The following is a 65362-nucleotide window of genomic DNA, read 5'->3' on the forward strand; positions in this document are numbered from 1 at the left end:
CCCTCTGTTTCTCGCCCTCTGTTTCAGCCCATCTGTTTCAGCCCCTCTGTTTCTCACTCTCTGTTTCAGACCCTCTGTTTCAGCCCCTCTGTTTCAGCCCCTCTGTTTCTGCCCCTCTGTTTAAGTCCATCTGTTTCTCGCCCTCTGTTTCAGCCCCTCTGGTTCAGCCACTCTGTTTCTCACCCTCAGTATCAGCCCCTCTGTTTCTCGCCCTCTGTTTCAGCCCCTCTGTTTCAGCCCCTCTGTTTCAGACCCTCTGTTTCTCGCCCTCTGTTTCAGCCCCTCTGTTTCAGCCCCTCTGTTGCTCGCCCTCTGTTTCAGCCCCTCTGTTTGAGCACCTCTGTTTCAGCCCCTCTGTTTCTCGCCCTCTGTTTCAGCCCCTCTGTTTCAGCCCCTCCGTATCTCGCACTCTGATTCAGCCCCTCTGTTTCTCGCCCTCTGTTTCAGCCCCTATATTTCAGCCCCTCTGTTTCTCGCCCTCTGTTTCAGCCCCTCTGTTTCAGCCCCTCTGTTTCAGCCCCTCTGTTACAGCCCGTCTGTTTCAGCCCCTCTGTTTCTCGCCCTCTGTTTCAGCCCCTCTGATTCAGCCCCTCTGTTTCTCGCCCTCTGTTTCTCGCCCTCTGTTTCAGCCCCTCTGTTTCATCCCCTCTGTTTCAGCCCCTCTGTTTCCGCCCCTCTGTTTCAGCCCCTCTGTTTCTCGCCCTCTGTTTCAGCCCCTCAGTTTCAGCCCCTCTGTTTCTCACCCTCTGTTTCAGCCCCTCTGTTTCAGCCCCTCTGTTTCAGTCCATCTGTTTCTCGCCCTCTGATTCAGCCCCTCTGTTTCTCGCCCTCTGTTTCAGCCCCTCTGTTTCAGCCCCTCTGATTCAGCCCCTCTGTTTCTCGCCCTCTGTTTCTCGCCCTCTGTTTCAGCCCCTCTTTTTCAGCCCCTCTGTTTCCGCCCCTCTGATTCAGCCCCTCTGTTTCTCGCCCTCTGTTTCAGCCCATCTGTTTCAGCCCCTCTGTTTCTCACTCTCTGTTTCAGACCCTCTGTTTCAGCCCCTCTGTTTCAGCCCCTCTGTTTCTGCCCCTCTGTTTAAGTCCATCTGTTTCTCGCCCTCTGTTTCAGCCCCTCTGGTTCAGCCACTCTGTTTCTCACCCTCAGTATCAGCCCCTCTGTTTCTCGCCCTCTGTTTCAGCCCCTCTGTTTCAGCCCCTCTGTTTCAGACCCTCTGTTTCTCGCCCTCTGTTTCAGCCCCTCTGTTTCAGCCCCTCTGTTGCTCGCCCTCTGTTTCAGCCCCTCTGTTTGAGCACCTCTGTTTCAGCCCCTCTGTTTCTCGCCCTCTGTTTCAGCCCCTCTGTTTCAGCCCCTCCGTATCTCGCACTCTGATTCAGCTCCTCTGTTTCAGCCCCTCTGTCTCTCGCCCTCTGTTTAAGCCCCTCTGTTTCTCGCCCTCTGTTTCAGCCCCTCTGTGTCTCGCACTCTGTTTCAGCCCCTCTGTTTCTCGCCCTCTGTTTCAGCCCCTCTGTTTCAGCCCCTCTTTTTCAGCCCCTCTGTTTCTCGCCCTCTCTTCCAGCCCCTCTGTTTCTCGCCCTCTGTATCAGCCCCTCTGTTTCAACCCCTCTGTTTCAGCCCCTCTGTTTCTCGCCCTTTGTTTCAGCCCCTCTGTTTCAGCCCCTCTGTTTCAGCCCCTCGGTTTCTCGCCCACTGTTTCAGCCCCTCTGTTTCAGCCCCTCTGATTCAGTCACACTGTTTCAGCCCCTCTGTTTCTCGCCCTGTGATTCAGCCCCTCTGTTTCAACCCCTCTGTTTCAGCCCCTCAGTTTCAGCCCCTCTGTTTCCCATCCTCTGTTTCAGCCCCTCTGTTTCAGCCCCTCTGTTTCTCACCCTCTGTTTCAGCCCCTCAGTTGCAGCCCCTCTGTTTCTCACCCTCTGTTACAGCCCCTCTGATTCAGCCCCTCTGTTTCTCGCCCTCTGTTTCTCGCCCTCTGTTTCAGCCCCTCTGATTCAGCCCCTCTGTTTCTCGCCCTCTGTTTCTCGCCCTCTGTTTCAGCCCCTCTGTTTCAGCCCCTCTGTTTCAGCCCCTCTGTTTCAGCTGCTCTGTTTCTCGCCCTCTGTTTCAGCCCCTCTGTTTCAGCCCCTCTGTTTCAGCCCCTCTGTTTCTCACCCTCTGTTTCAGCCCCTCTGTTTCAGCCCCTCTGTTTCCGCCCCTCTGATTCAGCCCCTCTGTTTCTCGCCCTCTGTTTCAGCCCCTATATTTCAGCCCCTCTGTTTCTCGCCCTCTGTTTCAGCCCCTCTGTTTCAGCCCCTCTGTTTCAGCCCCTCTGTTACAGCCCGTCTGTTTCAGCCCCTCTGTTTCTCGCCCTCTGTTTCAGCCCCTCTGATTCAGCCCCTCTGTTTCTCGCCCTCTGTTTCTTGCCCTCTGTTTCAGCCCCTCTGTTTCATCCCCTCTGTTTCAGCCCCTCTGTTTCCGCCCCTCTGTTTCAGCCCCTCTGTTTCTCGCCCTCTGTTTCAGCCCCTCAGTTTCAGCCCCTCTGTTTCTCACCCTCTGTTTCAGCCCCTCTGTTTCAGCCCCTCTGTTTCAGTCCATCTGTTTCTCGCCCTCTGATTCAGCCCCTCTGTTTCTCGCCCTCTGTTTCAGCCCCTCTGTTTCAGCCCCTCTGATTCAGCCCCTCTGTTTCTCGCCCTCTGTTTCTCGCCCTCTGTTTCAGCCCCTCTTTTTCAGCCCCTCTGTTTCCGCCCCTCTGATTCAGCCCCTCTGTTTCTCGCCCTCTGTTTCAGCCCATCTGTTTCAGCCCCTCTGTTTCTCACTCTCTGTTTCAGACCCTCTGTTTCAGCCCCTCTGTTTCAGCCCCTCTGTTTCTGCCCCTCTGTATAAGTCCATCTGTTTCTCGCCCTCTGTTTCAGCCCCTCTGGTTCAGCCACTCTGTTTCTCACCCTCAGTATCAGCCCCTCTGTTTCTCGCCCTGTGATTCAGCCCCTCTGTTTCAACCCCTCTGTTTCAGCCCCTCAGTTTCAGCCCCTCTGTTTCCCATCCTCTGTTTCAGCCCCTCTGTTTCAGCCCCTCTGTTTCTCACCCTCTGTTTCAGCCCCTCAGTTTCAGCCCCTCTATTTCTCACCCTCTGTTACAGCCCCTCTGATTCAGCCCCTCTGTTTCTCGCCCTCTGTTTCTCGCCCTCTGTTTCAGCCCCTCTGATTCAGCCCCTCTGTTTCTCGCCCTCTGTTTCTCGCCCTCTGTTTCAGCCCCTCTGTTTCAGCCCCTCTGTTTCAGCCCCTCTGTTTCAGCTGCTCTGTTTCTCGCCCTCTGTTTCAGCCCCTCTGTTTCAGCCCCTCTGTTTCAGCCCCTCTGTTTCTCACCCTCTGTTTCAGCCCCTCTGTTTCAGCCCCTCTGTTTCCGCCCCTCTGATTCAGCCCCTCTGTTTCTCGCCCTCTGTTTCAGCCCCTATATTTCAGCCCCTCTGTTTCTCGCCCTCTGTTTCAGACCCTCTGTTTCAGCCCCTCTGTTTCAGCCCCTCTGTTACAGCCCGTCTGTTTCAGCCCCTCTGTTTCTCGCCCTCTGTTTCAGCCCCTCTGATTCAGCCCCTCTGTTTCTCGCCCTCTGTTTCTCGCCCTCTGTTTCAGCCCCTCTGTTTCATCCCCTCTGTTTCAGCCCCTCTGTTTCCGCCCCTCTGTTTCAGCCCCTCTGTTTCTCGCCCTCTGTTTCAGCCCCTCAGTTTCAGCCCCTCTGTTTCTCACCCTCTGTTTCAGCCCCTCTGTTTCAGCCCCTCTGTTTCAGTCCATCTGTTTCTCGCCCTCTGATTCAGCCCCTCTGTTTCTCGCCCTCTGTTTCAGCCCCTCTGTTTCAGCCCCTCTGATTCAGCCCCTCTGTTTCTCGCCCTCTGTTTCTCGCCCTCTGTTTCAGCCCCTCTTTTTCAGCCCCTCTGTTTCCGCCCCTCTGATTCAGCCCCTCTGTTTCTCGCCCTCCTGTTTCAGCCCATCTGTTTCAGCCCCTCTGTTTCTCACTCTCTGTTTCAGACCCTCTGTTTCAGCCCCTCTGTTTCAGCCCCTCTGTTTCTGCCCCTCTGTTTAAGTCCATCTGTTTCTCGCCCTCTGTTTCAGCCCCTCTGGTTCAGCCACTCTGTTTCTCACCCTCAGTATCAGCCCCTCTGTTTCTCGCCCTCTGTTTCAGCCCCTCTGTTTCAGCCCCTCTGTTTCAGACCCTCTGTTTCTCGCCCTCTGTTTCAGCCCCTCTGTTTCAGCCCCTCTGTTGCTCGCCCTCTGTTTCAGCCCCTCTGTTTGAGCACCTCTGTTTCAGCCCCTCTGTTTCTCGCCCTCTGTTTCAGCCCCTCTGTTTCAGCCCCTCCGTATCTCGCACTCTGATTCAGCTCCTCTGTTTCAGCCCCTCTGTTTCTCGCCTTCTGTTTCTCGCCATCTGTTTCAGCCCCTCTGTTTCAGCCCCTCTGTTTCAGCCCCTCTGTTTCAGCCCCTCTGTTTCTCCCCCTCTGTTTCAGCCCCTCTGTTTCTCGCCCTCTGTTTCAGCCCCTCTGTTTCTCGCCCTTTGTTTCAGCCCCTCTGTTTCTCGCCCTCTGTTTCTCGCCCTTTGTTTCTCACCCTCAGTTTCAGCCCCTCTGTTTCAGCCCCTCTGTTTCAGCCCCTCTGTTTCTCGCCCTCTGCTTCAGCCCCTATGTTTCAGCCCCTCTGATTCAGTCCCTCTGTTTCAGCCCCTCTGTTTCTCGCCCTCTGTTTCAGCCCCTCTGTTTCAGCCCCTCTGTTTCTCGCCGTCTGTTTCTCGCCCTCTGTTTCTCGCCCTCTGTTTCAGCCCCTCTGTTTCAGCCCCTCTGTTTCAGCCCCACTGTTTCTCGCCCTCTGTTTCTTGCCCTCTGTTTCAGCCCCTCTGATTCAGCCCCACTGTTTCAGGCCCTCTGTTTCAGCCGCTCTGTTTCAGCTCCTCTGTTTCTCGCCCTCTGTTTCAGCCCCTCTGTTTCTCGCCCACTGTTTCTTCCCCTCTGTTTCTCGCACACTGTTTCAGTCCCTCTGTTTCTCGCCCTCTGTTTCAGCCCCTCTGTTTCAGCCCCTCTGTTTCAGCCCCTCTGTTTCTCGCCCTCTGTTTCAGCCCCTCTGATTCAGCCCCACTGTATCTCGCTCTCTGTTTCTCGCTCTCTGTTTCAGCCCCTCTGATTCAGCCCCTCTGTTTCTCGCCCTTTGTTTCTCACCCTCAGTTTCAGCCCCTCTGTTTCAGCCCCTCTGTTTCAGCCCCTCTGTTTCTCGCCCTCTGCTTCAGCCCCTATGTTTCAGCCCCTCTGATTCAGTCCCTCTGTTTCAGCCCCTCTGTTTCTCGCCCTCTGTTTCAGCCCCTCTGTTTCAGCCCCTCTGTTTCTCGCCGTCTGTTTCTCGCCCTCTGTTTCTCGCCCTCTGTTTCAGCCCCTCTGTTTCAGCCCCTCTGTTTCAGCCCCACTGTTTCTCGCTCTCTGTTTCTTGCCCTCTGTTTCAGCCCCTCTGATTCAGCCCCACTGTTTCAGGCCCTCTGTTTCAGCCGCTCTGTTTCAGCTCCTCTGTTTCTCGCCCTCTGTTTCAGCCCCTCTGTTTCTCGCCCACTGTTTCTTCCCCTCTGTTTCTCGCACTCTGTTTCAGTCCCTCTGTTTCTCGCCCTCTGTTTCAGCCCCTCTGTTTCAGCCCCTCTGTTTCAGCCCCTCTGTTTCTCGCCCACTGTTTCAGCCCCTCTGATTCTGCCCCACTGTATCTCGCCCTCTGTTTCTCGCCCTCTGTTTCAGCCCCTCTGATTCAGCCCCTCTGTTTCAGCCCCTCTGTTTCAGCCCCTCTGTTTCTCGCCCTCTGTTACTCACCCTCTGTTTCAGCCCCTCTGTTTGAGCCCCTCTGTTTCAGCCCCTCTGTTTCAGTCCGTTTGTTTCTCGCCCTCTGTTTCAGCCCCTCTGGTTCAGCCCCTCTGTTTCTCACCCTCTGTTTCAGCCCCTCTGTTTCTCACCCTCTGTTTCTCGCCCTCTGTTTCAGCCCCTCTGTTTCTCGCCCACTGTTTCAGCCCCTCTGTTTCTCGCCCTCTGTTTCAGCCCCTCTGTTTCGCGCCCTCTGTTTCAGCCCCTCTGTTTCTCGCCCTCTGTTTCAGCCCCTCTGTTTCTCGCCCTCTGTTTCAGCCCCTCTGTTTCAGCCCCTCTGTTTCTCGCACTCAGTTTCAGCCCCTCTGTTTCTCGCCCTCTGTTTCAGCCCCTCTGTTTAAGCCCCTGTTTCAGCCCCTCTGTTTCTCGCCCTCTGTTTCAACCCCTCTGTTTCTCGCCCTCTGTTTCAGCCCCTCTGTTTCAGCACGTCTGTTTTAGCCCCTCTGTTTCTCGCCCTCTGTTTCAGCCCCTCTGTTTCAGCCCCTCTGTTTCAGCCCGTCTGTTTCTCACCCTTTGTATCTCGCGCTCAGTTTCAGCCCCTCTGTTTCAGCCGCTCTGTTTCAGCCCCTCTGTTTCAGCCCCTCTGTTTCTCGCCCTCTGTTTCAGCCCCTCTGTTTCAGCCCCTCTGATTCAGTCCCTCTGTTTCAGCCACTCTGTTTCTCGCCCTCTGTTTCAGCCACTCTGTTTCAGCCCCACTGTTTCTCACCCTCTGTTTCAGCCCCTCTGTTTCTCACCCTCTGTTTCAGCCCCTCTGTTTCAGCCCCTCTGTTTCTCGCCCTCTGTTTCTCGCCCTATGTTTCAGCCCCACTGTTTCAGCCCCTCTGTTTCAGCCCCTCTGTTTCTCGCCCTCTGTTTCTCGCCCTCTGTTTCAGCCCCACTGTTTCAGGCCTCCTGTTTCAGCCCCTCTGTTTCAGCCCCTCTGTTTCTCGCCCTCTGTTTCAGCCTCTCTGTATCTCGCCCACTGTTTCAGCCCCTCTGTTTCTCGCACTCTGTTTCAGCCCCTCTGTTTCTCGCCCTCTGTTTCAGCCCCTCTGTTACAGCCCGTCTGTTTCAGCCCCTCTGTTTCTCGCCCTCTGTTTCAGACCCTCTGTTTCAGCCCCTCTGTTTCAGCCCCTCTGTTACAGCCCGTCTGTTTCAGCCCCTCTGTTTCTCGCCCTCTGTTTCAGCCCCACTGATTCAGCCCCTCTGTTTCTCGCCCTCTGTTTCTCGCCCTCTGTTTCAGCCCCTCTGTTTCATCCCCTCTGTTTCAGCTCCTCTGTTTCCGCCCCTCTGTTTCAGCCCCTCTGTTTCTCGCCCTCTGTTTCAGCCCCTCAGTTTCAGCCCCTCTGTTTCTCACCCTCTGTTTCAGCCCCTCTGTTTCAGCCCCTCTGTTTCTCGCCCTCTGTTTCAGCCCCTCTGTTTCAGCCCCTCTGATTCAGCCCCTCTGTTTCTCGCCCTCTGTTTCTCGCCCTCTGTTTCAGCCCCTCTGTTTCAGCCCCTCTGTTTCCGACCCTCTGATTCAGCCCCTCTGTTTCTCGCCCTCTGTTTCAGCCCATCTGTTTCAGCCCCTCTGTTTCTCACTCTCTGTTTCAGACCTTCTGTTTCAGCCCCTCTGTTTCAGCCCCTCTGTTTCTGCCCCTCTGTTTAAGTCCATCTGTTTCTCGCCCTCTGTTTCAGCCCCTCTGGTTCAGCCACTCTGTTTCTCACCCTCAGTATCAGCCCCTCTGTTTCTCGCCCTCTGTTTCAGCCCCTCTGTTTCAGCCCCTCTGTTTCAGACCCTCTGTTTCTCGCCCTCTGTTTCAGCCCCTCTGTTTCAGCCCCTCTGTTGCTCGCCCTCTGTTTCAGCCCCTCTGTTTGAGCACCTCTGTTTCAGCCCCTCTGTTTCTCGCCCTCTGTTTCAGCTCCTATGTTTCAGCCCCTCTGTTTCTCGCCTTCTGTTTCTCGCCATCTGTTTCAGCCCCTCTGTTTCAGCCCCTCTGTTTCAGCCCCTCTGTTTCTCCCCCTCTGTTTCAGCCCCTCTGTTTCTCGCCCTCTGTTTCAGCCCCTCTGTTTCGCGCCCTCTGTTTCAGCCCCTCTGTCTCTCGCCCTCTGTTTCAGCCCCTCTGTTTCTCGCCCTCTGTTTCAGCCCCTCTGTGTCTCGCACTCTGTTTCAGCCCCTCTGTTTCTCGCCCTCTGTTTCAGCCCCTCTGTTTCAGCCCCTCTTTTTCAGCCCCTCTGTTTCTCGCCCTCTCTTCCAGCCCCTCTGTTTCTCGCCCTCTGTATCTGCCCCTCTGTTTCAACCCCTCTGTTTCAGCCCCTCTGTTTCTCGCCCTTTGTTTCAGCCCCTCTGTTTCAGCCCCTCTGTTTCAGCCCCTCTGTTTCTCGCCCACTGTTTCAGCCCCTCTGTTTCAGCCCCTCTGATTCAGTCACACTGTTTCAGCCCCTCTGTTTCTCGCCCTGTGATTCAGCCCCTCTGTTTCAACCCCTCTGTTTCAGCCCCTCAGTTTCAGCCCCTCTGTTTCCCATCCTCTGTTTCAGCCCCTCTGTTTCAGCCCCTCTGTTTCTCACCCTCTGTTTCAGCCCCTCAGTTTCAGCCCCTCTGTTTCTCACCCTCTGTTACAGCCCCTCTGATTCAGCCCCTCTGTTTCTCGCCCTCTGTTTCTCGCCCTCTGTTTCAGCCCCTCTGTTTCAGCCCCTCTGTTTCAGCCCCTCTGTTTCAGCTGCTCTGTTTCTCGCCCTCTGTTTCAGCCCCTCTGTTTCAGCCCCTCTGTTTCAGCCCCACTGTTTCTCGCCCTCTGTTTCTTGCCCTCTGTTTCAGCCCCTCTGATTCAGCCCCACTGTTTCAGGCCCTCTGTTTCAGCCGCTCTGTTTCAGCTCCTCTGTTTCTCGCCCTCTGTTTCAGCCCCTCTGTTTCTCGCCCACTGTTTCTTCCCCTCTGTTTCTCGCACTCTGTTTCAGTCCCTCTGTTTCTCGCCCTCTGTTTCAGCCCCTCTGTTTCAGCCCCTCTGTTTCAGCCCCTCTGTTTCTCGCCCTCTGTTTCAGCCCCTCTGATTCAGCCCCACTGTATCTCGCCCTCTGTTTCTCGCCCTCTGTTTCAGCCCCTCTGATTCAGCCCCTCTGTTTCAGCCCCTCTGTTTCAGCCCCTCTGTTTCTCGCCCTCTGTTACTCACCCTCTGTTTCAGCCCCTCTGTTTGAGCCCCTCTGTTTCAGCCCCTCTGTTTCAGTCCGTTTGTTTCTCGCCCTCTGTTTCAGCCCCTCTGGTTCAGCCCCTCTGTTTCTCACCCTCTGTTTCAGCCCCTCTGTTTCTCACCCTCTGTTTCTCGCCCTCTGTTTCAGCCCCTCTGTTTCTCGCCCACTGTTTCAGCCCCTCTGTTTCTCGCCCTCTGTTTCAGCCCCTCTGTTTCGCGCCCTCTGTTTCAGCCCCTCTGTTTCTCGCCCTCTGTTTCAGCCCCTCTGTTTCTCGCCCTCTGTTTCAGCCCCTCTGTTTCAGCCCCTCTGTTTCTCGCACTCAGTTTCAGCCCCTCTGTTTCTCGCCCTCTGTTTCAGCCCCTCTGTTTAAGCCCCTGTTTCAGCCCCTCTGTTTCTCGCCCTCTGTTTCAACCCCTCTGTTTCTCGCCCTCTGTTTCAGCCCCTCTGTTTCAGCACGTCTGTTTTAGCCCCTCTGTTTCTCGCCCTCTGTTTCAGCCCCTCTGTTTCAGCCCCTCTGTTTCAGCCCGTCTGTTTCTCACCCTTTGTATCTCGCGCTCAGTTTCAGCCCCTCTGTTTCAGCCGCTCTGTTTCAGCCCCTCTGTTTCAGCCCCTCTGTTTCTCGCCCTCTGTTTCAGCCCCTCTGTTTCAGCCCCTCTGATTCAGTCCCTCTGTTTCAGCCACTCTGTTTCTCGCCCTCTGTTTCAGCCACTCTGTTTCAGCCCCACTGTTTCTCGCCCTCTGTTTCAGCCCCTCTGTTTCAGCCCCTCTGTTTCTCGCCCTCTGTTTCTCGCCCTCTGTTTCTCGCCCTCTGTTTCAGCCCCTCTGTTTCAGCCCCTCTGTTTCTCGCCCTCTGTTTCTCGCCCTCTGTTTCAGCCCCACTGTTTCAGGCCTCCTGTTTCAGCCCCTCTGTTTCAGCCCCTCTGTTTCTCGCCCTCTGTTTCAGCCTCTCTGTATCTCGCCCACTGTTTCAGCCCCTCTGTTTCTCGCACTCTGTTTCAGCCCCTCTGTTTCTCGCCCTCTGTTTCAGCCCCTCTGTTACAGCCCGTCTGTTTCAGCCCCTCTGTTTCTCGCCCTCTGTTTCAGCCCCTCTGTTTCAGCCCCTCTGTTTCAGCCCCTCTGTTACAGCCCGTCTGTTTCAGCCCCTCTGTTTCTCGCCCTCTGTTTCAGCCCCTCTGATTCAGCCCCTCTGTTTCTCGCCCTCTGTTTCTCGCCCTCTGTTTCAGCCCCTCTGTTTCATCCCCTCTGTTTCAGCCCCTCTGTTTCCGCCCCTCTGTTTCAGCCCCTCTGTTTCTCACCCTCTGTTTCAGCCCCTCAGTTTCAGCCCCTCTGTTTCTCACCCTCTGTTTCAGCCCCTCTGTTTCAGCCCCTCTGTTTCAGCCCCTCTGTTTCAGTCCATTTGTTTCTCGCCCTCTGTTTCAGCCCCTCTGATTCAGCCCCTCTGTTTCTCGCCCTCTGTTTCAGCCCCTCTGTTTCAGCCCCTCTGATTCAGCCCCTCTGTTTCTCGCCCTCTGTTTCTCGCCCTCTGTTTCAGCCCCTCTGTTTCAGCCCCTCTGTTTCCGCCCCTCTGATTCAGCCCCTCTGTTTCTCGCCCTCTGTTTCAGCCCATCTGTTTCAGCCCCTCTGTTTCTCACTCTCTGTTTCAGACCCTCTGTTTCAGCCCCTCTGTTTCAGCCCCTCTGTTTCTGCCCCTCTGTTTAAGTCCATCTGTTTCTCGCCCTCTGTTTCAGCCCCTCTGGTTCAGCCACTCTCTTTCTCACCCTCAGTATCAGCCCCTCTGTTTCTCGCCCTCTGTTTCAGCCCCTCTGTTTCAGCCCCTCTGTTTCAGACCCTCTGTTTCTCGCCCTCTGTTTCAGCCCCTCTGTTTCAGCCCCTCTGTTGCTCGCCCTCTGTTTCAGCCCCTCTGTTTGAGCACCTCTGTTTCAGCCCCTCTGTTTCTCGCCCTCTGTTTCAGCCCCTCTGTTTCAGCCCCTCCGTATCTCGCACTCTGATTCAGCTCCTCTGTTTCAGCCCCTCTGTTTCTCGCCTTCTGTTTCTCGCCATCTGTTTCAGCCCCTCTGTTTCAGCCCCTCTGTTTCAGCCCCTCTGTTTCAGCCCCTCTGTTTCTCGCCCTCTGTTTCAGCCCCTCTATTTCGCGCCCTCTGTTTCAGCCCCTCTGTTTCTCGCCCTCTGTTTCAGCCCCTCTGTTTCTCGCCCTCTGTTTCAGCCCCTCTGTTTCAGCCCCTCTGTTTCTCGCACTCAGTTTCAGCCCCTCTGTTTCTCGCCCTCTGTTTCAGCCCCTCTGTTTAAGCCCCTGTTTCAGCCCCTCTGTTTCTCGCCCTCTGTTTCAACCCCTCTGTTTCTCGCCCTCTGTTTCAGCCCCTCTGTTTCAGCACGTCTGTTTTAGCCCCTCTGTTTCTCGCCCTCTGTTTCAGCCCCTCTGTTTCAGCCCCTCTGTTTCAGCCCGTCTGTTTCTCACCCTTTGTATCTCGCGCTCAGTTTCAGCCCCTCTGTTTCAGCCGCTCTGTTTCAGCCCCTCTGTTTCAGCCCCTCTGTTTCTCGCCCTCTGTTTCAGCCCCTCTGTTTCAGCCCCTCTGATTCAGTCCCTCTGTTTCAGCCACTCTGTTTCTCGCCCTCTGTTTCAGCCACTCTGTTTCAGCCCCACTGTTTCTCGCCCTCTGTTTCAGCCCCACTGTTTCTCACCCTCTGTTTCAGCCCCTCTGTTTCTCGCCCTCTGTTTCTCGCCCTCTGTTTCTCGCCCTCTGTTTCAGCCCCTCTGTTTCAGCCCCTCTGTTTCTCGCCCTCTGTTTCTCGCCCTCTGTTTCAGCCCCACTGTTTCAGGCCTCCTGTTTCAGCCCCTCTGTTTCAGCCCCTCTGTTTCTCGCCCTCTGTTTCAGCCTCTCTGTATCTCGCCCACTGTTTCAGCCCCTCTGTTTCTCGCACTCTGTTTCAGCCCCTCTGTTTCTCGCCCTCTGTTTCAGCCCCTCTGTTACAGCCCGTCTGTTTCAGCCCCTCTGTTTCTCGCCCTCTGTTTCAGACCCTCTGTTTCAGCCCCTCTGTTTCAGCCCCTCTGTTACAGCCCGTCTGTTTCAGCCCCTCTGTTTCTCGCCCTCTGTTTCAGCCCCTCTGTTTCAGCCCCTCTGTTTCAGCCCCTCTGTTTCTCGCCCTCTGTTTCAGCCCCTCTGATTCAGCCCCACTGTATCTCGCCCTCTGTTTCTCGCCCTCTGTTTCAGCCCCTCTGATTCAGCCCCTCTGTTTCAGCCCCTCTGTTTCAGCCCCTCTGTTTCTCGCCCTCTGTTACTCACCCTCTGTTTCAGCCCCTCTGTTTGAGCCCCTCTGTTTCAGCCCCTCTGTTTCAGTCCGTTTGTTTCTCGCCCTCTGTTTCAGCCCCTCTGGTTCAGCCCCTCTGTTTCTCACCCTCTGTTTCAGCCCCTCTGTTTCTCACCCTCTGTTTCTCGCCCTCTGTTTCAGCCCCTCTGTTTCTCGCCCACTGTTTCAGCCCCTCTGTTTCTCGCCCTCTGTTTCAGCCCCTCTGTTTCGCGCCCTCTGTTTCAGCCCCTCTGTTTCTCGCCCTCTGTTTCAGCCCCTCTGTTTCTCGCCCTCTGTTTCAGCCCCTCTGTTTCAGCCCCTCTGTTTCTCGCACTCAGTTTCAGCCCCTCTGTTTCTCGCCCTCTGTTTCAGCCCCTCTGTTTAAGCCCCTGTTTCAGCCCCTCTGTTTCTCGCCCTCTGTTTCAACCCCTCTGTTTCTCGCCCTCTGTTTCAGCCCCTCTGTTTCAGCACGTCTGTTTTAGCCCCTCTGTTTCTCGCCCTCTGTTTCAGCCCCTCTGTTTCAGCCCCTCTGTTTCAGCCCGTCTGTTTCTCACCCTTTGTATCTCGCGCTCAGTTTCAGCCCCTCTGTTTCAGCCGCTCTGTTTCAGCCCCTCTGTTTCAGCCCCTCTGTTTCTCGCCCTCTGTTTCAGCCCCTCTGTTTCAGCCCCTCTGATTCAGTCCCTCTGTTTCAGCCACTCTGTTTCTCGCCCTCTGTTTCAGCCACTCTGTTTCAGCCCCACTGTTTCTCGCCCTCTGTTTCAGCCCCTCTGTTTCTCACCCTCTGTTTCAGCCCCTCTGTTTCTCGCCCTCTGTTTCTCGCCCTCTGTTTCTCGCCCTCTGTTTCAGCCCCTCTGTTTCAGCCCCTCTGTTTCTCGCCCTCTGTTTCTCGCCCTCTGTTTCAGCCCCACTGTTTCAGGCCTCCTGTTTCAGCCCCTCTGTTTCAGCCCCTCTGTTTCTCGCCCTCTGTTTCAGCCTCTCTGTATCTCGCCCACTGTTTCAGCCCCTCTGTTTCTCGCACTCTGTTTCAGCCCCTCTGTTTCTCGCCCTCTGTTTCAGCCCCTCTGTTACAGCCCGTCTGTTTCAGCCCCTCTGTTTCTCGCCCTCTGTTTCAGCCCCTCTGTTTCAGCCCCTCTGTTTCAGCCCCTCTGTTACAGCCCGTCTGTTTCAGCCCCTCTGTTTCTCGCCCTCTGTTTCAGCCCCTCTGATTCAGCCCCTCTGTTTCTCGCCCTCTGTTTCTCGCCCTCTGTTTCAGCCCCTCTGTTTCATCCCCTCTGTTTCAGCCCCTCTGTTTCCGCCCCTCTGTTTCAGCCCCTCTGTTTCTCGCCCTCTGTTTCAGCCCCTCAGTTTCAGCCCCTCTGTTTCTCACCCTCTGTTTCAGCCCCTCTGTTTCAGCCCCTCTGTTTCAGCCCCTCTGTTTCAGTCCATTTGTTTCTCGCCCTCTGTTTCAGCCCCTCTGATTCAGCCCCTCTGTTTCTCGCCCTCTGTTTCAGCCCCTCTGTTTCAGCCCCTCTGATTCAGCCCCTCTGTTTCTCGCCCTCTGTTTCTCGCCCTCTGTTTCAGCCCCTCTGTTTCAGCCCCTCTGTTTCCGCCCCTCTGATTCAGCCCCTCTGTTTCTCGCCCTCTGTTTCAGCCCATCTGTTTCAGCCCCTCTGTTTCTCACTCTCTGTTTCAGACCCTCTGTTTCAGCCCCTCTGTTTCAGCCCCTCTGTTTCTGCCCCTCTGTTTAAGTCCATCTGTTTCTCGCCCTCTGTTTCAGCCCCTCTGGTTCAGCCACTCTGTTTCTCACCCTCAGTATCAGCCCCTCTGTTTCTCGCCCTCTGTTTCAGCCCCTCTGTTTCAGCCCCTCTGTTTCAGACCCTCTGTTTCTCGCCCTCTGTTTCAGCCCCTCTGTTTCAGCCCCTCTGTTGCTCGCCCTCTGTTTCAGCCCCTCTGTTTGAGCACCTCTGTTTCAGCCCCTCTGTTTCTCGCCCTCTGTTTCAGCCCCTCTGTTTCAGCCCCTCCGTATCTCGCACTCTGATTCAGCTCCTCTGTTTCAGCCCCTCTGTTTCTCGCCTTCTGTTTCTCGCCATCTGTTTCAGCCCCTCTGTTTCAGCCCCTCTGTTTCAGCCCCTCTGTTTCAGCCCCTCTGTTTCTCGCCCTCTGTTTCAGCCCCTCTGTTTCGCGCCCTCTGTTTCAGCCCCTCTGTTTCTCGCCCTCTGTTTCAGCCCCTCTGTTTCTCGCCCTCTGTTTCAGCCCCTCTGTTTCAGCCCCTCTGTTTCTCGCACTCAGTTTCAGCCCCTCTGTTTCTCGCCCTCTGTTTCAGCCCCTCTGTTTAAGCCCCTGTTTCAGCCCCTCTGTTTCTCGCCCTCTGTTTCAACCCCTCTGTTTCTCGCCCTCTGTTTCAGCCCCTCTGTTTCAGCACGTCTGTTTTAGCCCCTCTGTTTCTCGCCCTCTGTTTCAGCCCCTCTGTTTCAGCCCCTCTGTTTCAGCCCGTCTGTTTCTCACCCTTTGTATCTCGCGCTCAGTTTCAGCCCCTCTGTTTCAGCCGCTCTGTTTCAGCCCCTCTGTTTCAGCCCCTCTGTTTCTCGCCCTCTGTTTCAGCCCCTCTGTTTCAGCCCCTCTGATTCAGTCCCTCTGTTTCAGCCACTCTGTTTCTCGCCCTCTGTTTCAGCCACTCTGTTTCAGCCCCACTGTTTCTCGCCCTCTGTTTCAGCCCCACTGTTTCTCACCCTCTGTTTCAGCCCCTCTGTTTCTCGCCCTCTGTTTCTCGCCCTCTGTTTCTCGCCCTCTGTTTCAGCCCCTCTGTTTCAGCCCCTCTGTTTCTCGCCCTCTGTTTCTCGCCCTCTGTTTCAGCCCCACTGTTTCAGGCCTCCTGTTTCAGCCCCTCTGTTTCAGCCCCTCTGTTTCTCGCCCTCTGTTTCAGCCTCTCTGTATCTCGCCCACTGTTTCAGCCCCTCTGTTTCTCGCACTCTGTTTCAGCCCCTCTGTTTCTCGCCCTCTGTTTCAGCCCCTCTGTTACAGCCCGTCTGTTTCAGCCCCTCTGTTTCTCGCCCTCTGTTTCAGACCCTCTGTTTCAGCCCCTCTGTTTCAGCCCCTCTGTTACAGCCCGTCTGTTTCAGCCCCTCTGTTTCTCGCCCTCTGTTTCAGCCCCTCTGATTCAGCCCCTCTGTTTCTCGCCCTCTGTTTCTCGCCCTCTGTTTCAGCCCCTCTGTTTCATCCCCTCTGTTTCAGCCCCTCTGTTTCCGCCCCTCTGTTTCAGCCCCTCTGTTTCTCGCCCTCTGTTTCAGCCCCTCAGTTTCAGCCCCTCTGTTTCTCACCCTCTGTTTCAGCCCCTCTGTTTCAGCCCCTCTGTTTCAGCCCCTCTGTTTCAGTCCATTTGTTTCTCGCCCTCTGTTTCAGCCCCTCTGATTCAGCCCCTCTGTTTCTCGCCCTCTGTTTCAGCCCCTCTGTTTCAGCCCCTCTGATTCAGCCCCTCTGTTTCTCGCCCTCTGTTTCTCGCCCTCTGTTTCAGCCCCTCTGTTTCAGCCCCTCTGTTTCCGCCCCTCTGATTCAGCCCCTCTGTTTCTCGCCCTCTGTTTCAGCCCATCTGTTTCAGCCCCTCTGTTTCTCACTCTCTGTTTCAGACCCTCTGTTTCAGCCCCTCTGTTTCAGCCCCTCTGTTTCTGCCCCTCTGTTTAAGTCCATCTGTTTCTCGCCCTCTGTTTCAGCCCCTCTGGTTCAGCCACTCTGTTTCTCACCCTCAGTATCAGCCCCTCTGTTTCTCGCCCTCTGTTTCAGCCCCTCTGTTTCAGCCCCTCTGTTTCAGACCCTCTGTTTCTCGCCCTCTGTTTCAGCCCCTCTGTTTCAGCCCCTCTGTTGCTCGCCCTCTGTTTCAGCCCCTCTGTTTGAGCACCTCTGTTTCAGCCCCTCTGTTTCTCGCCCTCTGTTTCAGCCCCTCTGTTTCAGCCCCTCCGTATCTCGCACTCTGATTCAGCTCCTCTGTTTCAGCCCCTCTGTTTCTCGCCTTCTGTTTCTCGCCATCTGTTTCAGCCCCTCTGTTTCAGCCCCTCTGTTTCAGCCCCTCTGTTTCAGCCCCTCTGTTTCTCGCCCTCTGTTTCAGCCCCTCTGTTTCGCGCCCTCTGTTTCAGCCCCTCTGTTTCTCGCCCTCTGTTTCAGCCCCTCTGTTTCTCGCCCTCTGTTTCAGCCCCTCTGTTTCAGCCCCTCTGTTTCTCGCACTCAGTTTCAGCCCCTCTGTTTCTCGCCCTCTGTTTCAGCCCCTCTGTTTAAGCCCCTGTTTCAGCCCCTCTGTTTCTCGCCCTCTTTTTCAACCCCTCTGTTTCTCGCCCTCTGTTTCAGCCCCTCTGTTTCAGCACGTCTGTTTTAGCCCCTCTGTTTCTCGCCCTCTGTTTCAGCCCCTCTGTTTCAGCCCCTCTGTTTCAGCCCGTCTGTTTCTCACCCTTTGTATCTCGCGCTCAGTTTCAGCCCCTCTGTTTCAGCCGCTCTGTTTCAGCCCCTCTGTTTCAGCCCCTCTGTTTCTCGCCCTCTGTTTCAGCCCCTCTGATTCAGTCCCTCTGTTTCAGCCACTCTGTTTCTCGCCCTCTGGTTCAGCCACTCTGTTTCAGCCCCACTGTTTCTCGCCCTCTGTTTCAGCCCCTCTGTTTCTCACCCTCTGTTTCAGCCCCTCTGTTTCAGCCCCTCTGTTTCTCGCCCTCTGTTTCTCGCCCTCTGTTTCTCGCCCTCTGTTTCAGCCCCTCTGTTTCAGCCCCTCTGTTTCTCGCCCTCTGTTTCTCGCCCTCTGTTTCAGCCCCACTGTTTCAGGCCTCCTGTTTCAGCCCCTCTGTTTCAGCCCCTCTGTTTCTCGCCCTCTGTTTCAGCCTCTCTGTATCTCGCCCACTGTTTCAGCCCCTCTGTTTCTCGCACTCTGTTTCAGCCCCTCTGTTTCTCGCCCTCTGTTTCAGCCCCTCTGTTACAGCCCGTCTGTTTCAGCCCCTCTGTTTCTCGCCCTCTGTTTCAGACCCTCTGTTTCAGCCCCTCTGTTTCAGCCCCTCTGTTACAGCCCGTCTGTTTCAGCCCCTCTGTTTCTCGCCCTCTGTTTCAGCCCCTCTGATTCAGCCCCTCTGTTTCTCGCCCTCTGTTTCTCGCCCTCTGTTTCAGCCCCTCTGTTTCATCCCCTCTGTTTCAGCCCCTCTGTTTCCGCCCCTCTGTTTCAGCCCCTCTGTTTCTCGCCCTCTGTTTCAGCCCCTCAGTTTCAGCCCCTCTGTTTCTCACCCTCTGTTTCAGCCCCTCTTTTTCAGCCCCTCTGTTTCAGTCCATTTGTTTCTCGCCCTCTGTTTCAGCCCCTCTGATTCAGCCCCTCTGTTTCTCGCCCTCTGTTTCAGCCCCTCTGTTTCAGCCCCTCTGATTCAGCCCCTCTGTTTCTCGCCCTCTGTTTCTCGCCCTCTGTTTCAGCCCCTCTGTTTCAGCCCCTCTGTTTCCGCCCCTCTGATTCAGCCCCTCTGTTTCTCGCCCTCTGTTTCAGCCCATCTGTTTCAGCCCCTCTGTTTCTCACTCTCTGTTTCAGACCCTCTGTTTCAGCCCCTCTGTTTCAGCCCCTCTGTTTCTGCCCCTCTGTTTAAGTCCATCTGTTTCTCGCCCTCTGTTTCAGCCCCTCTGGTTCAGCCACTCTGTTTCTCACCCTCAGTATCAGCCCCTCTGTTTCTCGCCCTCTGTTTCAGCCCCTCTGTTTCAGCCCCTCTGTTTCAGACCCTCTGTTTCTCGCCCTCTGTTTCAGCCCCTCTGTTTCAGCCCCTCTGTTGCTCGCCCTCTGTTTCAGCCCCTCTGTTTGAGCACCTCTGTTTCAGCCCCTCTGTTTCTCGCCCTCTGTTTCAGCTCCTATGTTTCAGCCCCTCTGTTTCTCGCCTTCTGTTTCTCGCCATCTGTTTCAGCCCCTCTGTTTCAGCCCCTCTGTTTCAGCCCCTCTGTTTCTCCCCCTCTGTTTCAGCCCCTCTGTTTCTCGCCCTCTGTTTCAGCCCCTCTGTTTCTCGCCCTTTGTTTCAGCCCCTCTGTTTCTCGCCCTCTGTTTCTCGCCCTCTGTATCAGGCCCTCTGTTTCTCGCCCTCTGTTTCAGCCCCTATATTTCAGCCCCTCTGTTTCTCGCCCTCTGTTTCAGCCCCTCTGTTTCTCGATTTCTGTTTCTCGCCCTCCGTTTCAGCCCCTTTGTTTCTCGCCCTCTGTTTCTCGCCCTCTGATTTAACCCCTCTGTTTCCGCCCCTCTGTTTCTTGCTCTCTGTTTCAGCCCCTCTGTTTCTCGCCCTCTGTTTCAGCCCCTCTGTTTCTCGCCCTCTGTTTCAGCCCCTCTGTTTCAGACCCTCTGTTTCTCGCCCTTTGTTTCAGCCCCTCTGTTTCTCGCCCTCTGTTTCTCGCCCTCTGTTTCAGCCCCTCTGTTTCTCGCCCTCTGTTTCAGCCCCTCTGTTTCTCGCCCTCTGTTTCAGCCCCTCTGTTTCGCGCCCTCTGTTTCAGCCCCTCTGTCTCTCGCCCTCTGTTTCAGCCCCTCTGTTTCTCGCCCTCTGTTTCAGCCCCTCTGTGTCTCGCACTCTGTTTCAGCCCCTCTGTTTCTCGCCCTCTGTTTCAGCCCCTCTGTTTCAGCCCCTCTTTTTCAGCCCCTCTGTTTCTCGCCCTCTCTTCCAGCCCCTCTGTTTCTCGCCCTCTGTATCTGCCCCTCTGTTTCAACCCCTCTGTTTCAGCCCCTCTGTTTCTCGCCCTTTGTTTCAGCCCCTCTGTTTCAGCCCCTCTGTTTCAGCCCCTCTGTTTCTCGCCCACTGTTTCAGCCCCTCTGTTTCAGCCCCACTGATTCAGTCACACTGTTTCAGCCCCTCTGTTTCTCGCCCTGTGATTCAGCCCCTCTGTTTCAACCCCTCTGTTTCAGCCCCTCAGTTTCAGCCCCTCTGTTTCCCATCCTCTGTTTCAGCCCCTCTGTTTCAGCCCCTCTGTTTCTCACCCTCTGTTTCAGCCCCTCAGTTTCAGCCCCTCTGTTTCTCACCCTCTGTTACAGCCCCTCTGATTCAGCCCCTCTGTTTCTCGCCCTCTGTTTCTCGCCCTCTGTTTCAGCCCCTCTGTTTCAGCCCCTCTGTTTCAGCCCCTCTGTTTCAGCTGCTCTGTTTCTCGCCCTCTGTTTCAGCCCCTCTGTTTCAGCCCCTCTGTTTCAGCCCCTCTGTTTCTCACCCTCTGTTTCAGCCCCTCTGTTTCAGCCCCTCTGTTTCCGCCCCTCTGATTCAGCCCCTCTGTTTCTCGCCCTCTGTTTCAGCCCCTATATTTCAGCCCCTCTGTTTCTCGCCCTCTGTTTCAGCCCCTCTGTTTCAGCCCCTCTGTTTCAGCCCCTCTGTTACAGCCCGTCTGTTTCAGCCCCTCTGTTTCTCGCCCTCTGTTTCAGCCCCACTGATTCAGCCCCTCTGTTTCTCGCCCTCTGTTTCTCGCCCTCTGTTTCAGCCCCTCTGTTTCATCCCCTCTGTTTCAGCCCCTCTGTTTCCGCCCCTCTGTTTCAGCCCCTCTGTTTCTCGCCCTCTGTTTCAGCCCCTCAGTTTCAGCCCCTCTGTTTCTCACCCTCTGTTTCAGCCCCTCTGTTTCAGCCCCTCTGTTTCAGCCCCTCTGTTTCAGTCCATCTGTTTCTCGCCCTCTGATTCAGCCCCTCTGTTTCTCGCCCTCTGTTTCAGCCCCTCTGTTTCAGCCCCTCTGATTCAGCCCCTCTGTTTCTCGCCCTCTGTTTCAGCCCATCTGTTTCAGCCCCTCTGTTTCTCACTCTCTGTATCAGACCCTCTGTTTCAGCCCCTCTGTTTCAGCCCCTCTGTTTCTGCCCCTCTGTTTAAGTCCATCTGTTTCTCGCCCTCTGTTTCAGCCCCTCTGATTCAGCCACTCTGTTTCTCACCCTCAGTATCAGCCCCTCTGTTTCTCGCCCTCTGTTTCAGCCCCTCTGTTTCAGCCCCTCTGTTTCAGACCCTCTGTTTCTCGCCCTCTGTTTCAGCCCCTCTGTTTCAGCCCCTCTGTTGCTCGCCCTCTGTTTCAGCCCCTCTGTTTGAGCACCTCTGTTTCAGCCCCTCTGTTTCTCGCCCTCTGTTTCAGCCCCTCTGTTTCAGCCCCTCCGTATCTCGCACTCTGATTCAGCTCCTCTGTTTCAGCCCCTCTGTTTCTCGCCTTCTGTTTCTCGCCATCTGTTTCAGCCCCTCTGTTTCAGCCCCTCTGTTTCAGCCCCTCTGTTTCAGCCCCTCTGTTTCTCCCCCTCTGTTTCAACCCCTCTGTTTCTCGCCCTCTGTTTCAGCCCCTCTGTTTCTCGCCCTTTGTTTCAGCCCCTCTGTTTCTCGCCCTCTGTTTCTCGCCCTTTGTTTCACACCCTCAGTTTCAGCCCCGCTGTTTCAGCCCCTCTGTTTCAGCCCCTCTGTTTCTCGCCCTCTGCTTCAGCCCCTATGTTTCAGCCCCTCTGATTCAGTCCCTCTATTTCAGCCCCTCTGTTTCTCGCCCTCTGTTTCAGCCCCTCTGTTTCAGCCCCTCTGTTTCTCGCCGTCTGTTTCTCGCCCTCTGTTTCTCGCCCTCTGTTTCAGCGCCTCTGTTTCAGCCCCTCTGTTTCAGCCCCACTGTTTCTCGCCCTCTGTTTCTTGCCCTCTGTTTCAGCCCCTCTGATTCAGCCCCACTGTTTCAGGCCCTCTGTTTCAGCCGCTCTGTTTCAGCTCCTCTGTTTCTCGCCCTCTGTTTCAGCCCCTCTGTTTCTCGCCCACTGTTTCTTCCCCTCTGTTTCTCGCACTCTGTTTCAGTCCCTCTGTTTCTCGCCCTCTGTTTCAGCCCCTCTGTTTCAGCCCCTCTGTTTCAGCCCCTCTGTTTCTCGCCCTCTGTTTCAGCCCCTCTGATTCAGCCCCACTGTATCTCGCCCTCTGTTTCTCGCTCTCTGTTTCAGCCCCTCTGATTCAGCCCCTCTGTTTCAGCCCCTCTGTTTCAGCCCCTCTGTTTCTCGCCCTCTGTTAGTCACCCTCTGTTTCAGCCCCTCTGTTTCAGCCCCTCTGTTTCAGCCCCTCTGTTTCAGTCCGTTTGTTTCTCGCCCTCTGTTTCAGCCCCTCTGGTTCAGCCCCTCTGTTTCTCACCCTCTGTTTCTCGCCCTCTGTTTCAGCCCCTCTGTTTCTCGCCCACTGTTTCAGCCCCTCTGTTTCTCGCCCTCTGTTTCAGCCCCTCTGTTTCGCGCCCTCTGTTTCAGCCCCTCTGTTTCTCGCCCTCTGTTTCAGCCCCTCTGTTTCTCGCCCTCTGTTTCAGCCCCTCTGTTTCAGCCCCTCTGTTTCTCGCACTCAGTTTCAGCCCCTCTGTTTCTCGCCCTCTGTTTCAGCCCCTCTGTTTAAGCCCCTGTTTCAGCCCCTCTGTTTCTCGCCCTCTGTTTCAACCCCTCTGTTTCTCGCCCTCTGTTTCAGCCCCTCTGTTTCAGCACGTCTGTTTAAGCCCCTCTGTTTCTCGCCCTCTGTTTCAGCCCCTCTGTTTCAGCCCCTCTGTTTCAGCCCGTCTGTTTCTCACCCTTTGTATCTCGCGCTCAGTTTCAGCCCCTCTGTTTCAGCCGCTCTGTTTCAGCCCCTCTGTTTCAGCCCCTCTGTTTCTCACCCTCTGTTTCAGCCCCTCTGTTTCAGCCCCTCTGATTCAGTCCCTCTGTTTCAGCCCCTCTGTTTCTCGCCCTCTGTTTCAGCCACTCTGTTTCAGCCCCACTGTTTCTCGCCCTCTGTTTCAGCCCCTCTGTTTCTCACCCTCTGTTTCAGCCCCTCTGTTTCAGCCCCTCTGTTTCTCGCCCTCTGTTTCTCGCCCTCTGTTTCTCGCCCTCTGTTTCAGCCCCTCTGTTTCTCGCCCACTGTTTCAGCCCCTCTGTTTCTCGCCCTCTGTTTCAGCCCCTCTGTTTCGCGCCCTCTGTTTCAGCCCCTCTGTTTCTCACCCTCTGTTTCAGCCCCTCTTTTCTCGCACTCAGTTTCAGCCCCTCTGTTTCTCGCCCTCTGTTTCAGCCCCTCTGTTTCAGCCCCTGTTTCAGCCCCTCTGTTTCTCGCCCTGTGTTTCAGCCCCTGTTTCAGCACGTCTGTTTAAGCCCCTCTGTTTCAGTCCCTCTGTTTCAGCCCCTCTGTTTCAGCCCGTCTGTTTCTCACCCTTTGTATCTCGCGCTCAGTTTCAGCCCCTCTGTTTCAGCCGCTCTGTTTCAGCCCCTCTGTTTCAGCCCCTCTCTTTCTCGCCCTCTGTTTCAGCCCCTCTGTTTCAGCCCCTCTGATTCAGTCCCTCTGTTTCAGCCACTCTGTTTCAGCCCCACTGTTTCTCGCCCTCTGTTTCAGCCCCTCTGTTTCTCACCCTCTGTTTCAGCCCCTCTGTTTCAGCCCCTCTGTTTCTCGCCCTCTGTTTCTCGCCCTCTGTTTCTCGCCCTCTGTTTCAGCCGCTCTGTTTCAGCCCCTCTGTTTCAGCCCCTCTGTTTCTCGCCCTCTGTTTCTCGCCCTCTGTTTCAGCCCCACTGTTTCAGGCCCTCTGTTTCAGCCCCTCTGTTTCAGCACCTCTGTTTCTCGCCCTCTGTTTCAGCCCCTCTGTTTCTCGCCCACTGTTTCAGCCCCTCTGTTTCTCACACTCTGTTTCAGCCCCTCTGTTTCAGCACCTCTGTTTCATCCCCTCCGTATCTCACACTCTGATTCAGCTCCTCTGTTTCAGCACCTCTGTTTCTCGCCCTCTGTTTCTCGCCATCTGTTTCAGCCCCTCTGTTTCAGCCCCTCTGTTTCAGCCCCTCTGTTTCTCCCCCTCTGTTTCAGCTCCCCTGTTTCTCCCCCTCTGTTTCTCCCCCTCTGTTTCAGCCCCTCTGTTTCAGCCCCTCTGTTTCTCGCCCTCTGTTTCAGCCCCTCAGTTTCTCGCCCTTTGTTTCAGCCCCTCTGTTTCTCGCCCTCTGTTTCTCGCCCTCTGTTTCTCGCCCTCTGTTTCAGGCCCTCTGTTTCTCGCCCTCTGTTTCAGCCCCTCTGTTTCAGCCCCTCTGTTTCTCGCCCTCTGTTTCAGCCCCTCTTTTTCAGCCCCTCTGTTTCAGCCCCTCTGTTTCAGCCCCTCTGTTACTCACCCTCTGTTACTCACCCTCTGTTTCAGCCCCTCTGTTTCAGCCCCTCTGTTTCAGCCCCTCTGTTTCTCGCCCTCTGTTTCAGCCCCTCTTTTTCAGCCCCTCTGTTTCAGCCCCTCTGTTTCAGCCCCTCTGTTACTCACCCTCTGTTTCAGCCCCTCTGTTTCAGCCCCTCTGTTTCAGCCCCTCTATTTCAGTCCATCTGTTTCTCGCCCTCTGTTTCAGCCCCTCTGGTTCAGCCCCTCTGTTTCTCGCCCACTGTTTCAGCCCCTCTGTTTCTCACCCTCTGTTTCTCGCCCTCTGTTTCAGCCCCTCTGTTTCTCGCGTTCTGTTTCAGCCCCTCTGTTTCTCGCCCCCTGTTTCAGCCCCTCTGTTTCGCGCCCTCTGTTTCAGCCCCACTGTTTCTCGCCCTCTGTTTCTGCCCCTCTGTTTCTCGCCCTCTGTTTCAGCCCCTCTGTTTCAGCCCCTCTGTTTCTCGCACTCTGTTTCAGCCCCTCTGTTTCTCGCCCTCTGTTTCAGCCACTCTGTTTCAGCCCCTGTTTCAGCCCCTCTGTTTCTCGCCCTCGGTTTCAGCCCCTCTGTTTCTCGCCCTCTGTTTCAGCCCCTCTGTTTCAGCCCCTCTGTTTAAGCCCCTCTGTTTCTCGCCCTCTGTTTCAGCCCCTCTGTTTCAGCCCCTCTGTTTCAGCCCCCCTGTTTCTCGCCCTTTGTTTCTCACCCTCAGTTTCAGCCCCTCTGTTTCAGCCCCTCTGTTTCAGCCCCTCTGTTTCTCGCCCTCTGCTTCAGCCCCTATGTTTCAGCCCCTCTGATTCAGTCCCTTTGTTTCAGCCCCTCTGTTTCTCGCCCTCTGTTTCAGCCCCTCTGTTTCAGCCCCTCTGTTTCTCGCCGTCTGTTTCTCGCCCTCTGTTTCTCGCCCTCTGTTCCAGCCCCTCTGTTTCAGCCCCTCTGTTTCAGCCCCACTGTTTCTCGCCCTCTGTTTCTTGCCCTCTGTTTCAGCCCCTCTGATTCAGCCCCACTGTTTCAGGCCCTCTGTTTCAGCCGCTCTGTTTCAGCCCCTCTGTTTCTCGCCCACTGTTTCTTCCCCTCTGTTTCTCGCACTCTGTTTCAGTCCCTCTGTTTCTCGCCCTCTGTTTCAGCCCCTCTGTTTCAGCCCCTCTGTTTCAGCCCCTCTGTTTCTCGCCCTCTGTTTCAGCCCCTCTGATTCAGCCCCACTGTATCTCGCCCTCTGTTTCTCGCCCTCTGTTTCAGCCCCTCTGATTCAGACCCTCTGTTTCAGCCCCTCTGTTTCTCGCCCTCTGTTACTCACCCTCTGTTTCAGCCCCTCTGTTTCAGCCCCTCTGTTTCAGCCCCTCTGTTTCAGTCCGTTTGTTTCTCGCCCTCTGTTTCAGCCCCTCTGGTTCAGCCCCTCTGTTTCTCACCCTCTGTTTCAGCCCCTCTGTTTCTCACCCTCTGTTTCTCGCCCTCTGTTTCAGCCCCTCTGTTTCTCGCCCACTGTTTCAGCCCCTCTGTTTCTCGCCCTCTGTTTCAGCCCCTCTGTTTCGCGCCCTCTGTTTCAGCCCCTCTGTTTCTCGCCCTCTGTTTCAGCCCCTCTGTTTCTCGCCCTCTGTTTCAGCCCCTCTGTTTCAGCCCCTCTGTTTCTCGCACTCAGTTTCAGCCCCTCTGTTTCTCGCCCTCTGTTTCAGCCCCTCTGTTTAAGCCCCTGTTTCAGCCCCTCTGTTTCTCGCCCTCTGTTTCAACCCCTCTGTTTCTCGCCCTCTGTTTCAGCCCCTCTGTTTCAGCACGTCTGTTTTAGCCCCTCTGTTTCTCGCCCTCTGTTTCAGCCCCTCTGTTTCAGCCCCTCTGTTTCAGCCCGTCTGTTTCTCACCCTTTGTATCTCGCGCTCAGTTTCAGCCCCTCTGTTTCAGCCGCTCTGTTTCAGCCCCTCTGTTTCAGCCCCTCTGTTTCTCGCCCTCTGTTTCAGCCCCTCTATTTAACCCCCTCTGATTCAGTCCCTCTGTTTCAGCCACTCTGTTTCTCGCCCTCTGTTTCAGCCACTCTGTTTCAGCCCCACTGTTTCTCGCCCTCTGTTTCAGCCCCTCTGTTTCTCACCCTCTGTTTCAGCCCCTCTGTTTCAGCCCCTCTGTTTCTCGCCCTCTGTTTCAGCCCCTCTGTTTCAGCCCCTCTGTTTCAGCCCCTCTGTTTCTCGCCCTCTGTTTCTCGCCCTCTGTTTCAGCCCCACTGTTTCAGGCCCTCTGTTTCAGCCCCTCTGTTTCAGCCCCTCTGTTTCTCATCCTCTGTTTCAGCCTCTCTGTATCTCGCCCACTGTTTCAGCCCCTCTGTTTCTCGCACTCTGTTTCAGCCCCTCTGTTTCTCGCCCTCTGTTTCAGCCCCTCTGTTACAGCCCGTCTGTTTCAGCCCCTCTGTTTCTCGCCCTCTGTTTCAGCCCCTCTGTTTCAGCCCCTCAGTTTCAGCCCCTCTGTTACAGCCCGTCTGTTTCAGCCCCTCTGTTTCTCGCCCTCTGTTTCAGCCCCTCTGATTCAGCCCCTCTGTTTCTCGCCCTCTGTTTCAGCCCCTCTGTTACAGCCCGTCTGTTTCAGCCCCTCTGTTTCTCGCCCTCTGTTTCAGCCCCTCTGTTTCAGCCCCTCAGTTTCAGCCCCTCTGTTACAGCCCGTCTGTTTCAGCCCCTCTGTTTCTCGCCCTCTGTTTCAGCCCCTCTGATTCAGCCCCTCTGTTTCTCGCCCTCTGTTTCTCGCCCTCTGTTTCAGCCCCTCTGTTTCATCCCCTCTTTTTCAGCCCCTCTGTTTCCACCCCTCTGTTTCAGCCCCTCTGTTTCTCGCCCTCTGTTTCAGCCCCTCAGTTTCAGCCCCTCTGTTTCTCACCCTCTGTTTCAGCCCCTCTGTTTCAGCCCCTCTGTTTCAGCCCCTCTGTTTCAGTCCATCTGTTTCTCGCCCTCTTTTCAGCCCCTCTGATTCAGCCCCTCTGTTTCTCGCCCTCTGTTTCAGCCCCTCTGTTTCAGCCCCTCTGATTCAGCCCCTCTGTTTCTCGCCCTCTGTTTCTCGCCCTCTGTTTCAGCCCCTCTGTTTCAGCCCCTCTGTTTCCGCCCCTCTGATTCAGCCCCTCTGTTTCTCGCCCTCTGTTTCAGCCCATCTGTTTCAGCCCCTCTGTTTCTCACTCTCTGTTTCAGACCCTCTGTTTCAGCCCCTCTGTTTCAGCCCCTCTGTTTCTGCCCCTCTGTTTAAGTCCATCTGTTTCTCGCCCTCTGTTTCAGCCCCTCTGGTTCAGCCACTCTGTTTCTTACCCTCAGTATCAGCCCCTCTGTTTCTCGCCCTCTGTTTCAGCCCCTCTGTTTCAGCCCCTCTGTTTCAGAACCTCTGTTTCTCGCCCTCTGTTTCAGCCCCTCTGTTTCAGCCCCTCTGTTGCTCGCCCTCTGTTTCAGCCCCTCTGTTTGAGCACCTCTGTTTCAGCACGTCTGTTTAAGCCCCTCTGTTTCTCGCCCTCTGTTTCAGCCCCTCTGTTTCAGCCCCTCTGTTTCAGCCCGTCTGTTTCTCACCCTTTGTATCTCGCGCTCAGTTTCAGCCCCTCTGTTTCAGCCGCTCTGTTTCAGCCCCTCTGTTTCAGCCCCTCTGTTTCTCGCCCTCTGTTTCAGCCCCTCTGTTTCAGCCCCTCTGATTCAGTCCCTCTGTTTCAGCCCCTCTGTTTCTCGCCCTCTGTTTCAGCCACTCTGTTTCAACCCCACTGTTTCTCGCCCTCTGTTTCAGCCCCTCTGTTTCTCACCCTCTGTTTCAGCCCCTCTGTTTCAGCCCCTCTGTTTCTCGCCCTCTGTTTCTCGCCCTCTGTTTCAGCCCCTCTGTTTCTCGCCCACTGTTTCAGCCCCTCTGTTTCTCGCCCTCTGTTTCAGCCCCTCTGTTTCGCGCCCTCTGTTTCAGCCCCTCAGTTTCTCACCCTCTGTTTCAGCCCCTCTTTTCTCGCACTCAGTTTCAGCCCCTCTGTTTCTCGCCCTCTGTTTCAGCCCCTCTGTTTCAGCCCCTGTTTCAGCCCCTCTGTTTCTCGCCCTGTGTTTCAGCCCCTGTTTCAGCACGTCTGTTTACGCCCCTCTGTTTCAGTCCCTCTGTTTCAGCCCCTCTGTTTCCGCCCGTCTGTTTCTCACCCTTTGTATCTCGCGCTCAGTTTCAGCCCCTCTGTTTCAGCCGCTCTGTTTCAGCCCCTCTGTTTCAGCCCCTCTGTTTCTCGCCCTCTGTTTCAGCCCCTCTGTTTCAGCCCCTCTGATTCAGTCCCTCTGTTTCAGCCACTCTGTTTCAGCCCCACTGTTTCTCGCCCTCTGTTTCAGCCCCTCTGTTTCTCACCCTCTGTTTCAGCCCCTCTGTTTCAGCCCCTCTGTTTCTCGCCCTCTGTTTCTCGCCCTCTGTTTCTCGCCCTCTGTTTCAGCCGCTCTGTTTCAGCCCCTCTGTTTCAGCCCCTCTGTTTCTCGCCCTCTGTTTCTCGCCCTCTGTTTCAGCCCCACTGTTTCAGGCCCTCTGTTTCAGCCCCTCTGTTTCAGCACCTCTGTTTCTCGCCCTCTGTTTCAGCCCCTCTGTTTCTCGCCCACTGTTTCAGCCCCTCTGTTTCTCACACTCTGTTTCAGCCCCTCTGTTTCAGCACCTCTGTTTCATCCCCTCCGTATCTCACACTCTGATTCAGCTCCTCTGTTTCAGCACCTCTGTTTCTCGCCCTCTGTTTCTCGCCATCTGTTTCAGCCCCTCTGTTTCAGCCCCTCTGTTTCAGCCCCTCTGTTTCTCCCCCTCTGTTTCAGCTCCCCTGTTTCTCCCCCTCTGTTTCTCCCCCTCTGTTTCAGCCCCTCTGTTTCAGCCCCTCTGTTTCTCGCCCTCTGTTTCAGCCCCTCAGTTTCTCGCCCTTTGTTTCAGCCCCTCTGTTTCTCGCCCTCTGTTTCTCGATCTCTGTTTCAGGCCCTCTGTTTCTCGTCCTTTGTTTCAGCCCCTCTGTTTCAGCCCCTCTGTTTCTCGCCCTCTGTTTCAGCCCGTCTTTTTCAGCCCCTCTGTTTCAGCCCCTCTATTTCAGCCCCTCTGTTACTCACCCTCTGTTTCAGCCCCTCTGTTTCAGCCCCTCTGTTTCAGCCCCTCTGTTTCAGCCCCTCTGTTTCTCGCCCTCTGTTTCAGCCCCTCTTTTTCAGCCCCTCTGTTTCAGCCCCTCTGTTTCAGCCCCTCTGTTACTCACCCTCTGTTTCAGCCCCTCTGTTTCAGCCCCTCTGTTTCGCGCCCTCTGTTTCAGCCCCTCTGTTTCTCGCCCTCTGTTTCAGCCCCTCTGTTTCTCGCCCTCTGTTTCAGCCCCTCTGTTTCAGCCCCTCTGTTTCTCGCACTCAGTTTCAGCCCCTCTGTTTCTCGCCCTCTGTTTCAGCCCCTCTGTTTAAGCCCCTGTTTCAGCCCCTCTGTTTCTCGCCCTCTGTTTCAACCCCTCTGTTTCTCGCCCTCTGTTTCAGCCCCTCTGTTTCAGCACGTCTGTTTTAGCCCCTCTGTTTCTCGCCCTCTGTTTCAGCCCCTCTGTTTCAGCCCCTCTGTTTCAGCCCGTCTGTTTCTCACCCTTTGTATCTCGCGCTCAGTTTCAGCCCCTCTGTTTCAGCCGCTCTGTTTCAGCCCCTCTGTTTCAGCCCCTCTGTTTCTCGCCCTCTGTTTCAGCCCCTCTATTTAACCCCCTCTGATTCAGTCCCTCTGTTTCAGCCACTCTGTTTCTCGCCCTCTGTTTCAGCCACTCTGTTTCAGCCCCACTGTTTCTCGCCCTCTGTTTCAGCCCCTATGTTTCTCACCCTCTGTTTCAGCCCCTCTGTTTCAGCCCCTCTGTTTCTCGCCCTCTGTTTCAGCCCCTCTGTTTCAGCCCCTCTGTTTCAGCCCCTCTGTTTCTCGCCCTCTGTTTCTCGCCCTCTGTTTCAGCCCCACTGTTTCAGGCCCTCTGTTTCAGCCCCTCTGTTTCAGCCCCTCTGTTTCTCATCCTCTGTTTCAGCCTCTCTGTATCTCGCCCACTGTTTCAGCCCCTCTGTTTCTCGCACTCTGTTTCAGCCCCTCTGTTTCTCGCCCTCTGTTTCAGCCCCTCTGTTACAGCCCGTCTGTTTCAGCCCCTCTGTTTCTCGCCCTCTGTTTCAGCCCCTCTGTTTCAGCCCCTCAGTTTCAGCCCCTCTGTTACAGCCCGTCTGTTTCAGCCCCTCTGTTTCTCGCCCTCTGTTTCAGCCCCTCTGATTCAGCCCCTCTGTTTCTCGCCCTCTGTTTCAGCCCCTCTGTTACAGCCGGTCTGTTTCAGCCCCTCTGTTTCTCGCCCTCTGTTTCAGCCCCTCTGTTTCAGCCCCTCAGTTTCAGCCCCTCTGTTACAGCCCGTCTGTTTCAGCCCCTCTGTTTCTCGCCCTCTGTTTCAGCCCCTCTGATTCAGCCCCTCTGTTTCTCGCCCTCTGTTTCTCGCCCTCTGTTTCATCCCCTCTTTTTCAGCCCCTCTGTTTCCACCCCTCTGTTTCAGCCCCTCTGTTTCTCGCCCTCTGTTTCAGCCCCTCAGTTTCAGCCCCTCTGTTTCTCACCCTCTGTTTCAGCCCCTCTGTTTCAGCCCCTCTGTTTCAGCCCCTCTGTTTCAGTCCATCTGTTTCTCGCCCTCTTTTCAGCCCCTCTGATTCAGCCCCTCTGTTTCTCGCCCTCTGTTTCAGCCCCTCTGTTTCAGCCCCTCTGATTCAGCCCCTCTGTTTCTCGCCCTCTGTTTCTCGCCCTCTGTTTCAGCCCCTCTGTTTCAGCCCCTCTGTTTCCGCCCCTCTGATTCAGCCCCTCTGTTTCTCGCCCTCTGTTTCAGCCCATCTGTTTCAGCCCCTCTGTTTCTCACTCTCTGTTTCAGACCCTCTGTTTCAGCCCCTCTGTTTCAGCCCCTCTGTTTCTGCCCCTCTGTTTAAGTCCATCTGTTTCTCGCCCTCTGTTTCAGCCCCTCTGGTTCAGCCACTCTGTTTCTCACCCTCAGTATCAGCCCCTCTGTTTCTCGCCCTCTGTTTCAGCCCCTCTGTTTCAGCCCCTCTGTTTCAGAACCTCTGTTTCTCGCCCTCTGTTTCAGCCCCTCTGTTTCAGCCCCTCTGTTGCTCGCCCTCTGTTTCAGCCCCTCTGTTTGAGCACCTCTGTTTCAGCACGTCTGTTTAAGCCCCTCTGTTTCTCGCCCTCTGTTTCAGCCCCTCTGTTTCAGCCCCTCTGTTTCAGCCCGTCTGTTTCTCACCCTTTGTATCTCGCGCTCAGTTTCAGCCCCTCTGTTTCAGCCGCTCTGTTTCAGCCCCTCTGTTTCAGCCCCTCTGTTTCTCGCCCTCTGTTTCAGCCCCTCTGTTTCAGCCCCTCAGATTCAGTCCCTCTGTTTCAGCCCCTCTGTTTCTCGCCCTCTGTTTCAGCCACTCTGTTTCAGCCCCACTGTTTCTCGCCCTCTGTTTCAGCCCCTCTGTTTCTCACCCTCTGTTTCAGCCCCTCTGTTTCAGCCCCTCTGTTTCTCGCCCTCTGTTTCTCGCCCTCTGTTTCAGCCCCTCTGTTTCTCGCCCACTGTTTCAGCCCCTCTGTTTCTCGCCCTCTGTTTCAGCCCCTCTGTTTCGCGCCCTCTGTTTCAGCCCCTCAGTTTCTCACCCTCTGTTTCAGCCCCTCTTTTCTCGCACTCAGTTTCAGCCCCTCTGTTTCTCGCCCTCTGTTTCAGCCCCTCTGTTTCAGCCCCTGTTTCAGCCCCTCTGTTTCTCGCCCTGTGTTTCAGCCCCTGTTTCAGCACGTCTGTTTACGCCCCTCTGTTTCAGTCCCTCTGTTTCAGCCCCTCTGTTTCCGCCCGTCTGTTTCTCACCCTTTGTATCTCGCGCTCAGTTTCAGCCCCTCTGTTTCAGCCGCTCTGTTTCAGCCCCTCTGTTTCAGCCCCTCTGTTTCTCGCCCTCTGTTTCAGCCCCTCTGTTTCAGCCCCTCTGATTCAGTCCCTCTGTTTCAGCCACTCTGTTTCAGCCCCACTGTTTCTCGCCCTCTGTTTCAGCCCCTCTGTTTCTCACCCTCTGTTTCAGCCCCTCTGTTTCAGCCCCTCTGTTTCTCGCCCTCTGTTTCTCGCCCTCTGTTTCTCGCCCTCTGTTTCAGCCGCTCTGTTTCAGCCCCTCTGTTTCAGCCCCTCTGTTTCTCGCCCTCTGTTTCTCGCCCTCTGTTTCAGCCCCACTGTTTCAGGCCCTCTGTTTCAGCCCCTCTGTTTCAGCACCTCTGTTTCTCGCCCTCTGTTTCAGCCCCTCTGTTTCTCGCCCACTGTTTCAGCCCCTCTGTTTCTCACACTCTGTTTCAGCCCCTCTGTTTCAGCACCTCTGTTTCATCCCCTCCGTATCTCACACTCTGATTCAGCTCCTCTGTTTCAGCACCTCTGTTTCTCGCCCTCTGTTTCTCGCCATCTGTTTCAGCCCCTCTGTTTCAGCCCCTCTGTTTCAGCCCCTCTGTTTCTCCCCCTCTGTTTCAGCTCCCCTGTTTCTCCCCCTCTGTTTCTCCCCCTCTGTTTCAGCCCCTCTGTTTCAGCCCCTCTGTTTCTCGCCCTCTGTTTCAGCCCCTCAGTTTCTCGCCCTTTGTTTCAGCCCCTCTGTTTCTCGCCCTCTGTTTCTCGATCTCTGTTTCAGGCCCTCTGTTTCTCGTCCTTTGTTTCAGCCCCTCTGTTTCAGCCCCTCTGTTTCTCGCCCTCTGTTTCAGCCCGTCTTTTTCAGCCCCTCTGTTTCAGCCCCTCTATTTCAGCCCCTCTGTTACTCACCCTCTGTTTCAGCCCCTCTGTTTCAGCCCCTCTGTTTCAGCCCCTCTGTTTCAGCCCCTCTGTTTCTCGCCCTCTGTTTCAGCCCCTCTTTTTCAGCCCCTCTGTTTCAGCCCCTCTGTTTCAGCCCCTCTGTTACTCACCCTCTGTTTCAGCCCCTCTGTTTCAGCCCCTCTGTTTCAGCCCCTCTGTTTCAGTCCATCTGTTTCTCGCCCTCTGTTTCAGCCCCTCTGGTTCAGCCCCTCTGTTTCAGCCCCTCTGTTTCAGCCCCTCTGTTTCTCGCCCTTTGTTTCTCACCCTCAGTTTCAGCCCCTCTGTTTCAGCCCCTCTGTTTCAGCCCCTCTGTTTCTCGCCCTCTGCTTCAGCCCCTATGTTTCAGCCCCTCTGATTCAGTCCCTCTGTTTCAGCCCCTCTGTTTCTCGCCCTCTGTTTCAGCCCCTCTGATTCAGCCCCTCTGTTTCTCGCCGTCTGTTTCTCGCCCTCTGTTTCTCGCCCTCTGTTTCAGCCCCTCTGTTTCAGCCCCTCTGTTTCAGCCCCACTGTTTCTCGCCCTCTGTTTCTTGCCCTCTGTTTCAGCCCCTCTGATTCAGCCCCACTGTTTCAGGCCCTCTGTTTCAGCCGCTCTGTTTCAGCTCCTCTGTTTCTCGCCCTCTGTTTCAGCCCCTCTGTTTCTCGCCCACTGTTTCTTCCCCTCTGTTTCTCGCACTCTGTTTCAGTCCCTCTGTTTCTCGCCCTCTGTTTCAGCCCCTCTGTTTCAGCCCCTCTGTTTCAGCCCCTCTGTTTCTCGCCCTCTGTTTCAGCCCCTCTGATTCAGCCCCACTGTATCTCGCCCTCTGTTTCTCGCCCTCTGTTTCAGCCCCTCTGATTCAGCCCCTCTGTTTCAGCCCCTCTGTTTCAGCCCCTCTGTTTCTCGCCCTCTGTTACTCACCCTCTGTTTCAGCCCCTCTGTTTCAGCCCCTCTGTTTCAGTCCGTTTGTTTCTCGCCCTCTGTTTCAGCTCCTCTGGTTCAGCCCCTCTGTTTCTCACCCTCTGTTTCAGCCCCTCTGTTTCTCACCCTCTGTTTCTCGCCCTCTGTTTCAGCCCCTCTGTTTCTCGCCTACTGTTTCAGCCCCTCTGTTTCTCGCCCTCTGTTTCAGCCCCTCTGTTTCGCGCCCTCTGTTTCAGCCCCTCTGTTTCTCGCCCTCTGTTTCAGCCCCTCTGTTTCTCGCCCTCTGTTTCAGCCCCTCTGTTTCAGCCCCTCTGTTTCTCGCACTCAGTTTCAGCCCCTCTGTTTCTCGCCCTCTGTTTCAGCCCCTCTGTTTAAGCCCCTGTTTCAGCCCCTCTGTTTCTCGCCCTCTGTTTCAACCCCTCTGTTTCTTGCCCTCTGTTTCAGCCCCTCTGTTTCAGCACGTCTGTTTTAGCCCCTCTGTTTCTCGCCCTCTGTTTCAGCCCCTCTGTTTCAGCCCCTCTGTTTCAGCCCGTCTGTTTCTCACCCTTTGTATCTCGCGCTCAGTTTCAGCCCCTCTGTTTCAGCCACTCTGTTTCAGCCCCTCTGTTTCAGCCCCTCTGTTTCTCGCCCTCTGTTTCAGCCCCTCTGTTTCAGCCCCTCTGATTCAGTCCCTCTGTTTCAGCCACTCTGTTTCTCGCCCTCTGTTTCAGCCACTCTGTTTCAGCCCCACTGTTTCTCGCCCTCTGTTTCAGTCCCTCTGTTTCTCACCCTCTGTTTCAGCCCCTCTGTTTCAGCCCCTCTGTTTCTCGCCCTCTGTTTCTCGCCCTCTGTTTCTCGCCCTCTGTTTCATCCCCTCTGTTTCAGCCCCTCTGTTTCAGCCCCTCTGTTTCTCGCCCTCTGTTTCTCGCCCTCTGTTTCAGCCCCACTGTTTCAGGCCCTCTGTTTCAGCCCCTCTGTTTCAGCCCCTCTGTTTCTCGCCCTCTGTTTCAGCCTCTCTGTATCTCGCCCACTGTTTCAGCCCCTCTGTTTCTCGCACTCTGTTTCAGCCCCTCTGTTTCTCGCCCTCTGTTTCAGCCCCTCTGTTACAGCCCGTCTGTTTCAGCCCCTCTGTTTCTCGCCCTCTGTTTCAGCCCCTCTGTTTCAGCCCCTCTGTTTCAGCCCCTCTGTTACAGCCCGTCTGTTTCAGCCCCTCTGTTTCTCGCCCTCTGTTTCAGCCCCTCTGATTCAGCCCCTCTGTTTCTCGCCCTCTGTTTCTCGCCCTCTGTTTCAGCCCCTCTGTTTCATCCCCTCTGTTTCAGCCCCTCTGTTTCCGCCCCTCTGTTTCAGCCCCTCTGTTTCTCGCCCTCTGTTTCAGCCCCTCACTTTCAGCCCCTCTGTTTCTCACCCTCTGTTTCAGCCCCTCTGTTTCAGCCCCTCTGTTTCAGTCCATCTGTTTCTCGCCCTCTGTTTCAGCCCCTATGATTCAGCCCCTCTGTTTCTCGCCCTCTGTTTCAGCCCCTCTGTTTCAGCCCCTCTGATTCAGCCCCACTGTTTCTCGCCCTCTGTTTCTCGCCCTCTGTTTCAGCCCCTCTGTTTCATCCCCTCTGTTTCCGCCCCTCTGATTCAGCCCCTCTGTTTCTCGCCCTCTGTTTCAGCCCATCTGTTTCAGCCCCTCTGTTTCTCACTCTCTGTTTCAGACCCTCTGTTTCAGCCCCTCTGTTTCAGCCCCTCTGTTTCTGCCCCTCTGTTTAAGTCCATCTGTTTCTCGCCCTCTGTTTCAGCCCCTCTGGTTCAGCCACTCTGTTTCTCACCCTCAGTATCAGCCCCTCTGTTTCTCGCCCTCTGTTTCAGCCCCTCTGTTTCAGCCCCTCTGTTTCAGACCCTCTGTTTCTCGCCCTCTGTTTCAGCCCCTCTGTTTCAGCCCCTCTGTTGCTCGCCCTCTGTTTCAGCCCCTCTGTTTGAGCACCTCTGTTTCAGCCCCTCTGTTTCTCGCCCTCTGTTTCAGCTCCTCTGTTTCAGCCCCTCTGTTTCTCGCCTTCTGTTTCTCGCCATCTGTTTCAGCCCCTCTGTTTCAGCCCCTCTGTTTCAGCCCCTCTGTTTCTCCCCCTCTGTTTCAGCCCCTCTGTTTCTCGCCCTCTGTTTCAGCCCCTCTGTTTCTCGCCCTTTGTTTCAGCCCCTCTGTTTCTCGCCCTCTGTTTCTCGCCCTCTGTTTCAGCCCCTATATTTCAGCCCCTCTGTTTCTCCCCCTCTGTTTCAGCCCCTCTGTTTCTCGATTTCTGTTTCTCGCCCTCCGTTTCAGCCCCTTTGTTTCTCGCACTGTTTCTCGCCCTCTGATTTAACCCCTCTGTTTCCACCCCTCTGTTTCTTGCTCTCTGTTTCAGCCCCTCTGTTTCTCGCCCTCTGTTTCAGCCCCTCTGCTTCTCGCCCTCTGTTTCAGCCCCTCTGTTTCAGACCCTCTGTTTCTCGCCCTTTGTTTCAGCCCCTCTGTTTCTCGCCCTCTGTTTCTCGCCCTCTGTTTCAGCCCATCTGTTTCTCGCCCTCTGTTTCAGCCCCTCTGTTTCTCGCCCTCTGTTTCAGCCCCTCTGTTTCGCGCCCTCTGTTTCAGCCCCTCTGTCTCTCGCCCTCTGTTTCAGCCCCTCTGTTTCTCGCCCTCTGTTTCAGCCCCTCTGTGTCTCGCACTCTGTTTCAGCCCCTCTGTTTCTCGCCCTCTGTTTCAGCCCCTCTGTTTCAGCCCCTCTTTTTCAGCCCCTCTGTTTCTCGCCCTCTCTTCCAGCCCCTCTGTTTCTCGCCCTCTGTATCAGCCCCTCTGTTTCAACCCCTCTGTTTCAGCCCCTCTGTTTCTCGCCCTTTGTTTCAGCCCCTCTGTTTCAGCCCCTCTGTTTCAGCCCCTCTGTTTCTCGCCCACTGTTTCAGCCCCTCTGTTTCAGCCCCTCTGATTCAGTAACACTGTTTCAGCCCCTCTGTTTCTCGCCCTGTGATTCAGCCCCTCTGTTTCAACCCCTCTGTTTCAGCCCCTCAGTTTCAGCCCCTCTGTTTCCCATCCTCTGTTTCAGCCCCTCTGTTTCAGCCCCTCTGTTTCAGCCCCTCAGTTTCAGCCCCTCTGTTTCTCACCCTCTGTTACAGCCCCTCTGATTCAGCCCCTCTGTTTCTCGCCCTCTGTTTCTCGCCCTCTGTTTCAGCCCCTCTGTTTCAGCCCCTCTGTTTCAGCCCCTCTGTTTCAGCTGCTCTGTTTCTCGCCCTCTGTTTCAGCCCCTCTGTTTCAGCCCCTCTGTTTCAGCCCCTCTGTTTCTCACCCTCTGTTTCAGCACCGCTGTTTCAGCCCCTCTGTTTCCGCCCCTCTGATTCAGCCCCTCTGTTTCTCGCCCTCTGTTTCAGCCCCTATATTTCAGCCCCTCTGTTTCTCGCCCTCTGTTTCAGCCCCTCTGTTTCAGCCCCTCTGTTTCAGCCCCTCTGTTACAGCCCGTCTGTTTCAGCCCCTCTGTTTCTCGCCCTCTGTTTCAGCCCATCTGATTCAGCCCCTCTGTTTCTCGCCCTCTGTTTCCCGCCCTCTGTTTCAGCCCCTCTGTTTCATCCCCTCTGTTTCAGCCCCTCTGTTTCCGCCCCTCTGTTTCAGCCCCTCTGTTTCTCGCCCTCTGTTTCAGCCCCTCAGTTTCAGCCCCTCTGTTTCTCACCCTCTGTTTCAGCCCCTCTGTTTCAGCCCCTCTGTTTCAGCCCCTCTGTTCCAGTCCATCTGTTTCTCGCCCTCTGATTCAGCCCCTCTGTTTCTCGCCCTCTGTTTCAGCCCCTCTGTTTCAGCCCCTCTGATTCAGCCCCTCTGTTTCTCGCCCTCTGTTTCTCGCCCTCTGTTTCAACCCCTCTGTTTCAGCCCCTCTGTTTCCGCCCCTCTGATTCAGCCCCTCTGTTTCTCGCCCTCTGTTTCAGCCCATCTGTTTCAGCCCCGCTGTTTCTCACTCTCTGTTTCAGACCCTCTGTTTCAGCCCCTCTGTTTCAGCCCCTCTGTTTCTGCCCCTCTGTTTAAGTCCATCTGTTTCTCGCCCTCTGTTTCAGCCCCTCTGGTTCAGCCACTCTGTTTCTCACCCTCAGTATCAGCCCCTCTGTTTCTCGCCCTCTGTTTCAGCCCCTCTGTTTCAGCCCCTCTGTTTCAGCCCCTCTGTTGCTCGCCCTCTGTTTCAGCCCCTCTGTTTGAGCACCTCTGTTTCAGCCCCTCTGTTTCTCGCCCTCTGTTTCAGCCCCTCTGTTTCAGCCCCTCCGTATCTCGCACTCTGATTCAGCTCCTCTGTTTCAGCCCCTCTGTTTCTCGCCTTCTGTTTCTCGCCATCTGTTTCAGCCCCTCTGTTTCAGCCCCTCTGTTTCAGCCCCTCTGTTTCAGCCCCTCTGTTTCTCCCCCTCTGTTTCAGCCCCTCTGTTTCTCGCCCTCTGTTTCAGCCCCTCTGTTTCTCGCCCTTTGTTTCAGCCCCTCTGTTTCTCGCCCTCTGTTTCTCGCCCTTTGTTTCTCACCCTCAGTTTCAGCCCCTCTGTTTCAGCCCCTCTGTTTCAGCCCCTCTGTTTCTCGCCCTCTGCTTCAGCCCCTATGTTTCAGCCCCTCTGATTCAGTCCCTCTGTTTCAGCCCCTCTGTTTCTCGCCCTCTGTTTCAGCCCCTCTGTTTCAGCCCCTCTGTTTCTCGCCGTCTGTTTCTCGCCCTCTGTTTCTCGCCCTCTGTTTCAGCCCCTCTGTTTCAGCCCCTCTGTTTCAGCCCCACTGTTTCTCGCCCTCTGTTTCTTGCCCTCTGTTTCAGCCCCTCTGATTCAGCCCCACTGTTTCAGGCCCTCTGTTTCAGCCGCTCTGTTTCAGCTCCTCTGTTTCTCGCCCTCTGTTTCAGCCCCTCTGTTTCTCGCCCACTGTTTCTTCCCCTCTGTTTCTCGCACTCTGTTTCTGTCCCTCTGTTTCTCGCCCTCTGTTTCAGCCCCTCTGTTTCAGCCCCTCTGTTTCAGCCCCTCTGTTTCTCGCCCTCTGTTTCAGCCCCTCTGATTCAGCCCCACTGTATCTCGCCCTCTGTTTCTCGCCCTCTGTTTCAGCCCCTCTGATTCAGCCCCTCTGTTTCAGCCCCTCTGTTTCAGCCCCTCTGTTTCTCGCCCTCTGTTACTCACCCTCTGTTTCAGCCCCTCTGTTTCAGCCCCTCTGTTTCAGCCCCTCTGTTTCAGTCCGTTTGTTTCTCGCCCTCTGTTTCAGCCCCTCTGGTTCAGCCCCTCTGTTTCTCACCCTCTGTTTCAGCCCCTCTGTTTCTCACCCTCTGTTTCTCGCCCTCTGTTTCAGCCCCTCTGTTTCTCGCCCACTGTTTCAGCCCCTCTGTTTCTCGCCCTCTGTTTCAGCCACTCTGTTTCGCGCCCTCTGTTTCAGCCCCTCTGTTTCTCGCCCTCTGTTTCAGCCCCTCTGTTTCTCGCCCTCTGTTTCAGCCCCTCTGTTTCAGCCCCTCTGTTTCTCGCACTCAGTTTCAGCCCCTCTGTTTCTCGCCCTCTGTTTCAGCCCCTCTGTTTAAGCCCCTGTTTCAGCCCCTCTGTTTCTCGCCCTCTGTTTCAACCCCTCTGTTTCTCGCCCTCTGTTTCAGCCCCTCTGTTTCAGCACGTCTGTTTAAGCCCCTCTGTTTCTCGCCCTCTGTTTCAGCCCCTCTGTTTCAGCCCCTCTGTTTCAGCCCGTCTGTTTCTCACCCTTTGTATCTCGCGCTCAGTTTCAGCCCCTCTGTTTCAGCCGCTCTGTTTCAGCCCCTCTGTTTCAGCCCCTCTGTTTCTCGCCCTCTGTTTCAGCCCCTCTGTTTCAGCCCCTCTGATTCAGTCCCTCTGTTTCAGCCCCTCTGTTTCTCGCCCTCTGTTTCAGCCACTCTGTTTCAGCCCCTCTGTTTCTCGCCCTCTGTTTCAGCCCCTCTGTTTCTCACCCTCTGATCCAGCCCCTCTGTTTCAGCCCCTCTGTTTCTCGCCCTCTGTTTCTCGCCCTCTGTTTCTCGCCCTCTGTTTCAGCCCCTCTGTTTCTCGCCCAATGTTTCAGCCCCTCTGTTTCTCGCCCTCTGTTTCAGCCCCTCTGTTTCGCGCCCTCTGTTTCAGCCCCTCTGTTTCTCACCCTCTGTTTCAACCCCTCTTTTCTCGCACTCAGTTTCAGCCCCTCTGTTTCTCGCCCTCTGTTTCAGCCCCTCTGTTTCAGCCCCTGTTTCAGCCCCTCTGTTTCTCGCCCTGTGTTTCAGCCCCTGTTTCAGCACGTCTGTTTAAGCCCCTCTGTTTCAGTCCCTCTGTTTCAGCCCCTCTGTTTCAGCCCGTCTGTTTCTCACCCTTTGTATCTCGCGCTCAGTTTCAGCCCCTCTGTTTCAGCCGCTCTGTTTCAGCCCCTCTGTTTCAGCCCCTCTGTTTCTCGCCCTCTGTTTCAGCCCCTCTGTTTCAGCCCCTCTGATTCAGTCCCTCTGTTTCAGCCACTCTGTTTCAGCCCCACTGTTTCTCGCCCTCTGTTTCAGCCCCTCTGTTTCTCACCCTCTGTTTCAGCCCCTCTGTTTCAGCCCCTCTGTTTCTCGCCCTCTGTTTCTCGCCCTCTGTTTCTCGCCCTCTGTTTCAGCCGCTCTGTTTCAGCCCCTCTGTTTCAGCCCCTCTGTTTCTCGCCCTCTGTTTCTCGCCCTCTGTTTCAGCCCCACTGTTTCAGGCCCTCTGTTTCAGCCCCTCTGTTTCAGCACCTCTGTTTCTCGCCCTCTGTTTCAGCCCCTCTGTTTCTCGCCCACTGTTTCAGCCCCTCTGTTTCTCACACTCTGTTTCAGCCCCTCTGTTTCTCGCCCTGTGTTTCAGCCCCTCTGTTTCTCGCCCACTGTTTCAGCCCCTCTGTTTCAGCCCCTCTGTTTCAGCCCCACTGTTTCTCGCCCTCTGTTTCTTGCCCTCTGTTTCAGCCCCTCTGATTCAGCCCCACTGTTTCAGGCCCTCTGTTTCAGCCGCTCTGTTTCAGCTCCTCTGTTTCTCGCCCTCTGTTTCAGCCCCTCTGTTTCTCGCCCACTGTTTCTTCCCCTCTGTTTCTCGCACTCTGTTTCAGTCCCTCTGTTTCTCGCCCTCTGTTTCAGCCCCTCTGTTTCAGCCCCTCTGTTTCAGCCCCTCTGTTTCTCGCCCTCTGTTTCAGCCCCTCTGATTCAGCCCCACTGTATCTCGCCCTCTGTTTCTCGCCCTCTGTTTCAGCCCCTCTGATTCAGCCCCTCTGTTTCAGCCCCTCTGTTTCAGCCCCTCTGTTTCTCGCCCTCTGTTACTCACCCTCTGTTTCAGCCCCTCTGTTTCAGCCCCTCTGTTTCAGTCCGTTTGTTTCTCGCCCTCTGTTTCAGCTCCTCTGGTTCAGCCCCTCTGTTTCTCACCCTCTGTTTCAGCCCCTCTGTTTCTCACCCTCTGTTTCTCGCCCTCTGTTTCAGCCCCTCTGTTTCTCGCCTACTGTTTCAGCCCCTCTGTTTCTCGCCCTCTGTTTCAGCCCCTCTGTTTCGCGCCCTCTGTTTCAGCCCCTCTGTTTCTCGCCCTCTGTTTCAGCCCCTCTGTTTCTCGCCCTCTGTTTCAGCCCCTCTGTTTCAGCCCCTCTGTTTCTCGCACTCAGTTTCAGCCCCTCTGTTTCTCGCCCTCTGTTTCAGCCCCTCTGTTTAAGCCCCTGTTTCAGCCCCTCTGTTTCTCGCCCTCTGTTTCAACCCCTCTGTTTCTTGCCCTCTGTTTCAGCCCCTCTGTTTCAGCACGTCTGTTTTAGCCCCTCTGTTTCTCGCCCTCTGTTTCAGCCCCTCTGTTTCAGCCCCTCTGTTTCAGCCCGTCTGTTTCTCACCCTTTGTATCTCGCGCTCAGTTTCAGCCCCTCTGTTTCAGCCACTCTGTTTCAGCCCCTCTGTTTCAGCCCCTCTGTTTCTCGCCCTCTGTTTCAGCCCCTCTGTTTCAGCCCCTCTGATTCAGTCCCTCTGTTTCAGCCACTCTGTTTCTCGCCCTCTGTTTCAGCCACTCTGTTTCAGCCCCACTGTTTCTCGCCCTCTGTTTCAGTCCCTCTGTTTCTCACCCTCTGTTTCAGCCCCTCTGTTTCAGCCCCTCTGTTTCTCGCCCTCTGTTTCTCGCCCTCTGTTTCTCGCCCTCTGTTTCATCCCCTCTGTTTCAGCCCCTCTGTTTCAGCCCCTCTGTTTCTCGCCCTCTGTTTCTCGCCCTCTGTTTCAGCCCCACTGTTTCAGGCCCTCTGTTTCAGCCCCTCTGTTTCAGCCCCTCTGTTTCTCGCCCTCTGTTTCAGCCTCTCTGTATCTCGCCCACTGTTTCAGCCCCTCTGTTTCTCGCACTCTGTTTCAGCCCCTCTGTTTCTCGCCCTCTGTTTCAGCCCCTCTGTTACAGCCCGTCTGTTTCAGCCCCTCTGTTTCTCGCCCTCTGTTTCAGCCCCTCTGTTTCAGCCCCTCTGTTTCAGCCCCTCTGTTACAGCCCGTCTGTTTCAGCCCCTCTGTTTCTCGCCCTCTGTTTCAGCCCCTCTGATTCAGCCCCTCTGTTTCTCGCCCTCTGTTTCTCGCCCTCTGTTTCAGCCCCTCTGTTTCATCCCCTCTGTTTCAGCCCCTCTGTTTCCGCCCCTCTGTTTCAGCCCCTCTGTTTCTCGCCCTCTGTTTCAGCCCCTCACTTTCAGCCCCTCTGTTTCTCACCCTCTGTTTCAGCCCCTCTGTTTCAGCCCCTCTGTTTCAGTCCATCTGTTTCTCGCCCTCTGTTTCAGCCCCTATGATTCAGCCCCTCTGTTTCTCGCCCTCTGTTTCAGCCCCTCTGTTTCAGCCCCTCTGATTCAGCCCCACTGTTTCTCGCCCTCTGTTTCTCGCCCTCTGTTTCAGCCCCTCTGTTTCATCCCCTCTGTTTCCGCCCCTCTGATTCAGCCCCTCTGTTTCTCGCCCTCTGTTTCAGCCCATCTGTTTCAGCCCCTCTGTTTCTCACTCTCTGTTTCAGACCCTCTGTTTCAGCCCCTCTGTTTCAGCCCCTCTGTTTCTGCCCCTCTGTTTAAGTCCATCTGTTTCTCGCCCTCTGTTTCAGCCCCTCTGGTTCAGCCACTCTGTTTCTCACCCTCAGTATCAGCCCCTCTGTTTCTCGCCCTCTGTTTCAGCCCCTCTGTTTCAGCCCCTCTGTTTCAGACCCTCTGTTTCTCGCCCTCTGTTTCAGCCCCTCTGTTTCAGCCCCTCTGTTGCTCGCCCTCTGTTTCAGCCCCTCTGTTTGAGCACCTCTGTTTCAGCCCCTCTGTTTCTCGCCCTCTGTTTCAGCTCCTCTGTTTCAGCCCCTCTGTTTCTCGCCTTCTGTTTCTCGCCATCTGTTTCAGCCCCTCTGTTTCAGCCCCTCTGTTTCAGCCCCTCTGTTTCTCCCCCTCTGTTTCAGCCCCTCTGTTTCTCGCCCTCTGTTTCAGCCCCTCTGTTTCTCGCCCTTTGTTTCAGCCCCTCTGTTTCTCGCCCTCTGTTTCTCGCCCTCTGTTTCAGCCCCTATATTTCAGCCCCTCTGTTTCTCCCCCTCTGTTTCAGCCCCTCTGTTTCTCGATTTCTGTTTCTCGCCCTCCGTTTCAGCCCCTTTGTTTCTCGCACTGTTTCTCGCCCTCTGATTTAACCCCTCTGTTTCCACCCCTCTGTTTCTTGCTCTCTGTTTCAGCCCCTCTGTTTCTCGCCCTCTGTTTCAGCCCCTCTGCTTCTCGCCCTCTGTTTCAGCCCCTCTGTTTCAGACCCTCTGTTTCTCGCCCTTTGTTTCAGCCCCTCTGTTTCTCGCCCTCTGTTTCTCGCCCTCTGTTTCAGCCCCTCTGTTTCTCGCCCTCTGTTTCAGCCCCTCTGTTTCTCGCCCTCTGTTTCAGCCCCTCTGTTTCGCGCCCTCTGTTTCAGCCCCTCTGTCTCTCGCCCTCTGTTTCAGCCCCTCTGTTTCTCGCCCTCTGTTTCAGCCCCTCTGTGTCTCGCACTCTGTTTCAGCCCCTCTGTTTCTCGCCCTCTGTTTCAGCCCCTCTGTTTCAGCCCCTCTTTTTCAGCCCCTCTGTTTCTCGCCCTCTCTTCCAGCCCCTCTGTTTCTCGCCCTCTGTATCAGCCCCTCTGTTTCAACCCCTCTGTTTCAGCCCCTCTGTTTCTCGCCCTTTGTTTCAGCCCCTCTGTTTCAGCCCCTCTGTTTCAGCCCCTCTGTTTCTCGCCCACTGTTTCAGCCCCTCTGTTTCAGCCCCTCTGATTCAGTAACACTGTTTCAGCCCCTCTGTTTCTCGCACTGTGATTCAGCCCCTCTGTTTCAACCCCTCTGTTTCAGCCCCTCAGTTTCAGCCCCTCTGTTTCCCATCCTCTGTTTCAGCCCCTCTGTTTCAGCCCCTCTGTTTCAGCCCCTCAGTTTCAGCCCCTCTGTTTCTCACCCTCTGTTACAGCCCCTCTGATTCAGCCCCTCTGTTTCTCGCCCTCTGTTTCTCGCCCTCTGTTTCAGCCCCTCTGTTTCAGCCCCTCTGTTTCAGCCCCTCTGTTTCAGCTGCTCTGTTTCTCGCCCTCTGTTTCAGCCCCTCTGTTTCAGCCCCTCTGTTTCAGCCCCTCTGTTTCTCACCCTCTGTTTCAGCACCGCTGTTTCAGCCCCTCTGTTTCCGCCCCTCTGATTCAGCCCCTCTGTTTCTCGCCCTCTGTTTCAGCCCCTATATTTCAGCCCCTCTGTTTCTCGCCCTCTGTTTCAGCCCCTCTGTTTCAGCCCCTCTGTTTCAGCCCCTCTGTTACAGCCCGTCTGTTTCAGCCCCTCTGTTTCTCGCCCTCTGTTTCAGCCCATCTGATTCAGCCCCTCTGTTTCTCGCCCTCTGTTTCCCGCCCTCTGTTTCAGCCCCTCTGTTTCATCCCCTCTGTTTCAGCCCCTCTGTTTCCGCCCCTCTGTTTCAGCCCCTCTGTTTCTCGCCCTCTGTTTCAGCCCCTCAGTTTCAGCCCCTCTGTTTCTCACCCTCTGTTTCAGCCCCTCTGTTTCAGCCCCTCTGTTTCAGCCCCTCTGTTCCAGTCCATCTGTTTCTCGCCCTCTGATTCAGCCCCTCTGTTTCTCGCCCTCTGTTTCAGCCCCTCTGTTTCAGCCCCTCTGATTCAGCCCCTCTGTTTCTCGCCCTCTGTTTCTCGCCCTCTGTTTCAACCCCTCTGTTTCAGCCCCTCTGTTTCCGCCCCTCTGATTCAGCCCCTCTGTTTCTCGCCCTCTGTTTCAGCCCATCTGTTTCAGCCCCGCTGTTTCTCACTCTCTGTTTCAGACCCTCTGTTTCAGCCCCTCTGTTTCAGCCCCTCTGTTTCTGCCCCTCTGTTTAAGTCCATCTGTTTCTCGCCCTCTGTTTCAGCCCCTCTGGTTCAGCCACTCTGTTTCTCACCCTCAGTATCAGCCCCTCTGTTTCTCGCCCTCTGTTTCAGCCCCTCTGTTTCAGCCCCTCTGTTTCAGCCCCTCTGTTGCTCGCCCTCTGTTACAGCCCCTCTGTTTGAGCACCTCTGTTTCAGCCCCTCTGTTTCTCGCCCTCTGTTTCAGCCCCTCTGTTTCAGCCCCTCCGTATCTCGCACTCTGATTCAGCTCCTCTGTTTCAGCCCCTCTGTTTCTCGCCTTCTGTTTCTCGCCATCTGTTTCAGCCCCTCTGTTTCAGCCCCTCTGTTTCAGCCCCTCTGTTTCAGCCCCTCTGTTTCTCCCCCTCTGTTTCAGCCCCTCTGTTTCTCGCCCTCTGTTTCAGCCCCTCTGTTTCTCGCCCTTTGTTTCAGCCCCTCTGTTTCTCGCCCTCTGTTTCTCGCCCTTTGTTTCTCACCCTCAGTTTCAGCCCCTCTGTTTCAGCCCCTCTGTTTCAGCCCCTCTGTTTCTCGCCCTCTGCTTCAGCCCCTATGTTTCAGCCCCTCTGATTCAGTCCCTCTGTTTCAGCCCCTCTGTTTCTCGCCCTCTGTTTCAGCCCCTCTGTTTCAGCCCCTCTGTTTCTCGCCGTCTGTTTCTCGCCCTCTGTTTCTCGCCCTCTGTTTCAGCCCCTCTGTTTCAGCCCCTCTGTTTCAGCCCCACTGTTTCTCGCCCTCTGTTTCTTGCCCTCTGTTTCAGCCCCTCTGATTCAGCCCCACTGTTTCAGGCCCTCTGTTTCAGCCGCTCTGTTTCAGCTCCTCTGTTTCTCGCCCTCTGTTTCAGCCCCTCTGTTTCTCGCCCACTGTTTCTTCCCCTCTGTTTCTCGCACTCTGTTTCTGTCCCTCTGTTTCTCGCCCTCTGTTTCAGCCCCTCTGTTTCAGCCCCTCTGTTTCAGCCCCTCTGTTTCTCGCCCTCTGTTTCAGCCCCTCTGATTCAGCCCCACTGTATCTCGCCCTCTGTTTCTCGCCCTCTGTTTCAGCCCCTCTGATTCAGCCCCTCTGTTTCAGCCCCTCTGTTTCTCGCCCTCTGTTACTCACCCTCTGTTTCAGCCCCTCTGTTTCAGCCCCTCTGTTTCAGCCCCTCTGTTTCAGTCCGTTTGTTTCTCGCCCTCTGTTTCAGCCCCTCTGGTTCAGCCCCTCTGTTTCTCACCCTCTGTTTCAGCCCCTCTGTTTCGCACCCTCTGTTTCTCGCCCTCTGTTTCAGCCCCTCTGTTTCTCGCCCACTGTTTCAGCCCCTCTGTTTCTCGCCCTCTGTTTCAGCCACTCTGTTTCGCGCCCTCTGTTTCAGCCCCTCTGTTTCTCGCCCTCTGTTTCAGCCCCTCTGTTTCTCGCCCTCTGTTTCAGCCCCTCTGTTTCAGCCCCTCTGTTTCTCGCACTCAGTTTCAGCCCCTCTGTTTCTCGCCCTCTGTTTCAGCCCCTCTGTTTAAGCCCCTGTTTCAGCCCCTCTGTTTCTCGCCCTCTGTTTCAACCCCTCTGTTTCTCGCCCTCTGTTTCAGCCCCTCTGTTTCAGCACGTCTGTTTAAGCCCCTCTGTTTCTCGCCCTCTGTTTCAGCCCCTCTGTTTCAGCCCCTCTGTTTCAGCCCGTCTGTTTCTCACCCTTTGTATCTCGCGCTCAGTTTCAGCCCCTCTGTTTCAGCCGCTCTGTTTCAGCCCCTCTGTTTCAGCCCCTCTGTTTCTCGCCCTCTGTTTCAGCCCCTCTGTTTCAGCCCCTCTGATTCAGTCCCTCTGTTTCAGCCCCTCTGTTTCTCGCCCTCTGTTTCAGCCACTCTGTTTCAGCCCCTCTGTTTCTCGCCCTCTGTTTCAGCCCCTCTGTTTCTCACCCTCTGATCCAGCCCCTCTGTTTCAGCCCCTCTGTTTCTCGCCCTCTGTTTCTCGCCCTCTGTTTCTCGCCCTCTGTTTCAGCCCCTCTGTTTCTCGCCCAATGTTTCAGCCCCTCTGTTTCTCGCCCTCTGTTTCAGCCCCTCTGTTTCGCGCCCTCTGTTTCAGCCCCTCTGTTTCTCACCCTCTGTTTCAACCCCTCTTTTCTCGCACTCAGTTTCAGCCCCTCTGTTTCTCGCCCTCTGTTTCAGCCCCTCTGTTTCAGCCCCTGTTTCAGCCCCTCTGTTTCTCGCCCTGTGTTTCAGCCCCTGTTTCAGCACGTCTGTTTAAGCCCCTCTGTTTCAGTCCCTCTGTTTCAGCCCCTCTGTTTCAGCCCGTCTGTTTCTCACCCTTTGTATCTCGCGCTCAGTTTCAGCCCCTCTGTTTCAGCCGCTCTGTTTCAGCCCCTCTGTTTCAGCCCCTCTGTTTCTCGCCCTCTGTTTCAGCCCCTCTGTTTCAGCCCCTCTGATTCAGTCCCTCTGTTTCAGCCACTCTGTTTCAGCCCCACTGTTTCTCGCCCTCTGTTTCAGCCCCTCTGTTTCTCACCCTCTGTTTCAGCCCCTCTGTTTCAGCCCCTCTGTTTCTCGCCCTCTGTTTCTCGCCCTCTGTTTCTCGCCCTCTGTTTCAGCCGCTCTGTTTCAGCCCCTCTGTTTCAGCCCCTCTGTTTCTCGCCCTCTGTTTCTCGCCCTCTGTTTCAGCCCCACTGTTTCAGGCCCTCTGTTTCAGCCCCTCTGTTTCAGCACCTCTGTTTCTCGCCCTCTGTTTCAGCCCCTCTGTTTCTCGCCCACTGTTTCAGCCCCTCTGTTTCTCACACTCTGTTTCAGCCCCTCTGTTTCTCGCCCTGTGTTTCAGCCCCTCTGTTTCTCGCCCACTGTTTCAGCCCCTCTGTTTCAGCACCTCTGTTTCATCCCCTCCGTATCTCACACTCTGATTCAGCTCCTCTGTTTCAGCACCTCTGTTTCTCGCCCTCTGTTTCTCGCCATCTGTTTCAGCCCCTCTGTTTCAGCCCCTCTGTTTCAGCCCCTCTGTTTCTCCCCCTCTGTTTTTGCTCCCCTGTTTCTCCCCCTCTGTTTCTCCCCCTCTGTTTCAGCCCCTCTGTTTCAGCCCCTCTGTTTCTCGCCCTCTGTTTCAGCCCCTCAGTTTCTCGCCCTTTGTTTCAGCCCCTCTGTTTCTCGCCCTCTGTTTCTCGCCCTCTGTTTCAGGCCCTCTGTTTCTCGCCCTCTGTTTCAGCCCCTCTGTTTCAGCCCCTCTGTTTCTCGCCCTCTGTTTCAGCCCCTCTTTTTCAGCCCCTCTGTTTCAGCCCCTCTGTTTCAGCCCCTCTGTTACTCACCCCTCTGTTTCAGCCCCTCTGTTTCAGCCCCTCTGTTTCAGCCCCTCTGTTTCAGTCCATCTGTTTCTCGCCCTCTGTTTCAGCCCCTCTGGTTCAGCCCCTCTGTTTCTCGCCCTCTGCTTCAGCCCCTCTGTTTCTCACCCTCTGTTTCTCGCCCTCTGTTTCAGCCCCTCTGTTTCTCGCCTTCTGTTTCAGCCCCTCTGTTTCTCGCCCCCTGTTTCAGCCCCTCTGTTTCGCGCCCTCTGTTTCAGCCCCACTGTTTCTCGCCCTCTGTTTCTGCCCCTCTGTTTCTCGCCCTCTGTTTCAGCCCCTCTGTTTCAGCCCCTCTGTTTCTCGCACTCTGTTTCAGCCCCTCTGTTTCTCGCCCTCTGTTTTAGCCACTCTGTTTCAGCCCCTGTTTCAGCCCCTCTGTTTCTCGCCCTCGGTTTCAGCCCCTCTGTTTCTCGCCCTCTGTTTCAGCCCCTCTGTTTCAGCCCCTCTGTTTAAGCCCCTCTGTTTCTCGCCCTCTGTTTCAGCCCCTCTGTTTCAGCCCCTCTGTTTCAGCCCCTCTGTTTCTCGCCCTTTGATTCTCACCCTCAGTTTCAGCCCCTCTGTTTCAGCCCCTCTGTTTCAGCCCCTCTGTTTCTCGCCCTCTGCTTCAGCCCCTATGTTTCAGCCCCTCTGATTCAGTCCCTCTGTTTCAGCCCCTCTGTTTCTCGCCCTCTGTTTCAGCCCCTCTGTTTCAGCCCCTCTGTTTCTCGCCGTCTGTTTCTCGCCCTCTGTTTCTCGCCCTCTGTTTCAGCCCCTCTGTTTCAGCCCCTCTGTTTCAGCCCCACTGTTTCTCGCCCTCTGTTTCTTGCCCTCTGTTTCAGCCCCTCTGATTCAGCCCCACTGTTTCAGGCCCTCTGTTTCAGCCGCTCTGTTTCAGCTCCTCTGTTTCTCGCCCTCTGTTTCAGCCCCTCTGTTTCTCGCCCACTGTTTCTTCCCCTCTGTTTCTCGCACTCTGTTTCAGTCCCTCTTTTTCTCGCCCTCTGTTTCAGCCCCTCTGTTTCAGTCCCTCTGTTTCAGCCCCTCTGTTTCTCGCCCTCTGTTTCAGCCCCTCTGATTCAGCCCCACTGTATCTCGCCCTCTGTTTCTCGCCCTCTGTTTCAGCCCCTCTGATTCAGCCCCTCTGTTTCAGCCCCTCTGTTTCAGCCCCTCTGTTTCTCGCCCTCTGTTACTCACCCTCTGTTTCAGCCCCTCTGTTTCAGCCCCTCTGTTTCAGCCCCTCTGTTTCAGTCCGTTTGTTTCTCGCCCTCTGTTTCAGCCCCTCTGGTTCAGCCCCTCTGTTTCTCACCCTCTGTTTCAGCCCCTCTGTTTCTCACCCTCTGTATCTCGCCCTCTGTTTCAGCCCCTCTGTTTCTCGCCCACTGTTTCAGCCCCTCTGTTTCTCGCCCTCTGTTTCAGCCACTCTGTTTCGCGCCCTCTGTTTCAGCCCCTCTGTTTCTCGCCCTCTGTTTCAACCCCTCTGTTTCTCGCCCTCTGTTTCAGCCCCTCTGTTTCAGCACGTCTGTTTTAGCCCCTCTGTTTCTCGCCCTCTGTTTCAGCCCCTCTGTTTCAACCCCTCTGTTTCAGCCCCTCTGTTTCTCGCCCTTTGTTTCAGCCCCTCTGTTTCAGCCCCTCTGTTTCAGCCCCTCTGTTTCTCGCCCACTGTTTCAGCCCCTCTGTTTCAGCCCCTCTGATTCAGTCACACTGTTTCAGCCCCTCTGTTTCTCGCCCTGTGATTCAGCCCCTCTGTTTCAACCCCTCTGTTTCAGCCCCTCAGTTTCAGCCCCTCTGTTTCCCATCCTCTGTTTCAGCCCCTCTGTTTCAGCCCCTCTGTTTCAGCCCCTCAGTTTCAGCCCCTCTGTTTCTCACCCTCTGTTACAGCCCCTCTGATTCAGCCCCTCTGTTTCTCGCCCTCTGTTTCTCGCCCTCTGTTTCAGCCCCTCTGTTTCAGCCCCTCTGTTTCAGCCCCTCTGTTTCAGCTGCTCTGTTTCTCGCTCTCTGTTTCAGCCCCTCTGTTTCAGCCCCTCTGTTTCAGCCCCTCTGTTTCTCACCCTCTGTTTCAGCACCTCTGTTTCAGCCCCTCTGTTTCCGCCCCTCTGATTCAGCCCCTCTGTTTCTCGCCCTCTGTTTCAGCCCCTATATTTCAGCCCCTCTGTTTCTCGCCCTCTGTTTCAGCCCCTCTGTTTCAGCCCCTCTGTTTCAGCCCCTCTGTTACGGCCCGTCTGTTTCAGCCCCTCTGTTTCTCGCCCTCTGTTTCAGCCCATCTGTTTCAGCCCCTCTGTTTCAGCCCCTCTGTTACTCACCCTCTGTTTCAGCCCCTCTGTTTCAGCCCCTCTGTTTCAGCCCCTCTGTTTCAGTCCATCTGTTTCTCGCCCTCTGTTTCAGCCCCTCTGGTTCAGCCCCTCTGTTTCTCGCCCTCTGTTTCAGCCCCTCTGTTTCTCACCCTCTGTTTCTCGCCCTCTGTTTCAGCCCCTCAGTTTCTCGCCTTCTGTTTCAGCCCCTCTGTTTCTCGCCCCCTGTTTCAGCCCCTCTGTTTCGCGCCCTCTGTTTCAGCCCCACTGTTTCTCGCCCTCTGTTTCTGCCCCTCTGTTTCTCGCCCTCTGTTTCAGCCCCTCTGTTTCAGCCCCTCTGTTTCTCGCACTCTGTTTCAGCCCCTCTGTTTCTCGCCCTCTGTTTTAGCCACTCTGTTTCAGCCCCTGTTTCAGCCCCTCTGTTTCTCGCCCTCGGTTTCAGCCCCTCTGTTTCTCGCCCTCTGTTTCAGCCCCTCTGTTTCAGCCCCTCTGTTTAAGCCCCTCTGTTTCTCGCCCTCTGTTTCAGCCCCTCTGTTTCAGCCCCTCTGTTTCAGCCCCTCTGTTTCTCGCCCTTTGATTCTCACCCTCAGTTTCAGCCCCTCTGTTTCAGCCCCTCTGTTTCAGCCCCTCTGTTTCTCGCCCTCTGCTTCAGCCCCTATGTTTCAGCCCCTCTGATTCAGTCCCTCTGTTTCAGCCCCTCTGTTTCTCGCCCTCTGTTTCAGCCCCTCTGTTTCAGCCCCTCTGTTTCTCGCCGTCTGTTTCTCGCCCTCTGTTTCTCGCCCTCTGTTTCAGCCCCTCTGTATCAGCCCCTCTGTTTCAGCCCCACTGTTTCTCGCCCTCTGTTTCTTGCCCTCTGTTTCAGCCCCTCTGATTCAGCCCCACTGTTTCAGGCCCTCTGTTTCAGCCGCTCTGTTTCAGCTCCTCTGTTTCTCGCCCTCTGTTTCAGCCCCTCTGTTTCTCGCCCACTGTTTCTTCCCCTCTGTTTCTCGCACTCTGTTTCAGTCCCTCTGTTTCTCGCCCTCTGTTTCAGCCCCTCTGTTTCAGTCCCTCTGTTTCAGCCCCTCTGTTTCTCACCCTCTGTTTCAGCCCCTCTGATTCAGCCCCACTGTATCTCGCCCTCTGTTTCTCGCCCTCTGTTTCAGCCCCTCTGATTCAGCCCCTCTGTTTCAGCCCCTCTGTTTCAGCCCCTCTGTTTCTCGCCCTCTGTTACTCACCCTCTGTTTCAGCCCCTCTGTTTCAGCCCCTCTGTTTCAGCCCCTCTGTTTCAGTCCGTTTGTTTCTCGCCCTCTGTTTCAGCCCCTCTGGTTCAGCCCCTCTGTTTCTCACCCTCTGTTTCAGCCCCTCTGTTTCTCACCCTCTGTATCTCGCCCTCTGTTTCAGCCCCTCTGTTTCTCGCCCACTGTTTCAGCCCCTCTGTTTCTCGCCCTCTGTTTCAGCCACTCTGTTTCGCGCCCTCTGTTTCAGCCCCTCTGTTTCTCGCCCTCTGTTTCAGCCCCTCTGTTTCTCGCCCTCTGTTTCAGCCCCTCTGTTTCTCGCACTCAGTTTCAGCCCCTCTGTTTCTCGCCCTCTGTTTCAGCCCCTCTGTTTAAGCCCCTGTTTCAGCCCCTCTGTTTCTCGCCCTCTGTTTCAACCCCTCTGTTTCTCGCCCTCTGTTTCAGCCCCTCTGTTTCAGCACGTCTGTTTTAGCCCCTCTGTTTTTCGCCCTCTGTTTCAGCCCCTCTGTTTCAACCCCTCTGTTTCAGCCCCTCTGTTTCTCGCCCTTTGTTTCAGCCCCTCTGTTTCAGCCCCTCTGTTTCAGCCCCTCTGTTTCTCGCCCACTGTTTCAGCCCCTCTGTTTCAGCCCCTCTGATTCAGTCACACTGTTTCAGCCCCTCTGCTTCTCGCCCTGTGATTCAGCCCCTCTGTTTCAACCCCTCTGTTTCAGCCCCTCAGTTTCAGCCCCTCTGTTTCCCATCCTCTGTTTCAGCCCCTCTGTTTCAGCCCCTCTGTTTCAGCCCCTCAGTTTCAGCCCCTCTGTTTCTCACCCTCTGTTACAGCCCCTCTGATTCAGCCCCTCTGTTTCTCGCCCTCTGTTTCTCGCCCTCTGTTTCAGCCCCTCTGTTTCAGCCCCTCTGTTTCAGCCCCTCTGTTTCAGCTGCTCTGTTTCTCGCCCTCTGTTTCAGCCCCTCTGTTTCAGCCCTCTGTTTCAGCCCCTCTGTTTCTCACCCTCTGTTTCAGCACCTCTGTTTCAGCCCCTCTGTTTCCGCCCCTCTGATTCAGCCCCTCTGTTTCTCGCCCTCTGTTTCAGCCCCTATATTTCAGCCCCTCTGTTTCTCGCCCTCTGTTTCTCGCCCTCTGTTTCAGCCCCTCTGTTTCAGCCCCTCTGTTACAGCCCGTCTGTTTCAGCCCCTCTGTTTCTCGCCCTCTGTTTCAGCCCATCTGATTCAGCCCCTCTGTTTCTCGCCCTCTGTTTCTCGCCCTCTGTTTCAGCCCCTCTGTTTCATCCCCTCTGTTTCAGCCCCTCTGTTTCCGCACCTCTGTTTCAGCCCCTCTGTTTCTCGCCCTCTGTTTCAGCCCCTCAGTTTCAGCCCCTCTGTTTCTCACCCTCTGTTTCAGCCCCTCTGTTTCAGCCCCTCTGTTTCAGCCCCTCTGTTCCAGTCCATCTGTTTCTCGCCCTCTGATTCAGCCCCTCTGTTTCTCGCCCTCTGTTTCAGCCCCTCTGTTTCAGCCCCTCTGATTCAGCCCCTCTGTTTCTCGCCCTCTGTTTCTCGCCCTCTGTTTCAGCCCCTCTGTTTCAGCCCCTCTGTTTCCGCCCCTCTGATTCAGCCCCTCTGTTTCTCGCCCTCTGTTTCAGCCCATCTGTTTCCGCCCCTCTGTTTCTCACTCTCTGTTTCAGACCCTCTGTTTCAGCCCCTCTGTTTCAGCCCCTCTGTTTCTGCCCCTCTGTTTAAGTCCATCTGTTTCTCGCCCTCTGTTTCAGCCCCTCTGGTTCAGCCACTCTGTTTCTCACCCTCAGTATCAGCCCCTCTGTTTCTCGCCCTCTGTTTCAGCCCCTCTGTTTCAGCCCCTCTGTTTCAGCCCCTCTGTTGCTCGCCCTCTGTTTCAGCCCCTCTGTTTGAGCACCTCTGTTTCAGCCCCTCTGTTTCTCGCCCTCTGTTTCAGCCCCTCTGTTTCAGCCCCTCCGTATCTCGCACTCTGATTCAGCTCCTCTGTTTCAGCCCCTCTGTTTCTCGCCTTCTGTTTCTCGCCATCTGTTTCAGCCCCTCTGTTTCAGCCCCTCTGTTTCAGCCCCTCTGTTTCAGCCCCTCTGTTTCTCCCCCTCTGTTTCAGCCCCTCTGTTTCTCGCCCTCTGTTTCAGCCCCTCTGTTTCTCGCCCTTTGTTTCAGCCCCTCTGTTTCTCGCCCTCTGTTTCTCGCCCTTTGTTTCTCACCCTCAGTTTCAGCCCCTCTGTTTCAGCCCCTCTGTTTCAGCCCCTCAGTTTCTCGCCTTCTGTTTCTCGCCATCTGTTTCAGCCCCTCTGTTTCAGCCCCTCTGTTTCAGCCCCTCTGTTTCAGCCCCTCTGTTTCTCCCCCTCTGTTTCAGCCCCTCTGTTTCTCGCCCTCTGTTTCAGCCCCTCTGTTTCTCGCCCTTTGTTTCAGCCCCTCTGTTTCTCGCCCTCTGTTTCTCGCCCTTTGTTTCTCACCCTCAGTTTCAGCCCCTCTGATTCAGTCCCTCTGTTTCAGCCCCTCTGTTTCTCGCCCTCTGTTTCAGCCGCTCTGTTTCAGCTCCTCTGTTTCTCGCCCTCTGTTTCAGCCCCTCTGTTTCTCGCCCACTGTTTCTTCCCCTCTGTTTCTCGCACTCTGTTTCAGTCCCTCTTTTTCTCGCCCTCTGTTTCAGCCCCTCTGTTTCAGTCCCTCTGTTTCAGCCCCTCTGTTTCTCGCCCTCTGTTTCAGCCCCTCTGATTCAGCCCCACTGTATCTCGCCCTCTGTTTCTCGCCCTCTGTTTCAGCCCCTCTGATTCAGCCCCTCTGTTTCAGCCCCTCTGTTTCAGCCCCTCTGTTTCTCGCCCTCTGTTACTCACCCTCTGTTTCAGCTCCTCTGTTTCTCGCCCTCTGTTTCAGCCCCTCTGTTTCTCGCCCACTGTTTCTTCCCCTCTGTTTCTCGCACTCTGTTTCAGTCCCTCTTTTTCTCGCCCTCTGTTTCAGCCCCTCTGTTTCAGTCCCTCTGTTTCAGCCCCTCTGTTTCTCGCCCTCTGTTTCAGCCCCTCTGGTTCAGCCCCTCTGTTTCTCACCCTCTGTTTCAGCCCCTCTGTATCTCGCCCTCTGTTTCAGCCCCTCTGTTTCTCGCCCACTGTTTCAGCCCCTCTGTTTCTCGCCCTCTGTTTCAGCCACTCTGTTTCGCGCCCTCTGTTTCAGCCCCTCTGTTTCTCGCCCTCTGTTTCAGCCCCTCTGTTTCTCGCCCTCTGTTTCAGCCCCTCTGTTTCAGCCCCTCTGTTTCTCGCACTCAGTTTCAGCCCCTCTGTTTCTCGCCCTCTGTTTCAGCCCCTCTGTTTAAGCCCCTGTTTCAGCCCCTCTGTTTCTCGCCCTCTGTTTCAACCCCTCTGTTTCTCGCCCTCTGTTTCAGCCCCTCTGTTTCAGCACGTCTGTTTTAGCCCCTCTGTTTCTCGCCCTCTGTTTCAGCCCCTCTGTTTCAACCCCTCTGTTTCAGCCCCTCTGTTTCTCGCCCTTTGTTTCAGCCCCTCTGTTTCAGCCCCTCTGTTTCAGCCCCTCTGTTTCTCGCCCACTGTTTCAGCCCCTCTGTTTCAGCCCCTCTGATTCAGTCACACTGTTTCAGCCCCTCTGTTTCTCGCCCTGTGATTCAGCCCCTCTGTTTCAACCCCTCTGTTTCAGCCCCTCAGTTTCAGCCCCTCTGTTTCCCATCCTCTGTTTCAGCCCCTCTGTTTCAGCCCCTCTGTTTCAGCCCCTCAGTTTCAGCCCCTCTGTTTCTCACCCTCTGTTACAGCCCCTCTGATTCAGCCCCTCTGTTTCTCGCACTCTGTTTCTCGCCCTCTGTTTCAGCCCCTCTGTTTCAGCCCCTCTGTTTCAGCCCCTCTGTTTCAGCTGCTCTGTTTCTCGCCCTCTGTTTCAGCCCCTCTGTTTCAGCCCCTCTGTTTCAGCCCCTCTGTTTCTCACCCTCTGTTTCAGCACCTCTGTTTCAGCCCCTCTGTTTCCGCCCCTCTGATTCAGCCCCTCTGTTTCTCGCCCTCTGTTTCAGCCCCTATATTTCAGCCCCTCTGTTTCTCGCCCTCTGTTTCAGCCCCTCTGTTTCAGCCCCTCTGTTTCAGCCCCTCTGTTACAGCCCGTCTGTTTCAGCCCCTCTGTTTCTCGCCCTCTGTTTCAGCCCATCTGTTTCAGCCCCTCTGTTTCAGCCCCTCTGTTACTCACCCTCTGTTTCAGCCCCTCTGTTTCAGCCCCTCTGTTTCAGCCCCTCTGTTTCAGTCCATCTGTTTCTCGCCCTCTGTTTCAGCCCCTCTGGTTCAGCCCCTCTGTTTCTCGCCCTCTGTTTCAGCCCCTCTGTTTCTCACCCTCTGTTTCTCGCCCTCTGTTTCAGCCCCTCTGTTTCTCGCCTTCTGTTTCAGCCCCTCTGTTTCTCGCCCCCTGTTTCAGCCCCTCTGTTTCGCGCCCTCTGTTTCAGCCCCACTGTTTCTCGCCCTCTGTTTCTGCCCCTCTGTTTCTCGCCCTCTGTTTCAGCCCCTCTGTTTCAGCCCCTCTGTTTCTCGCACTCTGTTTCAGCCCCTCTGTTTCTCGCCCTCTGTTTTAGCCACTCTGTTTCAGCCCCTGTTTCAGCCCCTCTGTTTCTCGCCCTCGGTTTCAGCCCCTCTGTTTCTCGCCCTCTGTTTCAGCCCCTCTGTTTCAGCCCCTCTGTTTAAGCCCCTCTGTTTCTCGCCCTCTGTTTCAGCCCCTCTGTTTCAGCCCCTCTGTTTCAGCCCCTCTGTTTCTCGCCCTTTGATTCTCACCCTCAGTTTCAGCCCCTCTGTTTCAGCCCCTCTGTTTCAGCCCCTCTGTTTCTCGCCCTCTGCTTCAGCCCCTATGTTTCAGCCCCTCTGATTCAGTCCCTCTGTTTCAGCCCCTCTGTTTCTCGCCCTCTGTTTCAGCCCCTCTGTTTCAGCCCCTCTGTTTCTCGCCGTCTGTTTCTCGCCCTCTGTTTCTCGCCCTCTGTTTCAGCCCCTCTGTTTCAGCCCCTCTGTTTCAGCCCCACTGTTTCTCGCCCTCTGTTTCTTGCCCTCTGTTTCAGCCCCTCTGATTCAGCCCCACTGTTTCAGGCCCTCTGTTTCAGCCGCTCTGTTTCAGCTCCTCTGTTTCTCGCCCTCTGTTTCAGCCCCTCTGTTTCTCGCCCACTGTTTCTTCCCCTCTGTTTCTCGCACTCTGTTTCAGTCCCTCTGTTTCTCGCCCTCTGTTTCAGCCCCTCTGTTTCAGTCCCTCTGTTTCAGCCCCTCTGTTTCTCGCCCTCTGTTTCAGCCCCTCTGATTCAGCCCCACTGTATCTCGCCCTCTGTTTCTCGCCCTCTGTTTCAGCCCCTCTGATTCAGCCCCTCTGTTTCAGCCCCTCTGTTTCAGCCCCTCTGTTTCTCGCCCTCTGTTACTCACCCTCTGTTTCAGCCCCTCTGTTTCAGCCCCTCTGTTTCAGTCCGTTTGTTTCTCGCCCTCTGTTTCAGCCCCTCTGGTTCAGCCCCTCTGTTTCTCACCCTCTGTTTCAGCCCCTCTGTTTCTCACCCTCTGTATCTCGCCCTCTGTTTCAGCCCCTCTGTTTCTCGCCCACTGTTTCAGCCCCTCTGTTTCTCGCCCTCTGTTTCAGCCACTCTGTTTCGCGCCCTCTGTTTCAGCCCCTCTGTTTCTCGCCCTCTGTTTCAGCCCCTCTGTTTCTCGCCCTCTGTTTCAGCCCCTCTGTTTCTCGCACTCAGTTTCAGCCCCTCTGTTTCTCGCCCTCTGTTTCAGCCCCTCTGTTTAAGCCCCTGTTTCAGCCCCTCTGTTTCTCGCCCTCTGTTTCAACCCCTCTGTTTCTCGCCCTCTGTTTCAGCCCCTCTGTTTCAGCACGTCTGTTTTAGCCCCTCTGTTTCTCGCCCTCTGTTTCAGCCCCTCTGTTTCAACCCCTCTGTTTCAGCCCCTCTGTTTCTCGCCCTTTGTTTCAGCCCCTCTGTTTCAGCCCCTCTGTTTCAGCCCCTCTGTTTCTCGCCCACTATTTCAGCCCCTCTGTTTCAGCCCCTCTGATTCAGTCACACTGTTTCAGCCCCTCTGTTTCTCGCCCTGTGATTCAGCCCCTCTGTTTCAACCCCTCTGTTTCAGCCCCTCAGTTTCAGCCCCTCTGTTTCCCATCCTCTGTTTCAGCCCCTCTGTTTCAGCCCCTCTGTTTCAGCCCCTCAGTTTCAGCCCCTCTGTTTCTCACCCTCTGTTACAGCCCCTCTGATTCAGCCCCTCTGTTTCTCGCCCTCTGTTTCTCGCCCTCTGTTTCAGCCCCTCTGTTTCAGCCCCTCTGTTTCAGCCCCTCTGTTTCAGCTGCTCTGTTTCTCGCCCTCTGTTTCAGCCCCTCTGTTTCAGCCCCTCTGTTTCAGCCCCTCTGTTTCTCACCCTCTGTTTCAGCACCTCTGTTTCAGCCCCTCTGTTTCCGCCCCTCTGATTCAGCCCCTCTGTTTCTCGCCCTCTGTTTCAGCCCCTATATTTCAGCCCCTCTGTTTCTCGCCCTCTGTTTCTCGCCCTCTGTTTCAGCCCCTCTGTTTCAGCCCCTCTGTTACAGCCCGTCTGTTTCAGCCCCTCTGTTTCTCGCCCTCTGTTTCAGCCCATCTGATTCAGCCCCTCTGTTTCTCGCCCTCTGTTTCTCGCCCTCTGTTTCAGCCCCTCTGTTTCATCCCCTCTGTTTCAGCCCCTCTGTTTCCGCACCTCTGTTTCAGCCCCTCTGTTTCTCGCCCTCTGTTTCAGCCCCTCAGTTTCAGCCCCTCTGTTTCTCACCCTCTGTTTCAGCCCCTCTGTTTCAGCCCCTCTGTTCCAGTCCATCTGTTTCTCGCCCTCTGATTCAGCCCCTCTGTTTCTCGCCCTCTGTTTCAGCCCCTCTGTTTCAGCCCCTCTGATTCAGCCCCTCTGTTTCTCGCCCTCTGTTTCTCGCCCTCTGTTTCAGCCCCTCTGTTTCAGCCCCTCTGTTTCCGCCCCTCTGATTCAGCCCCTCTGTTTCTCGCCCTCTGTTTCAGCCCATCTGTTTCAGCCCCTCTGTTTCTCACTCTCTGTTTCAGACCCTCTGTTTCAGCCCCTCTGTTTCAGCCCCTCTGTTTCTGCCCCTCTGTTTAAGTCCATCTGTTTCTCGCCCTCTGTTTCAGCCCCTCTGGTTCAGCCACTCTGTTTCTCACCCTCAGTATCAGCCCCTCTGTTTCTCGCCCTCTGTTTCAGCCCCTCTGTTTCAGCCCCTCTGTTTCAGCCCCTCTGTTGCTCGCCCTCTGTTTCAGCCCCTCTGTTTGAGCACCTCTGTTTCAGCCCCTCTGTTTCTCGCCCTCTGTTTCAGCCCCTCTGTTTCAGCCCCTCCGTATCTCGCACTCTGATTCAGCTCCTCTGTTTCAGCCCCTCTGTTTCTCGCCTTCTGTTTCTCGCCATCTGTTTCAGCCCCTCTGTTTCAGCCCCTCTGTTTCAGCCCCTCTGTTTCAGCCCCTCTGTTTCAGCCCCTCTGTTTCTCGCCCTCTGTTTCAGCCCCTCTGTTTCTCGCCCTTTGTTTCAGCCCCTCTGTTTCTCGCCCTCTGTTTCTCGCCCTTTGTTTCTCACCCTCAGTTTCAGCCCCTCTGTTTCAGCCCCTCTGTTTCTCGCCCTCTGTTTCTCGCCCTTTGTTTCTCACCCTCAGTTTCAGCCCCTCTGTTTCAGCCCCTCTGTTTCAGCCCCTCTGTTTCTCGCCCTCTGCTTCAGCCCCTATGTTTCAGCCCCTCTGATTCAGTCCCTCTGTTTCAGCCCCTCTGTTTCTCGCCCTCTGTTTCAGCCCCTCTGTTTCAGCCCCTCTGTTTCTCGCCGTCTGTTTCTCGCCCTCTGTTTCTCGCCCTCTGTTTCAGCCCCTCTGTTTCAGCCCCTCTGTTTCAGCCCCACTGTTTCTCGCCCTCTGTTTCTTGCCCTCTGTTTCAGCCCCTCTGATTCAGCCCCACTGTTTCAGGCCCTCTGTTTCAGCCGCTCTGTTTCAGCTCCTCTGTTTCTCGCCCTCTGTTTCAGCCCCTCTGTTTCTCGCCCACTGTTTCTTCCCCTCTGTTTCTCGCACTCTGTTTCAGTCCCTCTGTTTCTCGCCCTCTGTTTCAGCCCCTCTGTTTCAGCCCCTCTGTTTCAGCCCCTCTGTTTCTCGCCCTCTGTTTCAGCCCCTCTGATTCAGCCCCACTGTATCTCGCCCTCTGTTTCTCGCCCTCTGTTTCAGCCCCTCTGATTCAGCCCCTCTGTTTCAGCCCCTCTGTTTCAGCCCCTCTGTTTCTCGCCCTCTGTTACTCACCCTCTGTTTCAGCCCCTCTGTTTCAGCCCCTCTGTTTCAGCCCCTCTGTTTCAGTCCGTTTGTTTCTCACCCTCTGTTTCAGCCCCTCTGGTTCAGCCCCTCTGTTTCTCACCCTCTGTTTCAGCCCCTCTGTTTCTCACCCTCTGTTTCTCGCCCTCTGTTTCAGCCCCTCTGTTTCTCGCCCACTGTTTCAGCCCCTCTGTTTCTCGCCCTCTGTTTCAGCCCCTCTGTTTCGCGCCCTCTGTTTCAGCCCCTCTGTTTCTCGCCCTCTGTTTCAGCCCCTCTGTTTCTCGCCCTCTGTTTCAGCCCCTCTGTTTCAGCCCCTCTGTTTCTCGCACTCAGTTTCAGCCCCTCTGTTTCTCGCCCTCTGTTTCAGCCCCTCTGTTTAAGCCCCTGTTTCAGCCCCTCTGTTTCTCGCCCTCTGTTTCAACCCCTCTGTTTCTCGCCCTCTGTTTCAGCCCCTCTGTTTCAGCACGTCTGTTTAAGCCCCTCTGTTTCTCGCCCTCTGTTTCAGCCCCTCTGTTTCAGCCCCTCTGTTTCAGCCCGTCTGTTTCTCACCCTTTGTATCTCGCGCTCAGTTTCAGCCCCTCTGTTTCAGCCGCTCTGTTTCAGCCCCTCTGTTTCAGCCCCTCTGTTTCTCGCCCTCTGTTTCAGCCCCTCTGTTTCAGCCCCTCTGATTCAGTCCCTCTGTTTCAGCCCCTCTGTTTCTCGCCCTCTGTTTCAGCCACTCTGTTTCAGCCCCACTGTTTCTCGCCCTCTGTTTCAGCCCCTCTGTTTCTCACCCTCTGATCCAGCCCCTCTGTTTCAGCCCCTCTGTTTCTCGCCCTCTGTTTCTCGCCCTCTGTTTCTCGCCCTCTGTTTCAGCCCCTCTGTTTCTCGCCCACTGTTTCAGCCCCTCTGTTTCTCGCCCTCTGTTTCAGCCCCTCTGTTTCGCGCCCTCTGTTTCAGCCCCTCTGTTTCTCACCCTCTGTTTCAACCCCTCTTTTCTCGCACTCAGTTTCAGCCCCTCTGTTTCTCGCCCTCTGTTTCAGCCCCTCTGTTTCAGCCCCTGTTTCAGCCCCTCTGTTTCTCGCCCTGTGTTTCAGCCCCTGTTTCAGCACCTCTGTTTCAGCCCGTCTGTTTCTCACCCATTGTATCTCGCGCTCAGTTTCAGCCCCTCTGTTTCAGCCGCTCTGTTTCAGCCCCTCTGTTTCAGCCCCTCTGTTTCAGCCCCTCTGTTTCAGCCCGTCTGTTTCTCACCCTTTGTATCTCGCGCTCAGTTTCAGCCCCTCTGTTTCAGCCGCTCTGTTTCAGCCCCTCTGTTTCAGCCCCTCTGTTTCAGCCCCTCTGTTTCAGCCCGTCTGTTTCTCACCCTTTGTATCTCGCGCTCAGTTTCAGCCCCTCTGTTTCAGCCGCTCTGTTTCAGCCCCTCTGTTTCAGCCCCTCTGTTTCTCGCCCTCTGTTTCAGCCCGTCTGTTTCTCACCCTTTGTATCTCGCGCTCAGTTTCAGCCCCTCTGTTTCAGCCGCTCTGTTTCAGCCCCTCTGTTTCAGCCCCTCTGTTTCAGCCCCTCTGTTTCAGCCCGTCTGTTTCTCACCCTTTGTATCTCGCGCTCAGTTTCAGCCCCTCTGTTTCAGCCGCTCTGTTTCAGCCCCTCTGTTTCAGCCCCTCTGTTTCAGCCCCTCTGTTTCAGCCCGTCTGTTTCTCACCCTTTGTATCTCGCGCTCAGTTTCAGCCCCTCTGTTTCAGCCGCTCTGTTTCAGCCCCTCTGTTTCAGCCCCTCTGTTTCTCGCCCTCTGTTTCAGCCCCTCTGTTTCAGCCCCTCTGATTCAGTCCCTCTGTTTCAGCCCCTCTGTTTCTCGCCCTCTGTTTCAGCCACTCTGTTTCAGCCCCACTGTTTCTCGCCCTCTGTTTCAGCCCCTCTGTTTCTCACCCTCTGATCCAGCCCCTCTGTTTCAGCCCCTCTGTTTCTCGCCCTCTGTTTCTCGCCCTCTGTTTCTCGCCCTCTGTTTCAGCCCCTCTGTTTCTCGCCCACTGTTTCAGCCCCTCTGTTTCTCGCCCTCTGTTTCAGCCCCTCTGTTTCGCGCCCTTTGTTTCAGCCCCTCTGTTTCTCGCCCTCTGTTTCAGCCCCTCTGTTTCTCGCCCTTTGTTTCAGCCCCTCTGTTTCTCGCCCTCTGTTTCTCGCCCTTTGTTTCTCACCCTCAGTTTCAGCCCCTCTGTTTCAGCCCCTCTGTTTCAGCCCCTCTGTTTCTCGCCCTCTGCTTCAGCCCCTATGTTTCAGCCCCTCTGATTCAGTCCCTCTGTTTCAGCCCCTCCGTTTCTCGCCCTCTGTTTCAGCCCCTCTGTTTCAGCCCCTCTGTTTCTCGCCGTCTGTTTCTCGCCCTCTGTTTCTCGCCCTCTGTTTCAGCCCCTCTGTTTCAGCCCCTCTGTTTCAGCCCCACTGTTTCTCGCCCTCTGTTTCTTGCCCTCTGTTTCAGCCCCTCTGATTCAGCCCCACTGTTTCAGGCCCTCTGTTTCAGCCACTCTGTTTCAGCTCCTCTGTTTCTCGCCCTCTGTTTCAGCCCCTCTGTTTCTCGCCCACTGTTTCTTCCCCTCTGTTTCTCGCACTCTGTTTCAGTCCCTCTGTTTCTCGCCCTCTGTTTCAGCCCCTCTGTTTCAGCCCCTCTGTTTCAGCCCCTCTGTTTCTCGCCCTCTGTTTCAGCCCCTCTGATTCAGCCCCACTGTATCTCGCCCTCTGTTTCTCGCCCTCTGTTTCAGCCCCTCTGATTCAGCCCCTCTGTTTCAGCCCCTCTGTTTCAGCCCCTCTGTTTCTCGCCCTCTGTTACTCACCCTCTGTTTCAGCCCCTCTGTTTCAGCCCCTCTGTTTCAGCCCCTCTGTTTCAGTCCGTTTGTTTCTCACCCTCTGTTTCAGCCCCTCTGGTTCAGCCCCTCTGTTTCTCACCCTCTGTTTCAGCCCCTCTGTTTCTCACCCTCTGTTTCTCGCCCTCTGTTTCAGCCCCTCTGTTTCTCGCCCACTGTTTCAGCCCCTCTGTTTCTCGCCCTCTGTTTCAGCCCCTCTGTTTCGCGCCCTCTGTTTCAGCCCCTCTGTTTCTCGCCCTCTGTTTCAGCCCCTCTGTTTCTCGCCCTCTGTTTCAGCCCCTCTGTTTCAGCCCCTCTGTTTCTCGCACTCAGTTTCAGCCCCTCTGTTTCTCGCCCTCTGTTTCAGCCCCTCTGTTTAAGCCCCTGTTTCAGCCCCTCTGTTTCTCGCCCTCTGTTTCAACCCCTCTGTTTCTCGCCCTCTGTTTCAGCCCCTCTGTTTCAGCACGTCTGTTTAAGCCCCTCTGTTTCTCGCCCTCTGTTTCAGCCCCTCTGTTTCAGCCCCTCTGTTTCAGCCCGTCTGTTTCTCACCCTTTGTATCTCGCGCTCAGTTTCAGCCCCTCTGTTTCAGCCGCTCTGTTTCAGCCCCTCTGTTTCAGCCCCTCTGTTTCTCGCCCTCTGTTTCAGCCCCTCTGTTTCAGCCCCTCTGATTCAGTCCCTCTGTTTCAGCCCCTCTGTTTCTCGCCCTCTGTTTCAGCCACTCTGTTTCAGCCCCACTGTTTCTCGCCCTCTGTTTCAGCCCCTCTGTTTCTCACCCTCTGATCCAGCCCCTCTGTTTCAGCCCCTCTGTTTCTCGCCCTCTGTTTCTCGCCCTCTGTTTCTCGCCCTCTGTTTCAGCCCCTCTGTTTCTCGCCCACTGTTTCAGCCCCTCTGTTTCTCGCCCTCTGTTTCAGCCCCTCTGTTTCGCGCCCTCTGTTTCAGCCCCTCTGTTTCTCACCCTCTGTTTCAACCCCTCTTTTCTCGCACTCAGTTTCAGCCCCTCTGTTTCTCGCCCTCTGTTTCAGCCCCTCTGTTTCAGCCCCTGTTTCAGCCCCTCTGTTTCTCGCCCTGTGTTTCAGCCCCTGTTTCAGCACGTCTGTTTAAGCCCCTCTGTTTCAGTCCCTCTGTTTCAGCCCCTCTGTTTCAGCCCGTCTGTTTCTCACCCTTTGTATCTCGCGCTCAGTTTCAGCCCCTCTGTTTCAGCCGCTCTGTTTCAGCCCCTCTGTTTCAGCCCCTCTGTTTCAGCCCCTCTGTTTCAGCCCGTCTGTTTCTCACCCTTTGTATCTCGCGCTCAGTTTCAGCCCCTCTGTTTCAGCCGCTCTGTTTCAGCCCCTCTGTTTCAGCCCCTCTGTTTCAGCCCCTCTGTTTCAGCCCGTCTGTTTCTCACCCTTTGTATCTCGCGCTCAGTTTCAGCCCCTCTGTTTCAGCCGCTCTGTTTCAGCCCCTCTGTTTCAGCCCCTCTGTTTCTCGCCCTCTGTTTCAGCCCCTCTGTTTCAGCCCCTCTGATTCAGTCCCTCTGTTTCAGCCCCTCTGTTTCTCGCCCTCTGTTTCAGCCACTCTGTTTCAGCCCCACTGTTTCTCGCCCTCTGTTTCAGCCCCTCTGTTTCTCACCCTCTGATCCAGCCCCTCTGTTTCAGCCCCTCTGTTTCTCGCCCTCTGTTTCTCGCCCTCTGTTTCTCGCCCTCTGTTTCAGCCCCTCTGTTTCTCGCCCACTGTTTCAGCCCCTCTGTTTCTCGCCCTCTGTTTCAGCCCCTCTGTTTCGCGCCCTCTGTTTCAGCCCCTCTGTTTCTCACCCTCTGTTTCAACCCCTCTTTTCTCGCACTCAGTTTCAGCCCCTCTGTTTCTCGCCCTCTGTTTCAGCCCCTCTGTTTCAGCCCCTGTTTCAGCCCCTCTGTTTCTCGCCCTGTGTTTCAGCCCCTGTTTCAGCACGTCTGTTTAAGCCCCTCTGTTTCAGTCCCTCTGTTTCAGCCCCTCTGTTTCAGCCCGTCTGTTTCTCACCCTTTGTATCTCGCGCTCAGTTTCAGCCCCTCTGTTTCAGCCGCTCTGTTTCAGCCCCTCTGTTTCAGCCCCTTTGTTTCTCGCCCTCTGTTTCAGCCCCTCTGTTTCAGCCCCTCTGATTCAGTCCCTCTGTTTCAGCCACTCTGTTTCAGCCCCACTGTTTCTCGCCCTCTGTTTCAGCCCCTCTGTTTCTCACCCTCTGTTTCAGCCCCTCTGTTTCAGCCCCTCTGTTTCTCGCCCTCTGTTTCTCGCCCTCTGTTTCTCGCCCTCTGTTTCAGCCGCTCTGTTTCAGCCCCTCTGTTTCAGCCCCTCTGTTTCTCGCCCTCTGTTTCTCGCCCTCTGTTTCAGCCCCACTGTTTCAGGCCCTCTGTTTCAGCCCCTCTGTTTCAGCACCTCTGTTTCTCGCCCTCTGTTTCAGCCCCTCTGTTTCTCGCCCACTGTTTCAGCCCCTCTGTTTCTCACACTCTGTTTCAGCCCCTCTGTTTCTCGCCCTGTGTTTCAGCCCCTCTGTTTCTCGCCCACTGTTTCAGCCCCTCTGTTTCAGCACCTCTGTTTCATCCCCTCCGTATCTCACACTCTGATTCAGCTCCTCTGTTTCAGCACCTCTGTTTCTCGCCCTCTGTTTCTCGCCATCTGTTTCAGCCCCTCTGTTTCAGCCCCTCTGTTTCAGCCCCTCTGTTTCTCCCCCTCTGTTTCAGCTCCCCTGTTTCTCCCCCTCTGTTTCTCCCCCTCTGTTTCAGCCCCTCTGTTTCAGCCCCTCTGTTTCTCGCCCTCTGTTTCAGCCCCTCAGTTTCTCGCCCTTTGTTTCAGCCCCTCTGTTTCTCGCCCTCTGTTTCTCGCCCTCTGTTTCAGGCCCTCTGTTTCTCGCCCTCTGTTTCAGCCCCTCTGTTTCAGCCCCTCTGTTTCTCGCCCTCTGTTTCAGCCCCTCTTTTTCAGCCCCTCTGTTTCAGCCCCTCTGTTTCAGCCCCTCTGTTACTCACCCTCTGTTTCAGCCCCTCTGTTTCAGCCCCTCTGTTTCAGCCCCTCTGTTTCAGTCCATCTGTTTCTCGCCCTCTGTTTCAGCCCCTCTGGTTCAGCCCCTCTGTTTCTCGCCCTCTGTTTCAGCCCCTCTGTTTCTCACCCTCTGTTTCTCGCCCTCTGTTTCAGCCCCTCTGTTTCTCGCCTTCTGTTTCAGCCCCTCTGTTTCTCGCCCCCTGTTTCAGCCCCTCTGTTTCGCGCCCTCTGTTTCAGCCCCACTGTTTCTCGCCCTCTGTTTCTGCCCCTCTGTTTCTCGCCCTCTGTTTCAGCCCCTCTGTTTCAGCCCCTCTGTTTCTCGCACTCTGTTTCAGCCCCTCTGTTTCTCGCCCTCTGTTTTAGCCACTCTGTTTCAGCCCCTGTTTCAGCCCCTCTGTTTCTCGCCC

This window comes from Chiloscyllium punctatum, chromosome 41 (genome assembly GCF_047496795.1).
Source record: "Chiloscyllium punctatum isolate Juve2018m chromosome 41, sChiPun1.3, whole genome shotgun sequence".
NCBI classification, from domain to species: Eukaryota; Metazoa; Chordata; class Chondrichthyes; order Orectolobiformes; family Hemiscylliidae; genus Chiloscyllium; species Chiloscyllium punctatum.